We start from the raw sequence: 72089 nt of genomic DNA, 5'->3' as shown, positions 1-72089 counted from the left end.
ACTAATACAGAAACCTAACTGTTAGTGTATGACAGAAAAATCTAGGCTCATGGTACCTCTGACTCTCTTTTAGCCCAAACATGCATTGGAGATTTGTTTCTTAATTTTGTCACGGTACACTCGTGTGGTGGAAACACCTTAAACCATCTCAACTGAGGTTGTGGTCACGCTAGAGAAATGCCGCCCTTTCTTGCTTCCATGTTCTGTATCCTGTATACAGTGGGGTCTTGACTTGAGAACTTAATCCGTATTGGAAGGCGGTTCTCAAGTCAAAAAGTTCTCAGGTCAAATCTGCATTTCCCATAGGAATGCATTGAGAACCATTTGATCCGTATCTGCTCTTTTCCGTCCATAGAAACTAATGGGAAGCTGCTATTCCGCCTTTGACCACTTAGAGGGGGATATTTTGTTTCTTTTTTTCTTAGGTCAAGAAAGGTTCAGGGAAGGCAGGGAAAATACAGTCCAGGCAGTACAGTACCAGGCAGTCTGAAGACTGTCTCCCAATCCACTCTCTAAACGCTGGGAGGAGTGAGGAAGCAGACAGGCACCCTTTTCACTGGCCAACAGTTAACTGAAAGTTCAAATTTTGCACTTTCCCTGCCTCCCACGTGGGTTTTTTTCAGTTCTTAACTCAAATCTAAGTATGTAAGTCAAGTCAATATTTTCCTATGAGAGTGGTTCTTAAGTCAAAATGTTCTTAACTCGAGCCGTTCTTAAGTCAAGACCCCACTGTAGTTGTATCATGTAACATAAATCCTATGATAGTGGTTCATACAGTTTTTAACTGTCCCACTGTTTTGGGGTGAATTAGATACAGTACGTTTGTCTATACTCCTTGAGTGAGACATGTTCTCTTCCTTTTTGTGTGCCTTTCTCTGCTCCTCCTTCCCTTTTTTCTTGTAAAAATGTGTGGGTACATCAATGTGTTGGCAAAATGCCCTTGCTGGCCTCGTACTTATCTGGACTATTTCTTCCTATTTCTGTGCTTCATTACCTTCTGTGGAGGAGAATGCACAATGCACTGCAATGATGGTCAAAAGACAATAGGGGGACTGATGCTCTGTATTTGACAGAAGTATACCAACACTCCGACATTCCCGTTTGTAAATTAATTAAAAAAATTAAGGGTGTTGAATGACTGCAGGTGAGGAAGGTGGGGCTGCACATCAGATGCATGGGAAATGACTTTGTTTTGGAGTACACATTCAGTGAGCTGTCAGTTGTACTGTGCGATGAAACGTATAACACATATAATAGTAGCCTCCCAGTGGGCTGGATTTGATGCAAAAAGGGTCGAAATTCACGAGGAGTAACTCGTAAACATTTTGCTGGTGTGACTGTAGCCTCAGCTGAATGCTGCAATCCTGTGGCCTAGAAAACAACAAATGTATAGTCCCGACAAGCCTAAGAACAAATCATTGACTCTAAATGACAAAGTGTGTCGTTTCCTGTTATTATATTACAGCACAGTCACTACATTAATCTGAATAAGCCTCAGCACAGCAATAACGAGCATTATATTGATCAGCCTCTCCTTTCAAATTACAAGGGAACTTCGGTAAAATAGGTTTAAGGATTATTTTGCTACGTTCAATTTTAATAAAATATACTTTAATGTGTTGCTAAAATGTGATTCAGTTATTCTGCACATGCTGTTTCTCTTTCATGGACTGTAGGAAAACTTCACATATATTTTGATGATGGGAAAGAGCCAAAAGTACAGCCTTGAAAAAAAAAGAAAAGAAAAATGTTAAAAACTGTCTGCTGCTACAAACACTTTGCCATTTTAAATAGCTTTTGTGTTATGATCCTTTCTGGGCAAAGAAAAGCAGAAACAATTGCTTCCATGCAGGATGTAGTATCTGAGCTAGAATTTCTTTTTTAAAAAGCTCATCCACATATTATTCTAATCATTTCAGAATTGTCAAAAATTGGCAACATTTGTACAAAACTAGCTCTAGCACCTACATAACAGGAAAGGGGGCAAAATGCCTGATTGTGGTGTTATTAATATGGTGTGGGTGGGTGTGTTTGAATTGAAATGTAGCTTTGTTTTTTGTTCGGGGTGGGAAAAGAAGCTGAAAACAGGTAGGACGTTTCTTTGGAAATATTGCATTTTTTTGTTTCAACAACAACAACAATTTGTTGCCAAGCAAATTCTGACTTATGGCAACCATATGCAGAGTTTTCCAGGTAGAGAATACTCAGAAGTGGTTTCCCAGTCCCTTCTTCTATGGGTGCCCTGGGACTGTGCAGCTTGCCCAAGGCCACACAGGCTGGCAGAAGGCACCGTAAGGAACCAAACTTCCAACCTCTGACCCTGCAGCCAGATACCTAAACCGCTGACCTATCCAACCAGCGGTTTGGTTTCTACAGACTGCCTTTATTCCAAAGCACATTCATTTGCAGTTCCTGCTAAACCTAAATTATTAAGATTCAATTCAGAGAATCATTATTATTATTTTTACAGCCTTTGTGGGGTGAAGGAATGCACATGCAATTGTCCTCCATCAAACAAGAAATAGTGCAATCCTATGCATATTTAGTCAGAAGTTCTCTGTCCAATTCTGCTTTCCCTTAAATTAAGTGTTGCATCCTAAGTCACCTCCTCTTTTAAGTCCACACAAAATGGAAGATTTCACTCAGGGAACATATTTTTCTAAAAATAGCAAATCTGCTAAAAGAAGAAAGAAGGGAAAACAACGATCTTCAAGATGAGATTATAAGAGAGCTGAAATCACAGGAAGTATGGCAAGGACTCAGGTTTTGGTGAGGTGATGAACAAGGTATGAGTGTTGTCTGGAACTCTCACTATCTGGGAAAGTAGCTTCCAAAGGAAGTGGCGCTCTCTGGACACTGAAACAGCATTCTGGCATAGCTTCCCAGTGGTCAGGGCAGACATATTTCTCTGCAGTCCTTGTCACTTCCAGTGACAGAATTGTAGACTACATGGGCACAAAGTTTGCTCCTGTCTTGTGATTTTTGCTTCCTTCTAACAAGTGAACTGTCAGAAGAGAGCATGTTCTAATCCATACAACACCTACAGAGTTAATTGACAGAACCCCATCAACTATCCTCTAGACTTCAGGCTATTAGACAAATATTGCTAGGCTCACTAATTATCCAAAGCCATGTTCCAGCTGGTTGGGCTTGTGGGAGAAAGTCATCCTTCTTTTAAAAATCCCTATTAAAACACAGGTGGTTCATTACCTGCTTTGTCTTAAATTTTACCCTCCAAGAGAGCTGTCAAGCTTAATTCATCAATGTATCCAAAGTATTTTGGAACACTCAAACAAAGAAAACTGAGAAGGTCAGAGGTATCACTGCATGGGTTTCATAAACAACTTGTGTGGAGAGACAAATGCGAGAGAACAACTTTCCAGTAAGTTTTTTTTCCCAAATCAAATAGTAGAAGTGGCTTTTCCATAATCCAAGCAATAAACAAACAAGCTACCGTCCCCACTTCAACCTATAACAATTTTACCTGAGCCCATTATATCTAATAGAGAGGGCTACTGGGAGTTAGAGCGCACCAATATCTGGACAGTTATAAACACACTACTGTGGAAAGTGACTAGTAATGGCCCACCATGTTTTCAGTCACGTGTCCTTCCAGCTCTGTTTGGAAATATTAGGGACTGATCCTGGAACTACCCACTTGAATTACAGCCCTTTAACAAAGTCTGAAGCAAAACTATTTGGGTTTTGTTTGTGCTATGGCTGCTATGTATTGAACAATAGTTTATTAAGGGATTATTCAGAGGAAACTATGGACAAATGATTTTCCCCCCCAATAATCCCAGCACATGGGAGACGTTTTCAATGCCACACTGCTGTGCAACTGGGAATTGCTCAGTGAATAATACAATGAAGTATGAGGTTGGAGGTCTTTCCCACAAAATCAGCACCCATAAGTTTACTGTTTTGCTCTCCCTCATAAATTAGCATGTGACAGATTCTGGCAAAGTGAACCCCATCCTTGTTGTTTACAAACGATTGATGAAATACTCAAACACAGCCTCTGCGGAAGAATTTTTTAATTTAGGTGGCAACACAAAAGGAGACAAACCTGAATTCTTGTTCAGAACTTGGCAGCGCCACAACTGCATTATCTAAACATGCTATGGAATCAATACTTTGTAAAAGAAAAGAAAGAAAAGAAAAGAAATACCACCCTGCATGATACAATGCCAATTATTTTGACATAAACATTTGTCAATAAAATAAAATGCTGAGCTGGATCATTTCCTTTTACATTGTGCATGGGTCACTGCATTTTGTTATTTTTGTTTCTTTGAGATAATTCTTTTCAAAGAAATGACAAACTCCCCTGTAAAGAATAAAAGTGAACTGACACAGACATAGACAAAGAAGCCAACAAGTGAAAGGAGATTCAAAGTACAATATTGGAATACTTTACAGAAGCTGTGCTTTTCATCTTCAATCCTTGTTCTGACTTTTAAAAAAGTAAACAACTGCAACATACTAAAAAAAGGACACTCACAAAAATCATTAACCAGACAACAGACCTGTCTTTTGCAGATATATCAATTTAGTAAAATCCACCTATGCCTTTATATAAAGACACACTTTATGTAAGCATAGTATAGTGGACTGTATTGCAGTCCACTAAAGGAATGGGTGCAAGACCTACTGAAACACATTCCTTTAGTGGACTGCAGTACTCCTGCATGAATATGCAGTTCCAAGAACCTACTGATGCTAAGGCACTGTTTTAGCTCATAGTCATCACACTACCCATCAAATAACTGAATGGAATGGTTGTATAAACAATGGAGAGCTAGTTTCCTGACGCCACTACAAAAGGCGTGCAAAGATTCTCTGTGCACTTCACACGTCAAACCAAACAACACAACTTTGCTTTAGTTATGCATTTCACCAGCTGTTACCACTGTGTTCTCAGACAGTCGAACCAACAAAATATGTCTATTATGGCTCATCAAATACTGCAGAATAATTGAGGGCAAAATCAATACATTCCTCACAGAGTTCTAGTGACAAGATATGGAAGCAAAAGTTATACAGTGGGACATCTGTATCTGCAGGATCAATATCTGCGGTTTCACTTATCCACAATTTTTCGCAGCCCTGTGTAAGGGCAGCCCCTTGTAGCCTTAGCCCATATATTGTATATAAGGGTTCCCTTGTATTCACAGTTTCAGGCATCCATGGTAGATCATAGAATGAATCCCTTGCAGTTACGGAGGTCCTACTATACACTGTTGGAGGCATGAAATAGAGGTAATCTGTACCTTCTTTCCTCTGTTTCTCTCTGAAGTCACATATTGTTTCTTCTCGCTTTTCTATTTTTAGTTAAAGAACAAGAGACTGAAATGCTTCTAGAAATGGGTTTAATAACCCGTTTCTTACCTTCACTATCTAGAAATAGATTTCCTCAGACAATAAAGGTTTTCCTGTTAACTTAATATCAGATAATCCTAAGAATACAAAGGAGCACAAAAGTGTGAGGAAAGAGTGTTACTCTGGAAAAAAAGGATCTAGGACAGGATGGTGAGAGTGGAGACCCCATACTGTAATATACCTAGCACCACTGTAATATACCTCATACTGTAATATACCTAGCACCACTGTGGTAAAAATCCAGGGCAGTAATGTCCACAAGGCAGTAGAGTGGGAGAGAGTGGAAAAGTGCAATAATTTTACATAAACTGCTCTCTCTAAGGCATACTAACTCACTACATACCTTGCTGTTACTGGGATTACCAGAATCATCCCTTCCAAGCTGCTATGCCAGCTTTCACCTCATCCGTCTCTGCTGTCATTCTGTAAGCAGGCAAAGACCTTTCTTTTCCGGCAAGCTTTCCCTCAATGACTGGCTATGTGAGTGTGATTTTAGATGGATTTTTATACATTACTGCTTACTACTTGTGTTTACCATTTCTCAGAGTGGTATCTGTTTGTCCCTTTTTATTATTTGTATAGTTACCTCTTTTCAAGAGTGAATGCACTCTTAGGCAAGCTAGATTGAGAAGACATCAGCTTACATCATCATATAGAATCACAGAAATGTAGAGCCAGAAGGTCATTAAGTCCCTGCCAAGGTAAGAAATCCACAGCAAAAGTAAGCCCTGATCTATACTGTTGTTTTTACCAGCAGCCTGAGCTTACTGCAAATAACAAAATCTTAAAGAATTCTCAGAACTAGCCATGTTAAACTATGCAAGCATACCCAGTCAAAAACAAAACAAAACAAGACAAAAAATTAAAAGCCAAAAACACTGGGGCACTTTAAAGACTGTTATATTTCAGTGTGAGCTTTTGTGGAAACACCCACTTCTTCACATGTGTTGGAGTGAAGCAAAACCACAGATTACACTGAGAATTTAGCTTCACTCTAATATCTCTGCAGAAGTGGATGTATCCACAAAAGCTCATACTGTAATATAACAATTAGTCATTAAGGTGCCCCAATGTTTTTGTTTTTGTTGTTCTGAATATCATCCCAGAAATTCATTCTGACAAGCTGAATTGAATGGAGTGCCCAATCCTTGCACATACATACAAAAAAGACTATTGACTACCCAAAATTTTCATCATTTCACTGGCATACGTTAGAGCATGTACATCATGCTGTTTTTGCTATTGTGAAGCAACTGACAATCAAAAATCCTTAGCAATCTTGCAGGTTGTTTCAGATATTTGTTTTTATATAACAGAAATGGCATATGACTTTACTGTTCATTTTCCATTGGGTTGTTAGAGCAGGAAGAAGAATTTCTGTGTGAAAATCAGTTATTGCTATTGCCAATAAAATATTTTAGCATTTTGTGTAAAACTATCTCCCTCAAAGACCTCTCATCTGAAAATATAGACACTATAGTCACCTTCCAGATCCATTTTTTTCCCCAGAATGGATCCTGTTGGGTGGGTACAGGCAATTAGGCTATAACTTTGTTGTGTCTGATTGTATTGGCATTTTCTGTACAATTTTTGTCCCTCAGGAAGAGACAGAGGCTGGAGGTTCAAACTCCTGCTCAAGCTCAGCTCAAAACTGTGCAATGTAACAGATATCTGAGTGCAGGAAATCTGTTATCACTGCAATATTCCTAATCATTCATTAAATGTAATTTGAAATAAACAAGCCAAACATACTTGTTTTCTACAACAGTTAAAGAGTCAGTGGTGGTTATACATAATCAGAGATAGGCTGGGATGTGTTGGGGGGCAAAGTCTAATGTGCAAGATATTTGTGTCTGTGGCTGCTGCCTTCTAGGATACCATTCCACATGGGCCTGAACATCTACAGTGGGGTCTTGACTTAAGAACGGCTCGAGTTAAGAACATTTTGACTTAAGAACCACTCTCATAGGAAAATATTGACTTGACTTAAGTACTTAGATTTGAGTTAAGAACTGAAAAAAACCCACGTGGGAGGCAGGGAAAGTGCAAAATGTGAACTTTCAGTTAACTGTTGGCCAGTGAAAAGGGTGCCTGTCTGCTTCCTCACTCCTCCCAGCATTTAGAGAATGGATTGGGAGACAGTCTTCAGACTGCCTGGTACTGCCTGGACTGTCTTTTCCCTGCCTTCCCTGAACCTTTCTTGACCTAAGAAAAAAAGAAACAAAATATCCCCCTCCAGTGGTCGAAGGCAGAATAGCAGCTTCCCATTAGTTTCTATGGACGGAAAAGAGCAGATACGGATCAAATGATTTTCAATGCATTCCTATGGGAAATGCAGATTTGACCTGAGAACTTTTTGACTTGAGAACCGCCTTCCAATACGGATTAAGTTCTCAAGTCAAGACCCCACTGTGGCTTCCTTGTTCACCCCTTCTCAACTGAACATCTGTTTATGCATCTAAGCAAAGCAGCAAAACTGAATGGAAACTAGTTCAGTCAGGAATATTAATTTGGTGTATGAAGGATGTCAATGTGTGCAGCTTCTCATTGCTGTAATGTGCCTTAATTTGCATAACTGCTTTTTTAGGAAGGGAAAATGAGAACAAGAAATTGGTTAGAAAAGCAAGACCATGGGTAGTCCTGGTGTGGAAAGGCAAAGCACAATGTTTTTGTTAAGATGAAGGAACAGATTTCATGGGACTCTATTCTGAAAGTTGCATCGAAATTGTTAATATTTTTAGGCTTTACCTAAAAACATTGACAAAGTTTGTGAGCTTAGAACAGGGGTCAGGGAACTTTTTTACCTTTTACCCCCTTGGCTCTTGCCATCCGCGGCCAACCCCCGCCCCTCCTGTGCTGGCCCAGGACCTGTGGCCACTGACCAGGCAGCCAGTCTGGAGCTGTCACACCATTGGGAAAGCACATCCTTGGAGAGGGGAGGTGGGCACCACAGGGCCGGCAGGTCCACTGGCCATGAGCTCAGGTGAGGCTGGCTGGGAAGGGGGCCTCCTCGCCAGCACACCAGGCAGGTGGGCGCAGGCAGGAAGGAGAGCCCTGGCCAGGGCTCCGCCGGGCAAAGAATCCAGCTGGCCTGGTGCGCCACCCTCCCCCTTCCACTTTGGAGATGAGGAGGACAGGCAGGTGCCCTGTGCAGTTCCTTGCCAGGGCTCGCTCTCCCTGCAACGGAACGCCCACCTACCCACAGAATTGTCGGAAATAAAACACCTGGGGTAAAATGCCTGCCACGACTGTCCTCATTACCCCCAGGATTTTCATTTTTATCCCATTTGGGTTAATTTACCCCTGTTCCCTGACCACTGGCTTAGAAACATCTCTTGGGGGGGGGGGAGGGTTCTGGTCTGAAAGGTCTAGCAACTGAACAGAAAAGTTCCCGGCCAATGAAAGAAGTTTTCTAAATTTTCTTGTACCTGTATCATTGTGGATGGTGAGTAAAATATGTATGATAAAAGTCACTTTCCAAATTAAGTTTAGAGTGAACCAGTTTTGTGAGCTCTCTCCTCAGAGAGTCTGCTGTTTGCTATTTTGAATGCCCAGATGGTGGACAAAGAGGAGTGAGGGAGGAGCCTAAATGGATCTCACCCTTCAGATCGCAGAAACATCTCTCAAGCACATATGCCAAAAATCATAAAGATTCCAAATACAGCGAGGAGTGTTTTTGTTTTCTATCACCATCCATATTTAAAAAATGGGAAAGTGTCTTCTGTGTTCTAAATCTCCTTGAATTGTCGTTCTTATTCTTTGGTGGCATCAATCATTCTTTTAATTTATTGGAAATATTAAAAGCAATTAGAAGATTTAAATAAAAATGAAACGCCAGATAAGCTGTAAAGTATTAAGGAAACTATCAAGAGAGAGGACATTCTACAGAGAATTAGTAATGGAGTTGGGGTGGTGAGGAGAAATCACCAACTTCCCATAATTATCTCTGTGTTGGGTAATGAAGCAGAAACTTACACAGACATGAACTAATTTGTTATGGGTCCTCCAGAGGCTTGCAGTCCAACTGGAGGGAAGTAGAAAGATCACTAGTATTTAAACAGAAGCCAACACTGCAACAATTACCTTCGCTCATCCTGGCACCCATCACTTTTGGTTTTTAGTTTTAATTTAGTTTGAGCCTCAATGGGTTTTTGGATGTTTATGTGATTTTCAGTGGTTGCCTCTCATCATTTCTCAAAATATGTTCAATACAGAGAAAAAGAATAAAGAAACTACACAGCCTGCAAAATATGTTGTTCACATGCTGGAGCAGCTAGTTAACACCAGTGTTAGCAGGAAACTGCTCTTTGGATCTGTGCAAATGAGCGAGATGTGTTTATCAGAAGGGTGCTCAGCGGTACTTCTCCCTGTGCGCCTTCATTTGTCATGCATAATGATTCCACTGAAAGATCTTCACAGGCTTCTCAAGGCTCTGCTGCTTTCATTAATAAGCCAGCAGGTTTAAGGTGCAGTCCATTGCTCCTGTTTTAATATTTCAAACAATGCTGTTGAGAATGTTGTGTTGAATGTGAGCATAGAACAATCTCTTTTGGCCTGAATTCATCTTTTTATTTCTTTTTAAAGAGTAGGCAAAAGCAAAAGTGATTGGGAAATTCCTTTTGCTATAACTGCCTTTGCAGAGGATTAACCAAAGAACATGATTAATTTCAGCCTGACAAAGTAACTTGCAGATCAGAGAGGATTATTTGTCACAGATCTTTTCAGTCCTTGTCACTTTCAAGTCGCCCAACAGTATTAGGATAAGAAATACCTCAATGTTTTATATTCTTATCGGCTTGTGTGCTAGGTCGGGTTGGGAGAACCTTGCTAGTCCAAGGTCACCCAGTGAGTTTCATGAGATTCAGTGAAAAACTAGAACCTGAATCTTTAAAGTCCAGTTCCTTAACCACAACATTGCACTATCATGTTTTCATGAACACATGTATTCTGCATATGTTCTAGTTCTGAAGCTGGAATTGGCTGCCTCTCTCTATTGAATGTCTCCTATTTGGTACACCCAGATTTTCTAACATGTCCCGTGTCAAACTGCATTAAGGATCTGCCCACCAGCCGCCCATTCATCTATGCCCACCACAAGCTGCAATTTTAACATTGCACACGTGACTGCAAGTCTCATACCAGGGGCTGCCTATTGGTTGCTTTCCAACAACCTCCAGCATCTGCTGGAGTCAAGCTTACAGTGAAAAGAGATACAGTATGTGTAAGGCAGTGCTTGGACTTTTGGTGCTGTTACACATTTTTACCCAAAACTGAAGTTAAGTAAAAACTCTGTGTTGATTCAATGAACGAGCTGCATCCTGTGCATATTACTTGGGGGGGATCTGTTATGTTTTAATGAAAAGGTAAAAAACTTCAAAGACACTCTAATTTGAGTTTCATGTTATTCCATGTCCCCCTTCACTCATTTAACCTTTATTTCACCCTTTATCTGTCAAATTGCTCTGGAAGAGTTTTCATCCTATAGTGCTATAAAGGCTGCAGTCAGCAGCCAACTAGATCAGGGGTCCTGCCTTTGCAGGACCAGGCCACGGAGACAGATCTCTCACCCACCCCTGCATACACTCCCCCTGCATGCCAACATGCATGCACGGCCCACCCGTATGCATGCATGGGTGCCCCGCCCACTGCACATGTGCGAGCGCACCACGCTTACCCGCATTTACACCCCACCCACTCACGATTGGGGGGGTGCCCCCTCTGTGCACAGAGCCCACCCATCCCAAGCGGTCTGTAGTTCAGAAAAGGTTGGGGACCACTGAATTAGATTGTCTAGGAAAGTGGGGACAGAAATTTTGAAATTGTAAAAGGGCCTGCATTGGTTCGAACCCAGTGATAAGTGCTGTTCCTTTGCTTCAGTTATTTCTTGTGTGTGAAATGACTCCTGGTGCCCCCCATCTTGGAATGTGCAGCCTGCCTGTCTTCCACTCCTATGTCTCCATCCAGGATCCTTTCTGTTCCTGCCTCTTTTTCTTGATTTTTTGAGGAACTTTCCCTTTGCTGCTTCCACTAGGCAGCTTGCCCATGCCAACATGCCTTCTTGGGATTACCATTTCTTTTGGATCTTTCCCCCATTTATCTGGGGGGGGATTCTTTTTTTTCTTCAACTATTTTTGCTATCTGCCTGGCCAACCTGCTGCTAACTGTTAGACGGAATAGTTGTTGGTTTTGCTGTTGCCTTCTCTGGAGTAGACTGATACTCTAGCTGCAACTACACAGTGATGGAAATGCAGTTTCACTCGCATTCATTTGCTGTGAAGTTGCACAGGTTTCACGGAGTCTTTCCACATTAACTGGCTATACAAGAAGAAACAAGAGAATTTTCAATATACCAGCAAGTGGCACAGTTACAAGATGAAGAAACATGTAATCATTGCTTTCTCCTAATCTAAATGGCTTTTCATGAACTGTTTAAAAAAAAGGAAGAGGCTTTGCCTTTCTTCTTTAGACAAAAAGAGAAAAGAGAAAATGTCAAAGAGAAAGCCAGGAGGAGAATAAACTCAAAAAATACACTCTGGTCTTCTTTTTCCTGCAGGTAGATAGGGGCATGACCAGCTTTTTTCCACTTAAAGCAAGTAGCCTTTGGAAGGAGAAAAATCTTACCAATTGGACTCTGCTTGTACCATTCCTAAGTGCAGGCTAGTTTCTTCCTCTCTGCCCACAGAGAGAGAAATTGTAAAAAAGAAAAAAAGAAAAGAAGAAGAGTTGAAGGAGAAAGGGCAGTGTGCAAGTGTGAACACATGTCCGTGCATGGGCACTTTGTCCTCCCTTGCAAGGCAAGAGGTGAAGTAGAAGGGATGTTTATGCATGCATGCATAGTTTGTATGCTGCATCAATGCAGGTGATCACATCAGAACTGAAACAAATGGATTTGATTTGTCAAAAACTAGAAGCCTAGAAGGGGAGACAAAACTTCTGATTGTGGGTGGGGTGACTCTGGGCTGATTCACATTTCCCTTTGTGCCACCATTGCAAAAGCAACTGGAGGGAAATGAAACAAAACAGCCCACAAAATGTGGTTGATTTCATAGGAAACAAAAGGAAATACATATTAAAAACAATGGAAATTATAAGGGCACCCCCACCAGCAAAAGAAAGCAAAATGAAACTGGGATGAAAATGCTCACTGTGCATATGCTTATCATTATCCATTTTGGAAAACGCAAATCCAGCAGACAACTATAGTGTCCGTATTTTCAGATAAGAAAGTCTTGGAGAATGTTTTACACAAAATGCCAAAATGTTTTCTTGGCAATAGTAACAATTGATTTTCACACAATAAATCTTCTTCCTGCTCCAACATTCAATGGAAAATGTAGCAGTAAAGTCATCATATGTAGTTCCTGTTATTTAAAAAACAAAAAATATAAAAAACCTTGCAATGTGGTATTATCACAGCATGGGAGCGCAGTGATGTTATTGTGCAGCACAGCAAATCAACATTCTACAAGGCAATTCTAAAAATGGGAGATGTCCAAACAAAAAAAAATTATAATTTCAGAAACAGGCTTCAGATCAGCACTAAATTTGGCACAGATGCAGTAGACAGTCAGCTCTTCTGGGCCAAAATTGGGCAAAGGGTTTTCGACTTGTTTTTTAAATGTCATATTATTCTACACCACCCGTGCAGATAAAAAGCTATCCTAAATATCCCCAGTCTTAAAACAGATAAAATAAACTGAAAAGACCAGTCTCACCTACCTTGAAAGACAATGGTTGGCCCCACTCTCTCAATTTGTTCTTGGGCAAGAATCGAGACTCCAGGGGCTGAAATACTAAACCTTTAAAAAAGTCTTTCAAAAGGGCGGAAATAGTTATTGTTTCACAGGCTTACCAGCAGGGACATTCCAAAGTAGATACATTGTTGCAGGTTTTTTGGGGTGGGGAAGCTATAGGGCAATGAAAGGTCATGGAGACAGATTCATAAGATAAGTTTTATTTTAAGAGTTTAAAACTTGTTTTAAAGAAAGAAATGGAATAACAATCCTTCATAAAGGGACATTTTGCCATGCATGTCCAGGGAATTAGCATAAAATTTTGTAAGGCACATTGCAAATTACTTATGCGTTACAAAAAAAAAAGACCAGTTGTGTTTTTCTCAGCCCTGAGTGCTCTCAGTAAACATTTCTGAAATTAGGCTCCTGACACAAGTCTTCAAAGCGGAAATCAGCTGCAGGTCTGGGGCAATCTGAACTTTTGACCCTGTCAGTCAGGACCCAATCAGCTGTATCTCCAGAGGAGAACTTTTAAACTCCTTTCTGACCAAACAGGCATTACAAAGGGGTTCTGTGTATGACTGTAAAAACATTTAAAAATACAGTGGTGCCTCGCTTAACGACGATAATCCATTCCAGGAAAATCGCTGTTAAGCGAAAACATCGTAAAGTGAAAAAAACCCATTGAAGCACATTGAAACCCATTCAATGCATTCCAATGGGGTAAAAACTCACCGTCCAGCAAAGATCCTCCATATGGCAGCCATTTTCGCTGCCTGTATAGCGAGGAATCTGTCCCTAAACACAGCGGGGAGCCATTTTAATTACCTGGTGGCCATTTTGAAATCGCCGATCAGCTGTTTGAAAAATGTCATTTAGCGAAGAATCGGTTCCCAAAGCAGGGAACCGATCATTGCAAAGCGAAATTTCCCCATTTAGATCATCGTTTTGTGATTGCAATTGCGATTGTCTTTAAGTGGATTCGTCGTAATGTGGGGCAATCATAAAGTGAGGCACCACTGTATACTTTAAAAAGAACAGAGAACAAATATTCAGAAGCTCACACATTTAAGCTGTTAAATTATTCTTTTTTACTTTATGGCTGAGGATGATCTTTCTCAATATTACCAGAGACCTGGTGACTATGTCTTGTTATAGTTTCAACCATTCCACCCCTCATCACTATACAATTGACTGATAATTAAGAAAAACTCCAAAGATGCTGTGTGCCATCAAGTCACTTCTGATGTATGATGACTATATGAGTTAATGACCTCCAAAATGGCCTGTCATTAAAGCTTTGCTCACATCTTGCAAACTAATAACATTTCATGTTAGGATCTTCTCTTTTCCAGTCAGTTCTGCTCTGGTCTTACAAATGAACAGCTGTAGCTTTCTTTGTTGAGACTATCTGTCTCATGTTAGGTCTTCCTCTCTTCCTATGGTGTTTGGTTGGATAGCCTCAGTTTACTTATTTTTTCTCTAGTGAGAGTTCAGTTCTGACTTGTTTGAGCACCCACTTTTCTGCCTTTCTGGCTGCCTGAGGTATTTGTAAGGCTCTTCTCCAACACCACATTTCAAATGAGTTGATTTTTGTCTGTCTTTCTTCACTGTCTTTCCTTCACATAGTATGGATAACTTTGACCTTAATTTCCAGTGATAATCTTTACTAACTCCCAGCTCTCTCTCTTTTATTTCAAAAGATGAGGGGACAATTTTTGAAAAAACATGCACACAACTGTTTGCGGAGCTGTAGGTCCAATATAGTTTTTCTTCTTCAGAGTGCCTACCCCATGGAAAATGTTTGGAGATAAGAAGATAACATTCCAGTCTGCATTCTATAAACCAGGCGTGATAACGTAAGCTTATCTGAGAGATTAAGGTGTGTGTGTATTTCTCCATTGCATGCATTGCACTTATTCAAATCACCATTTCATTAAGTTCAAATAAGACCCTTCAAAATATTTTGGCACAGAGAAACTATAGCTACATCCCAGCTATTCTTGCTTTTGTTCCCTCCCAGCGATCATAGTACAGATCATGTGCTCACCTTCTGGGATCCTCTAGCACTGAATAATTCTATGTGAGGGAAATTTCTGTTCGAATTTATGTGTTGTGTATATATACTTAAACTTCCATTATAAAAAGCCAGGAAATTCGTTCTTCAAAAAAATCCTCTAGCTTATGAATGTGAGCTATTATATCACTGTATCCATGATTCAAAATGCTAAGAAATAGTTCACAATATTGTGCCTGTGTTGCTAGCAATAAAAAGCATGCCAAGATTTACATAACAACGTGCAGACTGAATGTTGGTTACACCAGTGGCAGCAGTCAAGATAGTCTACAGAATATCCCCTTGTGCTCACTACCATTCACACGTTGAAAAACAGGCCTGACAATAACTTTGTGTTTGGGTGAGAAATGGTTAAGATATTTTTTTTTTTTTAAAAAGGAGTCAGCTTCTGGGATTTTCCCTTCCTTGGTGTCATTTTGAGAATGGTAGTGAACACAACAGGGTATCCTCTGACATAGTGGTCTCCAACCTTGGGCCTGCAGATGTTCTTGGACTACAACTCCCAGAAGCCTTCACCACCACCTCTGCTGGCCAGGATTTCTGGGAGTTGAAGTCCAAGAACATCTGGAGGCCCAAGGTTGGGGACCACTGCTGTAACACATCCATAGCAACCCACAAGGGGGTATACTGTGTGCCATCTTGACTGCTGCCATGAATGTTGTCAACATTCAGGTTGCTGTTTGCTATGTAAAGCTTGGCATCATTTTTCCTGCTAGCAATACAGGCATGATATTATGCAGCAATATTGGGCCATTTCCTGGTATTCTTAATTGTGGGTACAGAAGCACAATATTCCACATTTATAAACCTGAATTGTTGTTGGTTTAAATAATTGAATAAGTGTATATTACAGTAAGGCCCAATATAAAAAAGCTCTTTCATCTACTGCACTAAACTAGGAGTGAGGAGAAGTAATGTCTAATGGTAGATCTCTGGGTGACATCAGTAGACTGATAAGGATTTCTAATTTCCAGGTTTTTTCACAATAGTAAAAACAGCATGACATGCATACTGTAAATTATATCAATTAAATGAAGAAAGTTCTGGGCAGCCAAGAGTGTGTTCATGTACAGTATAAATGCACAAGGACTGGACAATCCCTTCAATTCAGCTCATCAGAAGAAATTTCCAAGGTTATATCCAGTCAAAAACAAATAATAATAATTTTAAAATGGCACATTAATTACTAACTGTTATATTTCAAAGTAAGCGGTTAGGTTTATTAGATTACTGAAAAACCGCCTTGGGAAATTCACATTCCAGTAGTCTGATGCTACCACTATTTTCATTTCAAGCAAGTCCTAATTGGTATGTGTAAAACAGTAGTCAAGAAATAATCAATTATGCAACTAAATGTCAGAACAATACTGTGATGCAGTGTTCTTAACTTCTGGATCCTGTTGCTGAAGGTTATCAGTGGCCAGAGAGTTGCTGATGTTCCAAAGCTATATGATCTCAGCAATACTGAAGGTCAGCACAAGAAGTAGCCAAGGGCAGCAGATGTGCAAACAGAATGTATTTTTAAGTCAGAGATAAGCAAGTACACATAGTGAATGTGAAGCATGGGATTCAAACATCATAATAAAATTATATCTAGTTTGAGCCACAGAAGAAGAGCCCTATATGTACAAAAACAAAGAAAACTGAAGAACACTTACACAATAAGTGTTTTTCCAGTCAATTACAAGGCATGTAAGTTACTATGAATTTTAGTACCCCAAGAACTGCAATGCTGATTCAATTCTAATCAACTTTTGTTGTCTTACAATAAAATCAGGAGGGTCACACTTTCCCTAATCTCTAATTTATGATAAATAATTGTTTCATTTAAAACTGGATTTGGTATAAATGAGGGAGGGAGAATGTGTGACCTCTTCCTAATGTTGGACCACAGTTTCAACCTTGACCGTTTGTTATATATAGCTGACTAGGTCTGATGGGGCAGTCACAGTCAAGCAACTGCAGTTGGCCTTCCTTCTTTGCAATATGATGAAGAGTGTCCTGAAAATGGCAATATCTTCCATTTGGATTTTGGAGTCAGGATAGATCCATGAGTTGTCTGCTATGGTAAGGACACCTCCTTCTTGTTTACGAGATGTTACAGCTGGGCCATCTTGTTAACAAAACTTGGACTTTAACCAATTAACCATTGTGCCACCAAACAAAATACGTCAATTTTACCCTAGGAACAAGAACTGCTAATATCTCCAACTTGGAAAGAATAAGCAAGGACAAAATGAAATGACCCGTCTGAGATTCTAACTTGCTTGAACCAAAGAAGGTATAACAAGGAAAGACGCTTCAATTCCATCTTGCAGCAGTATGTCAAGCCCAAGATGAGCGAGACAATCTGTCATCCATTCTACTCTGCTTTAGTAGAAAGAGATGCAAAAATACAGTTCCCCCAATTAATGGCTGGTTCATCCAGCAGTGGAGCAGTCATACTGCCTGTCATCTAATTGTGGCAAATGACACATGTCTCAAGTAAATTTGAAAGGGCAAGAACCCATTTAAAAATATAATGATGTTTTTTAAAAAGTTGTGCAAAACCAAACCAAGCTTAGAGGAAGTATTCTGTAGGTTAAATGGCTAAGTCCATCTGAAATAGTTGTTTCAATAAATGCCTACAGTTTCATTCAGTCCTTCCATGCCTCGTTGTATTCTTGAATTTAGCAAGAACTCACCTCATACATTTGCAGAAAACATTTCACAGTCCTTTGCCTCAGTGTAAGCAGTTAATTTATCTCATAAGGAACCCTTCAGACATTGCCAAACTACTTCATTATTCTGAAAAGGAACCAAGTGAGCACAAAGCTCTGTAATTAAATTACTGCAACTTGCTGAACTTCAGACTTCGCCAGTCATGTATTCTTACACTCATCTTACACCATGTTCCTTTTTTACAATTTCAAAAGCAGAAATTATGGCTTCATGGTCATGTCTTCTTATTTCCAAAAGCACCAACCTCATCTTAAAAATCAGCCTGTTCTATACAGGATATCTAATAGAGAATTCAAATGCAATATTCCATTAACAAAAGAGCTAGGCTATCGAAGACACCATCAGAAGTAAATCCTTGATATTCAGATGCTGATGATTAGTTTGTGCACTTCATAAAATGTTCTGAATTCTCATAAAAAAGCCATGACTGCCCAGTGGAATTCCTTCTGTAAGTACATACCTAATGTCAACATTCTGGACTTCTCTGTTTGTCGCTGTATATCATTTACCAAAAAATCAGATTAAGAGTCCTGGAGAATGCAAAGCTTGCACCGTTTTAGTGGAATGTTAGTTGATCCTGATTAGAAATGGTTAGTTTATCAGGTGTTCAGCACTTCAGAGCTTGCCTCCACTAGCAAGCACCCACTCAGAGGAAATGCCTGTAAGAGGTGGGGCAGGGAAGACAGGGTTCTACTTCTGAGTGACCACCCCCAGAGGAGGAAGGGGTTTAGATGCCTAACACATGTTCAGCTGTTAAACAAACCTGCACAAACTGTTGAACTGCCAGTTCATGCCCGTCTCTAGTCCTGATAAATATATTGTTTGCCTGTGGATTCTGGTTTCACTAAATCACTCTCACCTGTTATGTTCTATATCCATAGCTCATATGAATGAACCATATAAACATGCTTCTCCTTCTCTAAGGCTTATAATTCAAGAAATTTTCTTTTAAGCACTTCAAAATATGTAAACAAAGGTTCTGTAAAAATATAAAAAGCACACCAAAAAGGGAAGAAGATACATTAATTTTCTTCAGAAAATGCCTGTTGTTACCACCATATTTTTGCACTCATAACTCCTCAGTTATTGCTCACTAAGACACAGTGTAGTGTCCGTGAATGCAGAGGAAAAAAAGGATAAGAATAGAATGAGATGTGACTCATCATCCTCAACTGCCAATGTTCAAGTACGTGACTGAATGTGAGCAGTGGCTGAAATGTAGCCATTAAGCACACTGATGATATTGACCTACAGTGTACCACAGTTAACCCACACTTAGTCATCAGCTGCTCCACACCCTACACAGCAAGTTATGTCTGCAGTAATGAGGCCCTTCAGCCTCTAGACAAATTCAGTCATTGAAGGCCTCAAACCAAACATAAATTCTACTTGTGACAAAAACTCAAAACAACAGACCTGCTAGTTTTTAAATGCCAACATGGGAAATCCTCTGGACTGCAAGGAGAACAAACCTATCAATTCTAAAGGAAATCAGACCTGAGTGCTCACTGGAAGGACACATCCTGAAGCTGAGGCTCCAATACTTTGGCCATCTCATGAGAAGAAAAGACTCTCTGGAAAAGACCCTGATGTTGGGAAAGAGTGAAGGCAAGAGGAGAAGGGGATGACAGAGGACGAGATGATTGGACAGTGTCATCAAAGCTACCAACATGAATTTGACCCAACTCCGGGAGGCAGTGGAAGATAGGAGGGCCTGGCGTGCTCTGGTCCATGGGGACATGAAGAATCTGTCACGACTAAACGACAACGATGATAAAGGTTATCAATATATTTTAGGATTGCTTTTTAGAATGAAGATGGTGCTCGAAGGTTTTAAGCTAAAATTTTAATATCTTACATGGCACAGTTTCACTGATGTTTTATAGTTCAATCAAATGTTATTACTTTGGTTTTGAAATGGTTGTGATCTGCCTAAAATTGTGGGATGGGGCAGGTTAAAATCTGAACAACATAATGTTTCATTGGAGATGTTCTAGCATTATGTGAAACAATGAAATGGTTCCCCATTTTATATTTGCATGTATTGCCATTATATCCCTTTTCTCTCTCAATCCAATTTAAAAAATTCTCATAATTTTAATCATTGTTTTAGATCAGTTTATCTTTTTTGCTTTGATTAAACAGAAAGTGGTTTTTATGGTTCCATATCTGTCCTGAGACAAGATGCACACAACACTCAGGATATGATTTCTACAAGAGGTGTGGGATATTCTGAATTTTCCAATTCATTCATTATGATTTCCAATCTTGGTAAACCATAGAAAGTCCAACCCCCCCTCCTTCCCCCACTACAGTTGTTTCTAATATTTGTTCTTTAGATCACTGCAGGAACAGCTAGTGGATACTTTCATACAAAGAAGCTATAATGATTCAAAATATCTTCTACAAATGATTCATACCATATATTGGTTATTTTCCTCCCCAAACGTACACTACTGGGTGCTTAAGAAAACGAGCAACTTGATCTGCCATTTTCTCAAAGAGAAACTGGAAAGGGGAACAATGTTATTTCTCTGAGAGGGGACTCTCATTCTCTAAGGCTGAATACTTCTAGGTTTTCCCAGAAAGTGACCTGCTCCCCCACCCCCACTGCCATAATTATTTAATGGTTTCTAGCTTCTATACAATTTATTTTCCATTTTTCATTTTGTGTTCTTCTGAGGGTGCCTCTTTAATTTTCTTTCATTTTGTAAATTTTCACATACCAATTGCTTCATTTTACAAAAAAGGTCCAGATCATTGAAACTGAAATTCCAGGGGATGGCAGAGTTGAAAATAAAGAATTGGAAAACCTAACAAAGTACAGAGACCTGGCAATCGAAACATCTCACCTCTGGAAGAAATACACTACAGTGGTCTTCATAGCCATTGGGGATTTGGGAACAATATCAATAAGCTTCACACAGTACTGTAAGCAGTTGCAGATCTCAGAAATCACACCACCATCAGAGCTACAAAAAAATGGGCAAAATAATATAAAGCTTACAAAATTTGTTAATTTTAAGGAGAATATATATAAGATGTTTTATAGGTGGCATATGACTCCAGAAAAATTGTCGAATATGTATACAGATATATCAAATGTCTGTTGGAAATGTGAAGCACACGTGGGAAGCTATTATCATATGTGGTGGACTTTTAGAGTAGCGAAACAATATTGGATAGGAGTGCATACTGTGTTACAACAAATATTGATTTTTAAGGTTCCATTAACCCCAGAACTGTTTTTATTGAATATGATACCAGATAATACAGATAAAGCAAAGAAATGTATAGCTATACAGTGGTGCCTCGCATAGCGAGGTTAATCCGTTCCGGATTAACCTTCGCTATGCGAAAACATCGCTGTACGGCTCAAAAAAAGCCATTTGCGTTCCAAATTGGCAGAAAACTCACCGTACAGTGATGTTTTCCGGGTCCGGCAGTGATTTTCGCACCCTCAGTAAGCGAGGGGAGGGCGCAAAAACGCTGTGCGCGGCCATTTTGGCCGCAGCAAGACCACGGATCAGCTGTTCGGCGGGTCCAAAATGGCCGCCGGAACACCCGAAATAACCGCGCACAGTGTTTTTGCACCCTCCCCTCGCTTACCAAGGGCGCGAAAACGCTGCCCGCGGCCATTTCGGGTGTTCCGCGGCCATTTTGGACCCGCTGAACAGCTGATCCGCGGGTTGCAAAGTGAAGGTCGGTAAGCGAAACGCTTACCGATCTTCGCTATGCGAATTTCGCCCATTGGGGCCGACGCAATGCCTTCGCATTAGCGATCCCGGAAAAGGGATCGCTATGCGAATTCATCGCCATACGGGGCACTCGTTAAGCGAGGCACCACTGTATATATATATAGTCACCGCAGCCAAAATTCTCTGTGCCAAAAATTGGAAAAGTCTGGTGGTACCGCAGCAAGAAGATCTTATGGAGAAGATAAAGGAAACGGCAGAAATGCACATTCTATCAAAAGTGATGAAGGACTGTCCTTTACAAAAGGCAACTGAAAGATGGGACTTATTCTACAAATGGTTAGAGTCACCAGATAGTGCTTGAATAACATAGATTAAAATGTGAACTAAAACTTGGAAGGCAGAAAATAGTAGAAAAGCAGAGTTTGAATACTGCAATATGAATAAAATGGATGTTAGTATATTTTTGTTTCTCCACCCCTCCTAACTCCAACCCCCTCTTTTCCCTTTTACCTTCTGTATCCCACACCCTAACCCAAGTTATCAAAACAATAAAAAAGAGCTACAAAAATGGCAATATTAGGAACAGCATACATACTATATTTAACGGATAGGTTTTTGGTTAAAACATGTATCTGTTATATAATACCAGTCAATGTTTTTATAATTTTGACTGTGCCTGGAGTTTCTGAATGATAATAATAATAATAATAATGCCCAGGTCTCTGCTACAAAAATAATGCAAAGAAATGGGGGAAATAAGGGGGGTGGAGAAAACGGGAAAGGATCCAAGATGGAGCCACAGTACACAGTAATTTTATTTGTTTGTTTGTTCTGTTTGTTTGTTTTACAGACTGCCTTTCTCCCAATGAGGGCATCCAAGGCAGGTCACAATGTTAAAAGAGTAGAATTAAAAACATACTGTGGTGTTCCCCCAGTGTCCCCTGTGTGTTCTCCCTCAAACACAGGTCCACCTTCGGACACGATGTACTATTTTCTCACTTTACACGCTGCCACCAGTGGATCTTTATCCAGTCTGTACCAAATATGTTTCCTAGACCCGGGCTGCCAAATATAACAGGTGTATTTATTGTTTGATTGGTAAATCACAGAAGTAAAATTATAGATGTTCTGTGATTATTCATTCATTAAACTTGGATAGGATTATACATTTGCTTGTTTATAATCATTCACATTAACCACTGTAACAATATCTTATGACTGTCTATCTATTTTCCATTATTGTTATCTCTTATCTATTCTCTAACACACACCAGGGACATGGTGGTGCTGCGGGCTAAACCGCAGAAGCCTGTGCTGCTGGGTCAGAAGACCAGCAGTCGTAAGATCGAATCCACGCGACGGAGTGAGCGCCTGTTGCTTGTCCCAGCTCCCACCAACCTAGCAGTTCAAAAGCATGCAAATGCAAGTAGATAAATAGGGACCACCTCGGTGGGAAGTTAACAGCGTTCCGTGTCTAAGTCGCACTGGCCATGTGACCACGGAAGATTGTCTTTGGACAAACGCTGGTTCTATGGCTTGGAAACGGGGATGAGCACTGCCCCCTAGAGTCGAACACAACTGGACAAAAATTGTCAAGGGGAACGTTTACCTTTACCTAACACACACCAACTTTTCAATCTCTGTCTTAGCCTTTCAAAAACTCTTCTCTAACTCTCTTCAGTCTCCAACTATTCTCTTGACTCCGCCCCTCCTGTCCTGCCATAGGCTCCTGCCCTAGAGCTCCCTATGACGGACAGGCGTGACTTGGGCATTCCACCACACATATGTTAAACATTAAAAAAAATTAAACTGTACACTAATTAAAATATGATTGAATAATTAAAAGTGAGTAAACATTTCAAATGATCTTAACTTTAAAAGGGCATTCAGGGACTTAATCATGATTGTTAAAAGCCTGACTGAAAAGATGGGTCTTCAACTGGCAGCAGAAGAATAGACAGGAGTGGGCCAGCATGATCACCCGAAGGAGATCATTCCATAGCCTGGAAGCTGCCACAAGGAAGGCCCTCTCTCATGTCCCCATCAACTGTGCCTGTGGTGGAAATAGGACTGAGAGGAGAGCCTCTTCTGACGCTCTTAAGCACTGAGAAGGGTCATATGGGGAGATATGGCCTTCAGATAGATTTCAAGTAGTAATCCCACTCAAAAGGAGCAAGTAAGGCAAAAACAGCATTGCTGGGGGCTGCTATCTCCTAGCTAAAAAGGCTAAACAATGAGCGAATGCTTGCCCTGGGCCAGAAAGGTGTGTGACAGCTCTTAAAGGGGAAGGATTACTCAGTCTAAGTAGAAACACAGATGCAGTATGTTTTCCTGATCCAAACCATTCCATCAGCAATCCATATACCATATTTATATGCCAGTGTGGCTCTATATGTTAAAATAAATCTGTTAATCTTGAAGGTGTCCTGAGATATTTTTGTTCTCTTTCCTTTCCCTTTTTTTGCTTTTTTAAATCACACCGAGAAAGTCTAATGTGGGTACTTATTTGAAAACAAATATATTGAGACTGTAAATGCAAATTAAATGTGCATTTATTTGTCTCTGCTGAATTGGTCCAGCTTCTCACTCTTGCCGTTTTTAATTCCTTCCTCCCATTTCAGAACTGTTAGCTAATATTCTAAGTTTTGTCATTTGTATCTCTGATACGGATTTTCTTCACACCTTCATCAAAGTCATTTATTATTTTGTGAAATAGTCCCTGGACAGAAGCCTCAGGTGCCCATCTCAAAACCTCTTTCCACCCCGATGAGGAATCACTGATGAACAATCTCTAAATATAGTTTTCCAGTAAAACTCATAAAACTCTAGTCACTTGGACTACATAGGGACCTAAACGCTGCTTTATATCTAGTGCTTTGCCTATTGATTCCACCTAACAGACATAACAAAAGGACCAAAAATTCCAATCAGAAACATAGCCCATTATTTCTGCATAGATTTTCCTCTTTTCATACTGAATGGGTCACAGCTTCCCTGCCATGATGCCTTTATGGCCCACATCAAATTAAAAGCAGGGAATCTAATGGATCTTGTTAAAGATTAAACAGACGTGACGATGCCTAGTTTCAAATTAAACTTAACACCTCGGCTTGCTCACGTCAATTTTCTCAAGCACAGGGAAAAGGTAATTGTCAATTAATGAGACCGCTCAGGTGTGTAGGAGGGAGAAGGTGCAGAAATCAATAACATGAAACAATATAGAGCTATATAATCTCAGTCAGGATTCTATAATGGAAAGGCTTTCAGACAGATATACAGAGTAATTGGCTACTCTCCTGTGGCTCATCCCCTAAGCTATACAATAGTCCAATTAAAATGTAACATTGCCACACTGCAGTAACTTGGTCTCTATATGCATCAGTCAATGTTTGTACAATCCGACTTTGCAAATCGTAACAAAACCTGCTTGGAATAGTAAAAAACATGGTCTGATGCAGTGTGATTAATCTGTTGGTCAGGCCTGACAGTCAAATGCCTTTTAATGAAATATAATACAGTAACAAAAGACAAAAGATGCTTTAGTTAGTACCTTACTGAATGACAATTTATTGCAATGTGAGCTTTCATAGGTTACAGTCTACTTTAATGATGAATGGATGTTTATGAAAACTCAGCCCAAACCTGTCAGCCTCTACCAGGGTATAGCAGGCTTTGTCATTTGATATTGCAGGTGGCTTAGATTTTTTTTTTTTAATCTACATACTGTGATAGCATTCAAATAATCAGACAATACAAATATCAGGGTCCTTTTTTCTTTCAGATTTGTGGGGAAAAAATCACAATGATTTCTATGACAGACTCTTGCCTGGCAACCAAGATGGCCAACTGGCTGACCCAATAATAAACCATGAATGAATTAATGGTTTTCCTCATACATTGTCATCCACAATCATTGACCAACTTTATCCTAGGCACTACATACCAAGCCTACTCACAGAGGATAGAGGAAAATATATGCTACAACACATCAACCATATTAAAATAAACCTTCAGGGAGGTTCACATTGGCTGAAGTCAGTACAACAGGAATGTGTGTGGGGGAAAGAAAGTAAAAATGAAAGGGAAGCAGCATACATTAACTATTCTTGTGGTTGCTGAGCTAATAAAATGGGATTTCCCCCATTCCAGCCCTATTTCTCTCTCCTGTTTAACTCACAGTATGCTCTACTGGTATAAAGCAACCTAGAGTACTATGGGACAGCTTCACTTTCATTTACAAGAATGCTCTGCCTACAGACACCAGTACAAGCTTTGGGGCCAGCTGTCTGTGTTCCGTAAGCTGCCAATAATCAGACCTTTGGTACACAGTTGGAGGTCCCTTCTGTTGTTCAGTATCCAACAAGAAAGTTAAGGAGATTTTTATGAACTTTGATCTCAAGGATTTTAGCCATTAATTCAGACATTGACAATAACTTTGGAAAAGAAAACACAAGAGGTATGTTAATAGACACATTGGAGGGGTGGTGGTGGAAATGGTATAAATTTGCATTTATTCCTCATGCAAACTCACCTGAATATCCCTCTAATATTTAACATCTATAATCAGTTTCATTCACATGCATTTGGGTGTGCTCCTTGATAGTCAATGTTTTGATTTTGTATTTTTCTCTAATGGACTGACACAGCTCAAATATTTTACTATAACACCAAAACAGTTCAAAGCTGCATTTTAGTGGCTATTTAAACTGGCTATTTAATCATCATTTCTAATTCTCTCTGTGTCCTTTCTGTGTCATTCTAGGGATGGTATTTTGATCCTAAACCAGCAACTGATGTCAGTAATGGGTCAGATGAGGGCAAATAAACAAACAAACCAGATAAGAGTATTCCTGATCAAAGAACAGGGCCTGAACTGGATGGGTTAATATTTCCCTTGAAAAGTGAGATCTGCACCTTGGGTATAATTTTGGATTCCAGCCTTGCAGTGGTGGCTAGGAGTGCAGTTGCATAGTCAAAGTTATTAGAATGTCAGCTGTCCGCACTTCTTGGGGTGTATGATCTTGCAATGATGACACATGCCTTAGTTACATCCTGCCTGGATTAGTGCAATGTGATGTAGAGAGGGCCGCCTTTGAAAAGCGTTCAGAAACGTCCTTTGCACAAACCAGACTACTGGTTTGTGCAAAGGCACAGTGGTTAAAATGCTGTATTGCAGCTAAAACTGCTCACGACCTGGGGTTCAAATCCCAGGTAGCCGGCTCAAGGTTGACTCAGCCTTCCATCCTTCCGAGGTCGGTAAAATGAGTACCCAGCTTGCTTGGGGGGGGGCAATGTGTAGCCTGTATAATTAAAATTGTAACCGCCCGGAGAGTGCTTGTAGCGCTATGGGGCGGTATATAAGTCCAAAAAAAAAAAAAAAAACTGGCATGAGGTACACGGGTCATGTAAGTCCTCTGCTGCAACAGCTTCACAATAGCTTTTCTAGCTGCTGATCTTTTTTCATGCCAGATGCAATGTCTGATCATGACCCATAAATTCTGTGTGGCTAAAGTCTAGGCTAAAGCCCCATATGAGCCTCTCTGGTCTTTAAGATCTTCTGAAGAGGCCCTTCACTTGGTCCCACCAGCCTCACCAGATCATTTAGTGAGGAGAAAAGAAAGAATGCCAGATCGCAAGAGGTCTGGCTGGCCTCCTCTCTTTTGTCCTTCTGCTAACAGGCAAAGACAATTTTCAGATAGGTTTTTAATTGATTTAGAAAATAAATGTTATTATGGGATGCAGTATATTCTAGTGGTTTTGTTGGGGGTGTGTGTGTGTGTATGCTTTTAAGTGTTTTCAAATGACCAATTTAACATTGTTACCTATTAGCTATACTCCATCATGCTTCTAATTGTATTTGACTACACTGTGATCTGTGGCGCTGTGGGCTAAACCGCAGAAGCCTGTGCTGCAGGGTCAGAAGACCAGCAGTCGTAAGATCGAATCCATGCAACGGAGTGAGCTCCCGTCACTTTGTCCCAGTTCCTCACCAACCTAACAGTTCGAAAGCATGCAAATGCGAGTAGATAAATAGGTACCATCTTGGTGGGAAGGTAAGTACTCTGAAAAGGGAGAGCCTCCACTATACATGGGGGCTTTTCATATTTATTAATTCATTTTGGTCATTTAATTTTCTACACTACTTTTTTCAGGGCAGCATACAAATGATTTAAATGACAAATGTTATAACAATTACAAATATTAAAATATTTAAAATATATAAAAGTTATTCTTTTAAAAACAATTAAACATAATATTAATTATTTAAAAAGTAACAAAGAAAATCTCCTGAAAATGATTTTTTAAAAAATATTTTAAAAGATAACAGAACAACTTTTCTTGAAATTCCTTCCTTGCATATTAAAATAAGGGTCCCTGTTCATGTGGAGAGTCCCCACGGCTAGTGGAGTCTCTCTTTTCAGACTCCTCACCCTCCCACACAGGAAATAAAAAAGAAAACCCGGACCAGAGAGGGTGGGGCTAGAGGGTGCCCCTGGGTACATATGTGAGTGTTCTGCCCAGCTTTAAATCACTGAGGTAAACATGACAATATAGATTAGTGTGTGATATTCTGGTATACTGAGGGGCAGTAACACCAGTCGGCAATCCTGACTTGTGCTTTCCTTGTGACCTATGTCTTTGATTACAGCCTCGGTCCCGTTCTCTTACCTGTAAAACAATGATCTCTTAGACAGGTAGCTCTTGGGAGATCACATGCAGAAATATTAATAGGAGAGCCCGGCTGAGAAAGTGCTCCAAATGTTGATCTAGTACGGCTCCAGCAAACCTCACAAGATCTGGAGAGCAGGAATAACAGGCAGAGAAATAAGTTTCCATAAACATTTTCACACATTTCCTACCCTCCATGGTAAAGACGTTGCAGCTTGGCTGGGCTCCCTGTACTCTTCTTCTTCTTCTGATGATGATGATGATGATGATGATGTCACATTTCTCCCAACAAGGGACCCAAAGCGGCTCACAACATTAAAATTCACACAATTTAAAAACACAATAAGTTAAATATTAAAAGGTAAATTAAACAATATTTATTTTATTTTATTAGAGTTCTACCCCACCCATCCAGACCAAAAGTCTACTTTGATTTAAATATATGATTTAAAAATTAAATTAAAAGATTAAACATTAAAACATGGAAAAGATTAAATTATTTGCTGAAATAATTTGCTGAAATGGGGTTCAGGGATTCAGTTGTAATTGTTAAAAGCCTGCCTGAACAGATGGGTCTTTAGCTTTCTTAAAAGGATAACAGGGAAGGAATCTCTTGACGGAAAGTGTTCCATAGCCTAGGAGCTGCTAAGGCCCTCTCCCCTGTGCCCATCAACTGTACTTGTGCTGGCAATGGGACCAAGAGGAGGGTCTCCTTAATCACCAAGGAGGCACATATAGGGAGATACAGTCCTTCAGGTAGCCTGGACTCAAGCTATATTATTATTATGTTATTAAACATGTGGGCAGGATAGGTCCTCCAGCAATTTTGGAATGTCCTTCCAATAGAAAGCAATTAGCTTTCCTCTTTTTTTTGCCCAAAATCAAATATGTTTTTAGTGGCCTTCATCACACAGATTAAGTAAAAAAAAAACAGCACACCTATAGCATAATTGACAACATTCTTCGGAAACCAATGGGAAAATATTTCAGTCGCTTTGGTCACTGCCCCTGACCAGAAAGTCAGTGTCACTATTATTCAGAAACAAAAACTTCAAAAGGAGAATCTAGAATTCTATAGCCAGCCCTGTGGTGCAGTGGTTAAATTTCAGTACTGCAGTCAAGCCTCTGCTCAGGACCTGAGTTACCCAGGTCCCAACAGGCTGAGACAGCCAGCTGAAGATTGGCTGAGCCTTCCATCCTTCAGGGTTGGTAAAATGAGTGCCTAGTTTTCTGGGGGGCAAATTGTTCCTTGCATAATTACAGCGTAAACTGCCCAAAGAGTTCTCTAGCACTATGGGGTGGTACATAAGTCAAAACAATTGTATATTGCTAGACTGATATTATCAGCAAATTTGATTCTAGCCATGTAGATTATAGTACAAACCATATGAATTTTTCTTCCATTCCTTAGGATAGAAAGGATGACTGGTACTAACACAATTACTACACTTGTAAATGGCGCCTGTTCTCTTTTTCCACTCATCAGAGTTCTACACAGAAATGTTACAGATCTATGTTGCAATCCATGACCCTTTGGGCCATGTTATGTACAATTTATTTTGGAGGGGTGTGTGTGTAATCATACATCTGACAAAGTGGCCCCTCGTCCATGAAAGCTTATAGCCCTATACAATGATTAATCTTTAAGATGCCAAAAGACTCACTGTGTAGTAATTTGGCAGCTGTGGCACAGGGCCATCGAAGCCATTTAGAGAAAGGCACAGGGTGATGTTAGGAGAACAAATTTGTTCAAATAATTAAGGCAGTAGAGAGAAGAGGCATTACTTTAAAAAGGAAATTTAAGAGCCAATATGTTTATTATTTCCCAAAGCAGCCCACAGAGTTTAAAAGGAAAAGAAAACAAAGACCCCAGAGTAATATCCAAAGAACGAAGTTTAAAAAAAATGTCAGGTAAGAAAACAACTGATAGAAAAAGAGATTCATAGAGAAAGAAGGAAGCTGGTAGGAAGAATGAAGCTATGCCAGAACTAAACTTGCAAAATATAACCAAATCAACCCCTCCCCAACCCACAATGATCTATAATAGGATAATCTCCAGGGGAAACAAACCTGAATTTGTACCCATCTGTGCCTTCCATGGGTGTTCTTCCTGAGTAGACATTTCCTATTTGTAACTGATATTCACAGAAGAAAGCTGTCTGAATCTATGGGAACAGCTTTTTTTAAAAAGATAACCAAGTTGCTATCTCATTCTATGGGTGGCTGAAACAGAAAGCTTAAATACTTAGCTATTTCTCTTGGGGGGCGGAGAAGTAAGCCAGGGCAGAATCGGTTTAACAAGGATGACATAAAGCTGTGTGGAGTAATTTAATCTGTAAATGACTGCCTTGCATTTTCTTTTAGTCCTTCAAAGACTTTATTCCAGCTTCACAAAATCCTTGAAGCAAGAAAAAAATGCCTTCACCGTGTAAAATAAGATGCTCATGATCTCCTTCTCTCCCTGTCTTTAGTACTCCCATTTAGAATAGGGCTGGTTTCACAGAAGGTACAAGATACAGGATCTTAATAGTTCTAAGAAGCTTGCTTATGTTGAACAACTTTGTAATGGTGTTTTCCAAAGAATATCTGACTTCCCAGCACTGCAGAGGTTAATGGAAAGACTGGAATTTAGACTGACAGTTCAGTGACACATACAGATTCATTTCTGACCCAGTCCATCACCCCTGATTGCAATTTCTGACTGCAGGAAGGGAGGCCTCACTTCACTGACTCCACTGTCAGTTCCAAACATACTCAAACAATCATATTCAATGGCAAAAGAAACCTCTGTTCATTGCAGAGAGTGAAGGCAATTTAAACGCCAAAAAAGCAAGGAAATGCAAAAATTGAGGAACTCCTACTTTTAGCTATCACGATAGCCACCTTAACTCGAAAATATGGGTCATAAAGGGATGAAAGGTGTGTGCAGGCAGAACAATTCCGTGGTGCCAGAATGTCAAGTTTGAAATCCATATTTTAAAGCAGCAGAACTGTCTTTTTTCTGGCCTTTAAAAAAAAAACCCAAAGCATCTATGATAATACTCCCTGTGTCTGAGGAAATAGGCCATGTCAGATGGAAAGCTTATGCCATAATAAAATGTGTTAGTCATTAAGGTGCCGCCAGACTCGTTATTGTTCTTGCTGCAAGAGGCATACACAGCTAATATCACCTCCCTTGAAAACGGTGTCAACATCAGGCTCTTTTTCTTTCCTCAGAAACATCAGCTGCTCCTCACACCTATTACTGTTTAAATAGTGTTGATGGCTCCCTTCTCTTTCTAGAGCTGTTCTCTCCCTGGCAAACATCCCTGAAGCAGCTTTTTCTACCCCGCCTTTTCACCTAAGTCCAGTAGGGCTACTGAGTGCAGATTAGATAAAATTCTGCTGCTTGAATTGAATAATGTTTATTTATATTAGATTTTAATTTGATTACATTGTTGTAACTCTTTGAAGATGAGGGTGGGATTTGGCACAAGTCAATTAGTAGCTATAATTCTTCATCCACCTCTGTCAGGTGTTCATGGTCGGTGTTCTTCCTATAAGAGGCCTTTGCAACAGTTAAAAAACCCTCCTCAGTGTCATTTCCATACAAAAATTATTTCTGTAAGAGTACCTGAATAGTGAACCCATTTGGAGTTTGACAGTTTCTATCTTTGGATCAGTATATTGCATTGAAGGCCCTAGTGAGATTCTTGGGCTGTTTTGACAGATTTCTCTTAACCCTTTGAACTAGCTCTTATTTTTGCTTGTGATTACCTTGACCTGACATACTGTACTTCTGAGTTGAGGATATTCTGTGAGAAAAGAGCTGAGCATTTTTCACAAGGACTCTGCAGTTCTCCATCTTGATCCCATCATTTCTGCACAAGTCAGCTCCGTGTTTCATCATTTGAAGGAACTGGTGTTAACCCTCATTCTGCAGGCGTCCAAGGGGGGGGGGGGAGAGGAATGTATCTCCTTGTTTGGCCTTGGGACAGAAACATTCTGAGCACCATGAGAAAGGGGGGACTGGTAAATAATTTTGAGTACTTTATTTTAAATTTTTTACAGTCTGCAAACTGTCTGGAAAAGGTGTGGCTGGGAGGAACCTTTCTGGGCTGGAGTGACTGTCAATCTATCAGGCACTAACCAATCATTCCCTCCTGCCTCTAAATTCAAAGAGAGACCCACCTCTTTGCTCAGAATTAATGTGACGGCATAACATTATTATTTTTACAGGTTCCCATCAGTGTTGTACAGACAAACCAGGAACATAGGGAGGGACAGAGAGACAATCAAGTTCTCCCATTAAAGATGCTGCTATAGCTGTGAGAAGGTACAATGAGAAATGAGAGAATAGGCGCCCAAAGGTACTTCTTTGTTTCTGCTTGGGGGAGAGCTAGAAGCAAAAGTGAACAATATCTATCTCTGGCAGATGCTTTTGCTGATGGGTATACTAGGTTCTGTTTCTCTGAATCTGGAAAAGGTTCTTCTTGCATTACGACTTCCAGAATCCTTTTCCCTTCCCCAACACTACACTTTTCAGTTCAGGGAGTAGCAGTAGCTTGGAGCACCTTCCAGAAGCTTTTTGCCAATGTGGTAATTGACCTCTTAACAGTCTTGGCTGTGGCTGTCTATGCCTCAGTAAACTCCAGGTTTGGCTACTTTCATTGACTATACCTGGAGCTACTTTTGAAAAGATTCAAGAGACTTAAATTGGTTCAGAATGTAGCAGTCAGACTCCCACAAACTCAGGCTGCTCACTGGGAATCCTGTTCTCTCTCTCTAGCCCTCTTTTCTTGTGGGACCTATATGGTGAAGTGCCCTCCTTAGAAAGATCTGCCTGATTTCATCAGTTGGCTATCAAATAACCATTAAGCAAGCATAAATGACTTTCTGTGCCCCAGTTGTACTGAATCGTGGCAACATGGTTTATATCCCCAGGACGAACATCCCAAGCTATTTGAATTGTTATGGCCAGCACCTTTCATTCCTATTGCAATGAAACCTCATGTGTGTGTTGGGGGGGGGAGGCAGACTTGCACACAGGGGGTGGAAATTAGAGGAAACATTGATTGGGAAGGGGTTTCTGTTTAGGAAAGTGTCCCTCTGTTGCAGTGGCTGCTCCTGCAAAAATGCATTGCACACAATGAACTTGGGAAATCTGTGCAGCAGTACGGGTGATCACACACACCCATGGCATTGGCATACCAACGTTTCAATGAATTGTCCCAAAGGAAAGAAAAAAAATATTACAGTAATGTAATGGTGCCCCCCATGAAATACTTTAACCAATGTGCTGATGTATGAGGCATGAATGCACCGGTACAATAAAAGTATAAAATAACACAACACTCCCGGCAATGGGGAAATATTCCACAGTTACACTGCTATCTGGGAAAATGTCTCGGCCTTGATTCTGCATCGTGTGACCAGGGAAAAAAATACGAACATAACTGGTGGATAACTACATATCGTTTCTCTTGTGTGGCCAGGGCCTTACTTTGAGAATCACAAGAGGAAGTGTACACACCAGATGCCTGAGTCTGATCTCAGATGCAACAGAACTGAAGAAATGTGTGTAAACCAGCTATCCAAGGAATAAATGCAGTGTTTAGTAAAGATTCAGACATGCCTGGCATGCTTTTGAAAGATCATTTAGGACCCTGAAGAGACAAAGGAATGGGAGAAGAGGCAACATCCTTGGAACAGTACAGCCACTAGCTATGTCAGAGAGAAAAACACTCCCAAACTCAGTATATCTCATTAATATACAAGTCATTCATTTGTTTACAAATAGAACTACACTGTGGTTTTTTTTTTTAAAGAGAACTTTGAATGTTAAGCACTGGGAATGTCACAGTATGTTGGCCACTGTCTCACAGGCCATTAAAGATTTAATGCTCGAGCTAAGCGGTAGTCTAACAACATCCCTAAAAGGAGACTAGAAATAGCAGTGTAAAACCTTTTCATCAGGAACATTTTTGAAAAGAATTATTGGACATATTAAATTTAATGCCAAGCTTGAAATTAAACATCCAAACTTATTAAGTGTGTAAGGGGGAGAAAGAATGTCTTTAATGTCTAGCAATGCATCACAGACGATATACTGCATTTCTTACTGATGCACTAGGGGAAAGGGGAATCATGGCCAACCAGAGGATCCATTTCAGTCCAGGAGCAAGGAGCAACAGCCTGTATGAATACCAATTGTTCTACCAGGTGGGGGGGGGAGAAGAAAGGTTTAGAATAGGAATTTTGCCACTAATAGTAGCTTGAAGGCTTCTTGGACAAAGGAATTTCAAAGACAGGCTTCAGTGGAAAACTACTGAACTGCAATTTGGAATAAATTCAGTTCCGTGATGTGTGGATGTGGCTGTAGATGGGGACTGAACTGGGATAACACTTTTAATCCCACTCCACAAGAGCTTACAAATGCCATGATGTTCGCATTATCAAAACTGCTTCAAGAAAAGTCACTGGTGAGGTTTAATGTTACTGTCACTGTATTTACTTCCTGCTTTTCATTTTCATCTGACTTCAGTGTTTGCGATTCAACACCATGCAACTAGGTATACCTGTCACTTGAAAGACAATATGCATCTGATGAAATTGACTCTGGTGACTAATCCACATATGATAACACCATTACAAATTTGTAATCTTTAAGTTGCCACAAGACTCTTCGTTGATTTTGCTAAGAAAGCTAATATGACTATACCTCTGGAAAAAAATGTATTAGGGTTTCATAGTGGGTAAGTCCTATGTTCCTAAAATTCAAACTCCTTCCGTTCTCTCTCTATCTGCATGCACACATAAGTACATCAAGTAACAGATTGACAATTTTCTCTATTCCTCTCCAATTAAGAACCAAGATTTTAACTGGACGTTCTAATACATTCCCTAGATACCCATTGTGGCCTGGTAGATAGAATCACAGACTAGGGCTCAGGAGACATGGGTTCAAATCCTCACTCAGCCATGGAAACTCACTGGGGTTGTGGAACTGCTAAAACTACTCCTTAAATATCTCACTTGAAAGCCCTGCTAGGCTTTTTATAAGTCATTTCTGATTTGATGGCACATAACAACAGAATATTCCCTAAGGAATATTAACTTCAGTTATGTAAATGGTACAAGCAAATCTGTTCCATTTGGTTGGTCAAGAACAAGAACAAAATTTATCAAGGATAAATTCAACATCTCAGCTCATTCAGAAGAAGCTGAAACATTTAAATGTAACTTAGGACACATTCAGATGACACAAAGCAAAATGTACTGCTTATATACTACAACATAGCACTCTCTAAAGCAATGGTTCTTAACCTTTTTGAAAGAAACGCCCCCTTGAGCCTTTGAGGAAGTTATCATCGCCCCCCTCCCCGCGGTGATGATATCTTTTTATTATTTATTTATTTATTTATTTATTTATTTATTTATTTATTTATTTATTTATTTATTTATTTATTTATGTATGTATGTATGTATGTATGTATTTATTTATTTATTTATTTATTTATTTAAGACACTTAAATCCAATGACCCATGAAAACAAAATTCAATTCCAAGAAAATGAAATGCCCCCCCAAAAGTAACATTTAATGATTTAGTTGCAAGCGAATTTTAAGACGCAAAAAGAAATATTAAAAGGGCATAAAAACAAACCGCAAAGAAGGAACTAAAAATTTCAAGACAAAAACTCTGAAACTAAATTAAGATTGGAGGAAAATATATATTCATGCACACTGTAAAAAGGCTGCAGCCATCTTCACAGGTTTGGCTTGCTCCAGCACCCCCCCCCACCGCTCCCTTCTGCTCCAGCGCCCCCACACCGCCCCTTTTCGTTCTACTGCCCCCCTGAAAAATGAAATTGCCCCCTGGGGGGCATTATTGCCCATGTTAAGAACCACTGCTCTAAAGCACTCTCTTGAATAGTTTACAATATAATTATGCAGGGTACACATAGATGAAGGCTTCCAAGTACTATCCACTGAAGGTCATTATACAGAAAGGCATCAGACTACTTCCCTCACTCCACTTACAGTTATTTTGTAATAAAAAAGTTCAAAGAACAAACAGAAATCCAGAAGAGTTACAAATGGAAGACAATACTGCTTGGGATCCTTGCCCTCATAAAAGACTATAGGTAAGGCATTGTTTCACAATAAAGGTCTTATCTGGAAGCTCCCTAGAGGACTGTGCAGGGGTTCTCGTCGAAGTGGAAAAGCTGCCATAAAGTGACTTTGACACAATATTTTAGCATGTGGCCCCTTATGAATGTGTTCCCACTCTGTGAAAGGGGTTTAGTGTTTATCACATCAGCAGAGGCACTGGGACTAATTAAACATTATAACTACAAGTGAAATCTCCTTGGGCCCAGAAGCATGTGGCACCTCCATAACAGCAACATATACATGTAGCCTACTCTACATGTTAAGTAAGAAGTAAAATGTTGTATCCAGCATCTTGAGGGCTACATAGGGAACAGCTCCTCAACAGCTTCCATGGGTTATGATACTTAAAGCATTCTAGTGTTCAACGGATTCATCTGGCACGAAAAGCAATAGCTGCTGTTGAGACTAATTTAGTCAACAAATAATGGAAATCACTTCACATTTGCTGTACCACAGCAAAATGTAATGGTAATTTAGACAGTATGTTGGGTCGCAATAAATACGAGAGCTGCTGACAAGATTAAGTTTCAGAATTACACTTAAAATGTTTCTGTCATAGCTCCTTTTTGTAATTCTTCCAGATCCATTTCAGCACCTTTGAATGCCTATAAATCTATTACTGTAAAAGGGCTACTGAGGTTGTGTCCAAATTATGGAAGATTTAGATCTAAAATAAATACATCTGTAGGTCAACTGCATATCGGATAAGCACCTATGTGCAACTAATATAACAGATTTTTTAAAACCATTCAGTTAGTTGGAGAATTAGGTGGTTTGACGTTTTTCAGAACTGGGGATCAGATCATAAAATAATACATATAGATATTTCCTCCTGTGACAGTGACTGTCTCCCGATAGGTAACTCATTTAAGACTACAGTATGTATCTGACAGCTCCCTGATATCTCTCAGCTGTCCAAGTGCAAAAGAAAAGCAAACCAATTTTCTAAATCCAGACAATGCAAGCTTACATTAGAATAGGTGGATAGCCTTTTCTCCCTTATAGGTGCAGTGCATAACCAGCATCTCCCTTTGTACCTCATCTTGCCTCTGGTTCATTAACAGAAAGACCAATAGTGATAGGAGGGCTTTCCTGAAAGACAGCTTGCCCAGCATTCTCACCCTAAAATGTGCAACCATTTGAACCTGTGAGGAACTGGAGAACACTCCCTCCCAGATTAACGGAATGACAGAAAGACACAATCTGCATACGAGCTCCTGACATAGCAAACGAATGAGTGGAGTACCTTGTGTTTGACGCTGTCATTCAGGAGGTGAAAGCCAACAATGTTGTTAGAGACAGATCTGCCTAAAAGCAAGAAAAACACAGTATACGTGTTGAGAACTGTACTAAATTGCACAGCACAATTTGAAAAATGCTGGACTACATTGGAACAGTCCCTCTTACATGCTTGATGGCACCACACACAGGTGTAACTAAGTGTGAGGCATTCTATTTGTGAGAGCCCCCGATAATGCAATCTCATAGAGTAGCTTTCCTTACTATTCCATGCCCACTTAACCTGCCTCAGACCTAAGAAAACCAACAATGTTAAATATGATAAAATATTTCCATCTTTGTAAGATGTAACAACTGGCTTGATAGCTCGGTGGGTTAGATATCTTGCTGCAGAGCCAGAGATTGGGAGTTTGATTCCCCACTCTGCCACCTATGAGCAGAGCCAGCCTATGTGCCCTTGGGCAAGATGTACAGAGACAGGATGGTGCCAAGAAGAAGGAAATGGTAAACCACTTATGAGTACTTTCTACCTAGAAAATCCTCAAAAGGGTCATCATAAGCCCGATGATGATGATGATGATGATGATGATTGTTGTTCTTGTTATTATTATTATTATTGTTCTTGTTCTTGTTCTTGTTCCTGTTCTTGTTCTTGTTCTTGTTCTTGTTATTATCATCATCATCATCATCATCATCATCATCATCATCATCATCATCATTATTATTATTATTATTATTATTATTATTATTACTACTACTACTACTACTACTACTACTACTACTACTACTATTACTATTGCAGTCCATACCAGAGCACATTCTAATAGTCAGAAACACTTAAAATAGAACCATAACATCGTTGTCGCTTAGTCGTTTAGTCGTGTCCGACTCTTTGTGACCCCATGGACCAGAGCACGCCAGGCCCTCCTATCTTCCACTGCCTCCCGGAGTTCTGTCAATTTCAGGTTGGTTGCTTCGCAGACACTGTCCAGCCATCACATCCTCTGTCGTCCCCTTCTCCTTTTGCCCTCACACTTTTCTGACATCAAGGTCTTTTCCAGGGAGTCTTCTCTTCTCATCAGATGACCAAAGTACTGGAGCCTCAGCTTCAGGATTTGTCCTTCCAGTGAGCACTCAGGGTTGATTTCCTTCAGAATTGATAGGTTTGTTCTCCTTGCAGTCCAGGTGACTCTCGAGAGCCTCTTCCAGCACCACAATTCAAAGGCATCAATTCTATAACATACAATGATAAATTTATTTATTTATTTATTTATTTATTTATTTATTTATTTATTTATTTATTTATTTATTTATTTATTTGTTTGTTTATTTATTTATTTATTTATTTATTTATTTATTTATTTATTTATTTATTTATTTATGTCCCGCCTATCTAGTCTTGTTAGGACCACTCTAGGCGGCTAACAACATAACAATAATACAATTATATATATGTAAAACGATTTCACATAACAGAGAATACAAACAGTCTGGGACAGCTGTAGAAGAAGGGAAAAGGTGTCAGGAGTTATCTGTTGGGAAGGCCTGCCTAAACATTCATGTTTTTAATTGTTTTTTAAAAAACACTCAATAAAAATATTCAATAAGCCAATTATCATTCAATAAGGCAATAAACAATCAAAATAGCTATAACAATGTAATAATAATTAAAGTACAATAATTCTATCCCAGTAATTGCCTATTTCCATGGTCAACTGTACTTGACAGCATACTACTACTACTACAAGTAGTAGTACTACTATCATCATCATCATCATCATCATCATCATCATCATCATCATCAGGCATGTCGTCGTTGTCGTTTAGTCGTTTAGTCGTGTCTGACTCTTCGTGACCCCATGGACCAGAGCACGCCAGGCCCTCCTGTCTTCCACTGCCTCCCGTAGTTGTGTCAAATTCTTGATGGTTGCTTCGCAGACACTGTCCAACCATCTCATCCTCTGTCGTTCCCTTCTCCTCTTGCCATGACACTTTCCTAACATCAAGGTCTTTTCCAAGGAGTCTTCTCTTCTCATGAGATGGCCAAAGTACTGGAGCCTCAGCTTCAGGATCTGTCCTTCCAGTGAGCACTCAGGGTTGATTTCCTTTAGAATTGATAGGTCTGTTCTCCTTGCAGTCCAGGGGACTCTCAAGAGCCTCCTCCAGCACCACAATTCAAAGGCATCAATTCTCCGGTGGTCAGCTTTATGGTCCAGCTCTCACTTCCATACATCACGACAGGGGAAACCATAGCTTTGACTATGTTGTTGGCAAGGTGATGTCTCTGCTTTTTAGGATGCTGTCAAGGTTTGTCATCGCTTTCCTCCCAAGAAGCAGGCATCTTTTAATTTCGTGGCTGCTGTCTCCATCTGCAGTGATCATGGAGCCCAAGAAAATAAAATCTGTCACTGCCTCCATATCTTCCCCTTCAATTTCCCAGGAGGTGATGGGACCAGTGGCCATGATCTTAGTTTTTTTGATGTTGAGTTTCAGACCGTTTTTTGCACTCTCCTCTTTCACCCTCATTACAAGGTTCTTTAATTCCTCCTCACTTTCTGCCATCAGAGTGGTGTCATCTGCATATCGGAGGTTGTTGATATTTCTTCCAGCAATCTTAATTCCTGCTTGGGATTCCTCCAGTCCAGCCTTCTGCATGATGTATTCTGCATATATGTTGAATAAGCTGGGGGACAATATACAGCCTTGTCGTACTCCTTTCCCTTCTGATCATGGGGCATTCTTGGCAAAGATACTGGAGTGGCATTGCCAGTTCCTACTCCAGGTGGATTGCATTTAGTCGGAACTCTCCACTATGTCCTGTCCGTCTTGGGTGTCCCTGCACGGCATAGCCCATAGCTTTTCTGAGTTACTCAAGCCCCTTCGCCACGACAAGGCAGCAATCCATGAAGGGGTCACCAGGCACAGTCAATCAAAATTATAAAAACATTAACCAGTATCATTAACAGATACAAGTTTTAACCAAAAACCCAAGTATCTGTTAAATATCAGTACAGTATGTATGCTGTTAATAATGTTGCCTTTTTTGTAACTCTTATGGTGTTATTTCTGAGATCTGCAACTGCTTATGATACCATGTGAAATTTCTTGATATTTTTCCCAAAGCTCCCATGACTATGGGGACCACTGAAGTGTGTTTCACAAGCAAGATGTTTCAATTGTTAGATCTCTGTACTTTGTTAGTTTTTCCAATTATTTATCTTCAACTCTGGCATCCCCTGGAATAGCAATGTCAATGATCCAGACATTTCTTCATTCTATCACTACTATGTCTGGTGTGTTCCAACCAAACTGGAAAGGGTTGCTTTAATGGGAACAATCTATTTGAAAGAAACCTTTCCATCTGTTGGGGAATCCCTCTTGCCTGGCATAAAAAAAAATTGCCGTACATCTGGGCATGGATCAGGGTCAGGCTGAAGAGCAATTTGCCATATGTCATGTTATTGCTGGGAAACAAATCACACAAAAAGCCCAGAATGTGATATGTTTCCTTGTGTGGAAACATTCTTAACATTAAACATCTGTGGCTAATTTGAATATTTTAGAGAAAGTCATGGAAGGTAAAGATCAAGGTCATTTAACACTTGATAGAGATGCCATATTCTTTACTGCATTCTTTAATTCTGGGCATGACATATTGACTAGCCCAGCCTAGCCTAAAAGCTACTAAGAGTCTTCTGACAGGGGTAGCCTATTTGCACAGAGAATGACCAGGTACTCAGAACACTTACTAAATCGTGTCCAGCTCTTCAGCAGTTTAAGTGGAAGATCTGTGATATGTCTCCAGGAATTCAAAGTGAGGTTATCGCTGAATTAAATATGAAATAATGAATGATACAGGAAAGCCATCACTTCCTTTTGCAACTGACTTTTTTAGTCTATTTTAAGCAGTTCCTCTGCTCTTCATGTGCTAGGCAATTTCTACTGACAATGCAGAGAAGAAAGTGGAATTGTCAGACAAAGGCATATGGTGACTTATGTCAGTCAAGGAAGCCATTTTGTACTTGAGATTGCTTTTCGTATTATCTTGCAGTTGCTTATGCTTGAGCAGTCAAACTGAAGCTAGTGGATATAAGCATGCATAAGCCTGTACAAAGCCAAAATGTGTAAATGTATCCACACTAAAACTATGCTATTGAAACACCACTGGAACTACTCCTATTGCTCTCCTTATTTAAGACAATTTCTTTTTTAGTGTGGTTTATCTAATACAGTATTGGGTCATCTGGAAATAGCCCTTATCTTGATTCTCCTTGCACCAGGAAAAATAGTTTAGTCTGTATAATCAGATATGAGCCCTATTGAGTTCAACAGGTCTTATTTCTGGGGCAGTCTATGGGACTATGCATATAGTCTCAAGGCTGCAATTCTATATTCATTCACCAGGCTAAATGACACTGAACTCAACCTGATATCCTTAATCATATATAACAGTAAAGTGTTAGTACTTATTTCATCCAGGTAGTTTCAAGGCCCAGTGCTTTCCAAAGGAAGCACACAATTAAACCAAAACTAGAAGTAAACAACTAGAGAACTGCAGCACCGTGTACAAAAACACAGAGCAGAATGGTTACCTCCAGTGTAATTGTATATACATTATCTCAAGGAAACACTGTGAGTTATGACACCATTATAGATTTATTTATTTAAGATAAATTAACATACACAACAAGATCCTGTCTCAGAGCAGCTTACATTATTTAAACACAAAATAATAAATGAGAAAATCAAGCAGCACTAAAAAAAAGCCTAAAATATCAAGATGATGCCTTAAAAAAGAAAATTGATCAGACATAAACGTTTATTTATTTACAGTATTTTTAAGCTGTCTTAAAACAAAGGTTCGGGAAACTCTTGAAAAATAAATATAATGAAAGTCAAAAAAATTCAATAGCAACAGGTAGCAATGAAACAAACACAGAATAGAGAGAATAACACAGCTTGAATCTAAGATTGATTAAAAGGACTGGAAACTCAAAGGTTCTTTGTCTATCACAGAAATAACATAAAGGTAGGTATCAGATGAAACTTTCTCAGGAGGGCCTCCCACGGCAAGGGGGCATTAAAAACCTCCACTATACATGGCCATGTCACACTTCACTTAGTTTTTAGAGAAAGGCCTCCAAAGAAGTCATGTTCCAGGGAAGTAGATTCAAGGTGCCAAAGATCAAAACCAGCATCCAGAACTGGGCCTAGAAATAAGCTGGTTGCCAGTGGAAATCAGGCTGTTACTTCACTGTTTCATGAGGCAACAGCCTGATGTTATTGTACAAGTTCACAGCCTTGCAGATATTTTCTGGACTAAGCCAATCTAAAACTTGTTTCAATAATTTATGTTTTTAAATCCTTAATAATGGGATAGGATCGTTAGGTCTGCAGCATTCCCCCCGACCCCCGAAACCAAGGGATCCTTGTGGTGTCACAGAGGTGGGACAGAAAAGGATTGAAAGAAAAGCAAGTTCAACACACCTCCAAACACCTTTGTGCTGAGCTAGTGTTATCCTGGTGCCTGCTGGAAATGAGTGGAGAGTTGTGTCAGGGCTGTTAAGCCACCTCACGCAAAAATCAAGCTTTTAAAAAGAAGTGCTGCCAAGCACTGTTTTGCTCCCTCACCTGAAGACCAGAAGCCTAGCAACCCTAGGACATCAGTGTCTTAAGACTGGCAACTATAGTGTATGCTAGAAATTTGAGTCCCTTTCTGCCTAAGAGACAGGAGACCCACAATCTGAGAGCAGCCCATTCATTCAGCCACGCCCTGGACTCAGAGGGCAGCCTCCTTCCTCAGATATTTGGCAGGAAAGTCTTTATGAGCTTGAGGGAAAATAAGACATTTGGGGATCTACAAACATGGATAGAGCACTATTTTGCTTGGTCTGGTTTTCCACGTGAGAGGAACAAGTCAGGGCTCAGCTTCACACATATTTAACAACTTTCCTGTCCATTTCCTGTGCCATACTGTATGTGAACATCATTTATGCCTATGCTTACAGTTAAATTGTAAAGGAAAACACTTTTCCATACTTAACTTTGTTTGATGACACTGTGCTTGTGCCAGTGTGGATAAATGTCTACCACAGTATGTACATCTACCTTGCCTGAAAATTTATCTTTGTCTATCAGCTGCACGATTTAAAGAGATATGAAACATATTTTCATGATAAATAAAATCAGGAGTTAAATAAGGTGAGAATATGTTCTGTTTCTGAAAGAAACTGAGCTTTATCTAAAGGTATTATGTATTCTCACAGAAAATCTGAATGGTTCAGCTTGCTTTTGCACTTCTACCATCCGACAAGCTGTTCTAAATGTGTTTGTTCATCTCAGTTTGGGAAAGGCAATTTATTGTTCAAAAATAAGCACAATGGTTCTTGCAATCAAGACTTAGAACAGAGAAAAACTTTCCCACTATCACCACCATGAGGCAGGACCTTGCAAGCATCAGTCTCCATTACCTTTGGAGATGTTCATATATAATGCACACAACATGTTACCAACATTATATACTTCTGAGAAGTGTGTCAACAATTAATGCAGATTCACTTGACTCAATCATATGAATTAAGTCATACACTAAAAAAGAAATCACTCCATCCCCACAAACCTTAATGCAGAGCGGGGAAATTCCATTAACTCGTAATAGCTGCTTTAATATGTCAAACCAAAGGACAACATCATTTGGCACTCTAACTTAGACCGTGAGTTGCCCTTCTCCAAATCTTTATTCACTTCAGCTCAGTGAAGGGTCCTGCTGGCAGGAAAGAAAGAAAGGGCAGAAATGAGGAAAAGAAGAAATTGCCAGAAATTTGCCTCTCTTTTTTTGCTTAACAGGATACTGTGACAACCCCAGACCTACTGGGATATGCCACAGTTTCACTAAGCTGCCACCAACCATTCCCTGTAAGGAGTCACACAGACCAGGAATGGATTTTTAACAAACAAAGGAATAAGGTTTATTTAAATAACACACAGGGAAAATAAAATGATCAAGTGAATAAGATACAGTAACGTGGCTTAGTCTCAATCATACATACACCAGTTTGGTTCACACAGAACACCTTTAAATAAAGCACAGACCCTGAACCTATCAGTTCTGGCTACCCATACAGACACCTGAACCTATCAGGTAGGTACTGACTGACACACAGTAGTATCCTGTCTGACACACAGACTCCCACACCAGCTTCTTCTTCCCAGCTTCTTCTCCAGCTTCTCTCTCTTCTCACACAAGCTCCACATATATATACAGTACAGCCCCTCCTCCTGATGTCCCGCCTTCCACTCCCCATAGGATGGAACTTTCCCTCCAACCCATGACAGACAGGTAACATCAGTGCTGTATGTAACACCTCCCCTCTTTATAAGTTGTTTTGTAGGGGGAAAGCTAAAGTGCTTTTCTCCAAAAAACAACCTGGATCCAAAACATACAAAAACAGTTATACAATAACATACAATACCATACTTACTCTAGGATAAACATATCAATTAGGCATTTAAACATTTACCATTTACAATACATCAAGTTACCTTTATTCATACAAACCAAGTATGTTTAATAAACAAGTACATTTAACCTTTGGTCACCAAAATATATACATAGTCCATGTTCCTTCGCCGTCTTCATTCTTCGGGTCTTCTTGACAAGGCGTCAGCAACACAGTTCACTGACCCTCTGACCACCTTCACTTCAAAGTCATAGTCTTGCAGGTTTAAAGCCCACCTCATAAGTTTACTATTGTGGGTTTTCATTGTCTTTAACCATTGCAGTGGTGAATGGTCAGTGCACAGAATAAAATGTCTTCCCCAGATGTAAGGCTTGGCCTTCTGGATCGCGTAGACTATGGCCAGGCACTCCTTTTCCACTGTTGCCAAATGTCTCTCACCTTTCTGAAGTTTCCTACTCAGGTAGGACACTGGATGCTGGTCACCATTTTCATCCTCCTGGCAAAGAACTGCTCCTACCCCGCTGTTAGACGCATCGGTGTAGATGATGAACTCCCGGTCGAAGTCTGGAGCACGCAGCACTGGATAGTTGATGAGGGCCTCCTTCAACCTCTGGAACGCCTCCTCACAGTCGCTGGTCCACGGGATGCGGTCATCAGTCTTCTTCCGCGTCAGATCGGTCAGCGGAGTCGCTATCTCGCTAAACCTCGGGATGAACTTTCTGTAGTAGCCCACCAACCCAAGAAATGATTTGACTTTTTTCTTGGTGTTGGGTCTAGGCCAATCACGAACGGCTTCTATTTTGGCCTCTAGGGGTTTTATCACTCCTCCCCCTACTATGTGACCCAAGTATTTTATTTCTGGGCTACCCAGCTGCAGTTTGTTCTCTTTGCAGGGCCTCGGCCAAAGCACTTCCTCCCCTGGGTTAAAGTGTCTCTCCCTGGCTTTCTGGTCATCCCAAGCTTTCTTTCTGACCTTTTGAGCTTGCAGGGTCTCTGCTGCTAGCTCTAGGTTTCTCTTTAGGTCATTTATTAAGGTGTCTATATATGTCACAACATCTTGTGGGTCATCCTGGGTGATCTGCTCCCAATTTTGTTTGATCAAATCAAGTGGCCCTTTCACCCTTCTCCCAACCAAAAGTTCAAACGGACTGAACCCGGTGCTGGCTTGTGGCACTGATCGATAAGCAAACAAAAGGGATTGCAGCTTCTGGTCCCAATTGTTTGGATTCTCTGCCAAGTAAGCCCTAATCATGCGCATCAGAGTCCCATTGAACTTCTCCGTTAACCCATTACTTTCGGGGTGATAGGCAGTGGTTTCCTTGTGTTTAATTCCACAGATTTGCCATAACCGTTTCATGAGCTTCGATGTAAACGATGCGCCCAAATCTGTGATTATTTCTGAGGCAAATCCCATCCTGGACATATACCCCACCAAGGCATCTGCCACTGTGTTAGTTTCAATGTTAGTCAAGGGTATGGCTTCAGGGTACCTCGTGGCATGGTCCACAATGGTGAGAATGAACCGGTTCCCCCTCTTTGTGGCCTTGGGCAAAGGTCCCACAATATCCACCCCTATGCATTTGAACGGAGTGTCAATCACAGGCAAAGGGCACAACTTTGCTTTGGTCCTGTCACGGTTATTCCCCTGCCTCTGACACACGTCACATTGTTTACAGAACTCTTTGATCTGCTTTCCTATTTCAGGCCAGTAAAAATTCTGTGTAATTCTCTGCTGTGTTTTGTTCACCCCTAAGTGCGCAGCAAACTTGTCAGAGTGCCCCCTTTGTAAGATCATGGGGCGATACTTTTCAGGTACCACTAGCTGACTTCTGATCCCATCTCCCCCTTTTGAGATATTCCTCAGGGTCTCCCTATATAAAATTCCCTTTTTCTCACAAAATTTCACTGGGGTTTCAGGTGTTAGCTGGGCGTCTGTCACCTGTTCAAAACACTTTTGGAGAGTGGCGTCTGCCTTTTGCTCTTGGCCAAATCGGCTGTCTGTGGTTAAGGTTTCCACCACAGCTTCGGAACTCCCCTCTGCTTCCGTCTCGGGCTCATCAGTACCCCCTTGAACTGTCCCCGTGGTAGCTTGTGAGCGTGTAATCACTAGCACCTGTTTCACATGCTCAGCCAGGTCATTTCCCACGAGCACGGCTGCTGGCAGAGTCGATGAAATCGCTAGCCGCCAAACTCCCCTCCAGCCTTGAAAGTTCACAGGTACCTCAGCTACTGGCAGCGAGATCACCTGTCCCTCAATCCCTGCCACCTTCATGCTCTCATTTGGGATGATATACTCCCTAGGAATAATATCTGGATGGCACAGGGTCACCTGGGAACAAGTATCCCTTAGCCCCCTATACTGATGGTCAAGTATTCCTACGTCTACCCCTGCGGTTTCAAACAACTGTGAATCTGTTCTCACTAGCAAGCAGCGCTTGACCTCCACAAGAGGACCATTTCCCCCAGCCTGATCAGCAGATGTAACTGTTCCAGATTGAGTAGCCATGGCAACAGGCTCCCTCAGTGGCAAGGAGCTTTGCTCTTTCTGGACACAGAACACAGCTTTTGGCTTGGTTCCACTCAAATCATGAGGCACATTTCCTTTTAGCTGCTTTAATTTCTCACACTCTGAGATTAGATGGCCCTTTCCTTGACAGAAATAACATTTTCTGCTGTACTTGGAGTCTTTCTCATCTGGTTTTGGTTTTCCCTCCAAAATCTGAGGTCTTTGTTTCATGTCTGAGGGCTTCCCTTCACCATGGGCCCCTCCCCCTTGCTGGTTTCTCCCTGGTCCCTGAGAGTACTTGCTGTAGGTTTCTTTAGGTTTACCTACAGATTTCCCCTCACCTAAGGGCTTTCTTATTTGGGAAATAAAATCTGCGATCTCGGCCGCTTCTGCCACAGATCTAGGTTTCCTCTCCCTCACCTGGAACTTCAGTTCCCCATGCAGGACTGAATAAAACTGTTCCAGTGCTATCAGGTCTTTGAGCTGCTGGTAGGTCTCTGTCCCCTCCTGCGACAGCCATTTCTCTAGCAGCCTCACCAGTTGGGCCCCCACTTGGGTAAAAGTCTGCTCTGGTTTCTTGGTGAGTGACCTGAATCTTTGCCTCAGCTGTTCCGCATTTATCCCATGTCTGGCAAACACCAGTTTTTTAAACTCTGCGAAGTCTTTTAGCAGTTCCTCTGGCATCTCTGCATAGACTTCTGCCAGGCTGCCACTGATTAAAGATCGCATGATGGTCATCTTCTCAGTTTCCCTTACTGAGAAGTCCACAAACGCTCTTTCCACTAGGGAAAAGAACACCTCAGGGCAATCTCCCTTGTGGTACACAGGGAATTTCTTCAGGTCAGTTTTAGACAATTGGCCTCCCTCAGAATCTCTATTGTTATTATTGTTCTGATTCATCAGTTCCAATTTTCTTAACTCAAACGCCATCCTTTCTTTCTCCAATTCAAATTGTCTTTGCCTCTCCCTTTCCTTTTGCTCCATCTCCCTCACCCTCAGTTCATGCTGTTGGGCTAGAAGTATTTTTCTGAGTTCTGGGTCCTGTTCTCCCGTGCTGTCATCCTGCACTGAGCCAAATTCATCCTCAGAACCTTGGTCTACCTGGGGTTCCCTCACTTCACCCATTTCTGCCATTTGGCTTCGAGTCAAGGGCATAATCCCCCCCCAGAACAGGCTGCTTTCAAAAGTCAAGCCTCAAAACAAAGCGACCACTTTTTTTTTCTTTTGCCTCAGAACCAGCCTTCTATAGATTGCTGCTGTTCCTTCAGCACTAACTTGCAACTGTTGCCAGCCAGAGTCCACCCCCCTCTGCTAGGCCTCTCAGCAGACAGGCTAGATCACTGCTACTTCACTCAGCTTTGCCTCAGCCTTTTTCCCGCCAAAACAGGTTGCCTCAGAGCTCCCTAATCTAGTCCCCAATCTGAGGTTACACGTTCTTCCACTAGCCTACCTCCCCGTGAGGTAAGCCTAGAAGATTACCTACGCGCTCTCAGATTGTCCCTGACTAGACCCCCCTTGCTCTGGGCACACTTGCCAAGGCTTTGCTGGACCACTGGACAACTGGACCAGTCGTATCCCACACGCTGGACACCAATCAATGTGACAACCCCAGACCTACTGGGATATGCCACAGTTTCACTAAGCTGCCACCAACCATTCCCTGTAAGGAGTCACACAGACCAGGAATGGATTTTTAACAAACAAAGGAATAAGGTTTATTTAAATAACACACAGGGAAAATAAAATGATCAAGTGAATAAGATACAGTAACGTGGCTTAGTCTCAATCATACATACACCAGTTTGGTTCACACAGAACACCTTTAAATAAAGCACAGACCCTGAACCTATCAGTTCTGGCTACCCATACAGACACCTGAACCTATCAGGTAGGTACTGACTGACACACAGTAGTACCCTGTCTGACACACAGACTCCCACACCAGCTTCTTCTTCCCAGCTTCTTCTCCAGCTTCTCTCTCTTCTCACACAAGCTCCACATATATATACAGTACAGCCCCTCCTCCTGATGTCCCGCCTTCCACTCCCCATAGGATGGAACTTTCCCTCCAACCCATGACAGACAGGTAACATCAGTGCTGTATGTAACAGATACTTATGGGAAGAAGCACCAAAGCCTCCTCCATACCGCCAGAAGTTCACAGAAAACTGTCTCCAGCAACAAGTAATTAAGGAATGCCATAGCTGACAATGGCGACTCCATTTTCATAAGTGGGACTGACAACACAATACTGCTGTGTGAAGTTGCCCCTGTTCACTAATTCTAGTCTCACAACACCAATGCCCCATCCACCACTTGTCAGTCAGTTGGCTACCACAGGACACACTCATTCATTGTTGGATAGGGAAAGGGGCTTTTTCTGTCAGATTTACACCTTCTAATTATATTTATACTCCTCAAAATTTGGAGGTTCTACAAAATCCTGGATTTCTCTGGGGCTGGCCATAGCAACTTGAGCACAGTAGGTTTTCTGAGCTGCATATTATGGTGTACACGCAGCATTTAGATGAAGCCCTTTCCCAGCAGTCGGTTCAATTGTACCTATTTCTCAAGAGAAAAAAAAAGCTCTGAAAATAATGACTTCTGTAAGTTTGAAGCAGAAGTCAGTTATGTACATAGCGAATTGCTCTCCGATTATATCATCAACATCCTGTCTTTGTTCCATCTCAGAAGCACTATTTCATCTTTTAAAATTCACATAGCCACAAACGAATAGAATGTACGTTAGTCGGGCAAGACACAAATAAATATTGCAAAAAAATGAGAAAAATGAAAATCTCTCCCAAAATGTGGGCAGGTGGAGAGCTGAACAAAACAGATTTTTACTTCCTGGTCTGTGTGTCTATCATTCGAGTTGTAAAGCAGGAAGAAAATTAGGTTTTCCCTACATCATGGGGTTTTGCAGTCAGCAAACTTCAACCACAAACAAATATTACTGTCTCTTGTGGCTGCCAAAACAGATTCAGCATCTATAGAAAGCCAATGGTTCTTTCCTGTTGACTTTTTGATGTGACTGAAAGTTGAAACTAGAACTCTAAGTGAAGAAGAATAGGACAAGATAACAGAAGTCAGAAGTTTATACAATGAGCTTGCATGGGAGACTAAATGAGGGAGAACATCTGTTTGTCAAAAATTGCCTTTCAGAATGGTCTGGTTTCAGAAAGTCTGAGCATTTGACTGCTTATTCCTCAGGAAAAAAAACAACAACTCAGGCCCTGACTATCCCCCAGTTAGATCACTGCTTTTTTTTTTCTGGTCACACAACACAGAATCAAAATCAAAACATTTTCCTGGCCAGCGGTATAACTGCAGTTTATTTTCCACTTCCTAGGAGGTTGTGTCATTTTGTACCTCTGTTGTATCGGTACATTCCTTACCGGAATTGCCTGTGTGCAGGACCTGTCCCGCTTCTTTTCAGAACTGAAGCCAGGAAGGTGGCCACCATTATTATGGCACACATATTATTATTTTTTTCCACAGCCAGTACATCGATACATCAGTAAAGGATGTCACAGAGCAATTGAGCCATTGCTGCAGAATTGGCATTTCAACAAGCCGCTTTTCACCATTTCACCAGTCATTGTGAGGAGACAGTTGTGGGGGTTGCCAGGGGAAAAAGGAAATGGCAGTTTAAGCTGAAAGACAGAGGAGGAGGTGGGGGAAATAGACAGACCAGAGCAATTCTGCAGGAGCAGCCAGTGCAACAGAGGGCATATTCACAAACAGAAACCTGTTCCCAATATACTGATGTATCAGTACACACACACACACACACACACAGAGAGAGAGAGAGAGAGAGAGAGAGAGAGAGAGAGGAGAGAGAGATTAATTATGGCTGGCTACACCATGATGCCATGTTGTTTTGGTTTTTTTTTTCTTCCCTCAAGGGGTAATTCAGCTCCTTGATATACCTATATCCAGAGGCTGAATTACCCCAGAAACAATAAAAAATAAATAAACTGGCATCGAGGTGTGGCTGGCCATAATTATTCAAACAGGAGAAAATAAATTGTTACCGCTAAAATTTCTTGGGATGTTCGTCCTGGTATATATGCCATGTAACAGAGAATCAGTACAACAGTGTTATGGAAAGTATTAGAAGAATTAGAGAACCTATCCCTTGTGTGACCAGGGCCTCAGCTGGAGTAGACTGCCCCTTCCATGAAGCAGAGTGAGGCAGTTGCCTCAAGCAGTGCATGCTGGCAGGAAGAAGCGATGCAGGCTGTAGGATGAAACAATGCGGGCCATGCAATAGACTCTACAGTACCTTGACCTAGCCTGTTACCCTCAGGTACCATGGAAGAAGGGCTGTGTCCTTGCTCGTGACAGAAGATTCATATATCTATCACATCAGCTTCAGTACATGGAATAAGGAGTATGCTATCTTATCTTTTGCCTCAATCAGCAAAATGCCATGGGTTGGCCCCTGAAAACACTCCCTTCCATAACAATTCCTTTACTTCAACTGTTCTTTCTTTACTCAGTAACATAATCCTTTATTGCCACACAACTTTTTGCTCTGCAAATTAACTGGGGGAGATTAGTACTCCTTGAGAACACAAATGAGAAACTGTTTACTATCAGATATCTTCAGCATAAGAAACAAGAACACAGAAGCATAAGCATCATTACAGAAGTCAAATGAGCCTTCTGGAAATGTTCCACAATCTATCAAAATATTTTAATCAGGTTATTCTCCTACTACAGCAGTTGAACTACCACACTTAGCAACTGAGTAATGCCTTAACAATACTGCTATACAACCATCACTCCACTGTGCATTGTGGGTCAAATCATCACATTTTTGACTAATTGCCACTGGAAAAAAAGAATATTCTGACTGACTGGAAACTATCCAAATTCATCAGTGTGATGCACCCATGGGCAGCTCACAATTTGAAAAGAGTAATGATTGTTCACCCAACTAACAAACTAAGAAGTTGTCTGAAAACTGAAAAGTCGATTGTTCACTTAAGAAGCACGAAGATAGCCTATGCCTTCTGTTTCCACACAACACGTGAACAATTTGTGTCCTGAATATTATTTATTTACATACCGGTCTGTCTTCAGCACAATATATGTCCCACTCATATATAAAATAACTTTTTCTTTCTTAGTTTCTTTCTTTTTTAGTGAACTAGTTAACAGTAAAGAACTTATCTTCTTTCAGTGATTTCCTATGAATCCATACTCATTCATATGAGGGAGTTGAAGGAAAATGTTCATTCAAACTCATTCAAAAGGGAGTTGAAGGAAAATGTTTTCAGAGTCAGCATGAGGGAAAGCTGAGGAGGAGAAATCCATTTTCCACCTTCATCTTTGCTCTTTGAAATGAATTAGTTATGAAAGGAAAAGGCACATTTTAATGTCTGAGACTTTAAATTCAGACAAGTGGGAAATGTAAGCTCAACAATTTTTTAAAAATGCCAATCTATTATTCTAATGGCAGTAACTGTCATCCCAGGTTTAAGCAGAGCTTTAAAAGTCACCCCCAGCAGGGGTCTACTTTGGCCTCTGCTGCCCTCTTCAGGGCTGGTCTGTGAAAAAGAAAGGCATGGATAGAGGAACAGAGCAAAAACAACTACAGTATTGTGATTCAGAACTCAGCCATCTGCTTCTTACTTAAGGTCAGGGGTTCCAGTTCAAACTTACCTGGGTTTGTGGTCTGGTGAGATATGTTGATACTACCGCCACCACTCTGCCTGGGCTCAGGAGCAGTACAGCAGCAGCTTAAAGAGGAAGGAGGATCCTGGGCAGCCCAATCAGACATGCCTGAATTCTAACCTGCAGGGAGCCCCTATGAAGAGGGAAAGCAGGGGCTCCTGAACTGCTGAAATCACTGGGTGGGGTGGAGGACATCTGCCTTGAAATCACTGGGGTGGCAGCTACACTGACGTCAATTTGGCTTAGAAAAAATCCTGGGTCAATCACACTCCCCTCCCGTTTTGAGGGGAAATAGCCAGACAGCATGAGAGGAGAGCCAAAGGCCACCTCATGTTGTGCAGCCATTGTTGGGAAGAGCCACTTGGTCACCTCATAATACATCTCAAGAGCAGCCAGGTAGGCATCCCAAATAGGGGGTGACGTTCCTCCTTTCTTAGAAGGACATTTCCAGGACGGTTGCAGATAAGCAACCTCAGTTATAGGTTGTATCAGGTTGCTTTCTCTACTCACAAGGTATAGGGCCTATAGGAGGGTCTGCACTGCTCTTAATAATTCACAGAGGAGAGAGAGAAATGACAGACGTGGGCTTAATGTGGGGTTATACATCAACTGGCCTACCTTGAGGATACCTAGCTTTTGGCATTCTGGCAGACTAATGTGGTTTTATTTAGTCACAGAAGATGGCACCATGGAAAAAGCACCAAGGCAAAGAAAGGCACCTTCCCAGCCGGCCATGTGAGAACAAAGAGACCAAACCAAGGAACCTGGGAGGCAATGGTGCCACGCAAGAGGACCACAAGGCCCATCAAATTTGCCTCTGTCAACAGAGGTAGGGCAGCAACAAGTACCTTCAGCAGCAGGAGGGGCTCAGGTTTTATAGGGAATTTTCAAAACCTTGGCTCTCCTGGTGGAGCAAGCAGAGTAACTGGGGACCAGAACCAGGCAACAAGCAGCAGATGGATGCTGTTCCGAATACCTCAGCAACTCAGCCACACACCACCATCAGAGTCACAAGAAGGTTCAGGGAACCATCAGCAGAAAACAATTCCACTTCTGAATCAAACAAGTCACCAGAGTGGAGGCATCAGGGTATGAGGTGGAAGAAAAGGAAACTGTAGGAGAACATTGCATTGCCAGAGGTCAGAGTTGGACTCCTCTGATTCAGGGGGGGGGGAGGATATCTCTGGGGACTATTGAACAGTTGGGACTAGGATTACTGCATTGCCAAAATGGCCCCAGAAAAGGATAAAAAAAGATGAACAGCAACAGGAGGAAGAAGAATGGGTGGCCACGAGCATCGGTTCAGCCAGAATATTGGATAATGAGGATCCCCCTGAGATCAATCTTTCCAAGAATGTTTGGGTACATTTTTTCATGTTGTTGTTGTTGTTGTTGTTGTTGTTGTTGTTGTTGTTGTTGTTGTTGTTGTTGTTGTTGTTGTTGTTAACATCTTTACGTCACTGTGCCCTGAAATAGAGGAAGCAAAGAGGTCTTGTATGGATGCCCAAGAGAGTAGGCAAGGGTCTAATGTAAAGGTAGAGAGATCCTTTTACAATTGATTCACAGGACATGCTGTATACTTTGAGCGGGGTTGGCATTTGTCCAACCACTTAGTGGATGTCCTGTATGCCAGGTCCTTCACAGGGGAGGCCTCTGCTATTACCTATGATGAAACATTTTGAAAAGGTGCCTCCCAAAACAATAGCACTAGATGGGATTTAATTGTGGTCAGTCCTAGTAGGGCCCCAGAGTAGGAAGAGGTTTAAGTAAAGGATGCAAATGGGGGAACAGAAAAGAGAGTGTGTTGGGAATATAACCAGGGCAAGTGTAGCAAAGCAAAGTGCAAATGTGAGCATAATTGTGATAGCTGCTTTGGTCCAATCTGCACCTCTCATGCCTCCATATATCAACCCATCTCAAATTCTTTCACAAATGCAAGCCTCAGCCATTGCCTGGATGCAAAAAGGATGGGAGTTCAGGTAGTAACCCTGGGGGATCCAAGTGAGGGTAGCAGAGGCAATTGGGAGGTTGACAGATTCCTCTAGTGATCTCACATGTGGGGGAATTAGACCTTGCCACAAGGGTCTATTTCCCCCACGTGTGGCAAGGTACACATTAGCTGGCAGGTGGGTCATCAATGCAGATGTCCACTCCTTCATGCTGTACCAACACCATTCTGAAATTGTGACCTGTCGTTTATACATTAATGAAAGGTTCTAAAATTAAATTGGTGTGTTTTATTGGAGCCGCATGTGTGTGTGTGTGTGCGCGCACACACAGTCAGTTTTATTTCCCCTGGATCCACAATGAAACTGAGAGAAAAAGGTGAGTACTACTACAAAAACCAGTTGTCTACATCACATTATATGCTACCAGCTGCTTTCATTTGGAGCTACCTCAAAATACTATTTCACAAAGAAAATAGGGAGATGGGAGAAGATAATACCCTACCAAATCAAGCTACTTACTGAGCAGACATGGATGAAGAAGAAAGATCTACCATTCATTTGGCCGCCACCAACACATGGAAGACAAGGCTCAGGAACAGTTGGGATATAGTCTTATCCTCAACATAAACCAACCCATCATACAGTGAAACAGAGTTCCCACTGTTCCAGTTTCAATACTGCAGACATTACATGGTGCACTGTTGGGATGTAATTTAGTACACACTCATCCTAAACCAATTATATGCTCATTTAAAAAAACAAAACAGAATAAGTGATAGTTCAAACCAGTGTTTCAGATTGTTTCATGTGTTTCAGACTGAGCAGAAGTATGTAGCCACTCTGCATTTAAAGAGTCCCCTCTATTTATTTACTCTAAAAGTGTCAAATTTGACTATGGATCATATACCATTGCTTAAATAAATAAATAAATAAATAAATAAATAAATAAATAAATAAATAAATAAATAAATAAATAAGTAAGTCAGTCAGTCAGTCAGTCAGTCAGTCAGTCAGTCAGTCAGTCAGTCAGTCAGTCAGTCAGTCAGTCTTAACTATTGTTCATCTGGTCAGGTTTCAACTGATTTTCATATGTTTTATTAAGAGAATTGTAAGCACAAGTCCTGAATATCACCCCTGCAATGCATCGGGCACAATTTAAACCCTCTAAAATCAAATGTGCAGCTTTATCTCCTAAATAAAAGCGATTCCTACTTATTTATTCTGAGATGCAAAACAAAGGAGATGTTAACAGAGCAAAAAGTAAAATGAACAACACCTGGAACCTCCTGAACAAAAGATAGTTAATCTTCATGGGGGAAAATTTCAGGCAACAACATTTGCACAATGAAGTTATTTAGTGGCAGAAGGAGTGCTTCTGCAGAAAAAAAGACAATACTGAACTCATCATTAGGATAAATTAGTGGGAAGAAAGAAGGAGAGATGGCCGAAGGGGGCAGATGGAAAGTATAGCTCATTGATTTTAAAAAATGAGGTTGACAGATTATGGTTTCAGATCATATAAACAGATGCTTGAACCCTCTCTAAGAGTCCTACAAGACTTTCTAGACACCCCCCCCCCAGGAAAAATTAGAAGCCTGTGTTCATAACAGCTGGCTTTTTAAAAAAAATAGCGTCAGCTACAGAATGAAACCAAACAATCATTGACACTCATATCAAAATTCATCTGAGTATCAACGTATACATGTTTTCACTGTTGCAATAATTCCAGGCAGCATCAGCTTACCTATTTCTACAAGCCTTATTCATTGATTCTATATTCTATAAAAAACAAAATACCTCAAAGAATAACAAGGATCAATGTACTGAAAACATTCCTACAGGTCTGAAAACTGTTGGTGCAAATGCTTAAAAATATGAAAACTCAGGACTTTGTACCAAAGACTCAGACTTTGGACTTGGACCCAAAGATTAGCCAACATCTCTGGATCTTCCTCTTTTCCTATGATGCTATACTTTTGTTAGCATTATTTTCTTTTCCATTGCATCTTGCCTACTCATAACATGAGCAAAGTATGACAACTTCTGTTTAGTCATATTAGTTTTCAGTGAGAGTTCAAGCTTGATTTGCCCTAGAATCCACTTATTCATTTTTCTGACAGTCAATGGTATCAATGAAGTTCTTCTCCAACATAACATTTTAAATAAATGTACTTTTTCTTATCATCTTCATGCTTCAGCTTTCTTTTCTGAGCGCAACAAACATACTGTTCCTATGAATGACCTTTGCCTTGGTCTTCAGTGACACATCTTTACGCTTAAGAATATTTTCTAGTAATTTTATGGCTGCCCTTCTGAGTCTCAGCCTACTTGTGATTTCTCAGCTACAGTATCCTTTTGGATTGATGAGGTAAAGAAAATCTTTTAACAAGTTCTATTTTATCATTTTCAATAAGAAAGCTATGTAATTTTTCTGTAGTCATAATTCTTCCCGCCTCAATGTTCAGCTGTAATTCTGCTTCCTCAGTAGTAATTCACAGCTATTTCCTGTCTGTAGCATTATGTCATCGACATATGTTGAATTACCAATGTTTCTTTAATCAATTTTCACTGTGCCTTCATTTGAATTTGAATATTTGGATATGAGTCTGAGTTTTCTGGAGATTGAATCTGGCAATAAAACTAGATACTTCAAGAAGAAAAATCATTTTCTCGATGTGTTTTATTTTTACTTTTGTATTACTTTTATTTTACATTTATATTTATTTATATTTATTTTTATGAATATATGTCCAAGCTGCTAACAGTACAAAAATCTACACTTTCAAAAACTGAAATCTTCTAAAACCCATGAAAGAACATACAAATATATAGACTAAGGTTCTATAGTGGACCTCTGCTTCATCTGTTACTTCTACGGTAGAAAAAGGGCTTTCTTTGTTGCAGAATTTTGAATTTCTAGTTAAATTCCTCTAGCTGTCCAGCAGAATTGCAAGGACTCATGGAACAGAATAGCTTCAAGTTCCCCAACTTAGTCCACCCCTTTTTCTCATCAACTGGCACTCACAGTTTCAACAACTTACTCTGAGACATTAGTTGGAGAAAAAAAATAAAAACTATTTCCTTTACTTACAGATGAATAGATCAAGCAGCAAATGATTGTCAAACACGGCTGCTTTCAGAAAGGCCTCAACAGGCTATCTGCTTCTAAGAACAAAGGAGACAGAAAGAGACGCAAAACGAGAGAAGCAGGGCTCTCTTTGTATTCAGAGGCAGAATACAGAGCCTCGTGGCGCAGTGGTTAAAACGCTGTACTGCAGCTAAAACTGTGCTCACGACCTGGGGTTCAAATCCCAGGTAGCCGGCTCAAGGTTGACTCAGCCTTCCATCCTTCCGAGGTCGGTAAAATGAGTACCCAGCTTGCTGGGGGGGCAATGTGTAGCCTGTATAATTAAAATTGTAAACCGCCCGGAGAGTGCTTGTAGCGCTATGGGGCGGTATATAAGTCCAATAAATAAATAAATAAATAAATAAATAAATAAATAAATAAAAGGAACAATTGTTTAGTGCTGGATAGATTGACAGTCACCCCAGTCTAGAGAGGCCCCTCCCAGCCATCTTACTTTATCTGCAGCAGCAAAAACCTGCTCCCGAGGATTTTCCACTGAATTGCATCAAACTTTTGGCATTACGGAAGGTCAAGATTGAATAGAAAGCAAGGAAGATCCAAGCCTGCTAATGGAAGCAACAGATCCAGCAGAAGTACACTGTAGGAAATGGGTATGTTTGTGCATAACCAGATGTATGTCTGCACACATGTATGTTTGTGTGAGAGAGACCATGCTTGCATAATAGTAAAATATAGGTGAAAACAAGAAGCAGGAAGTAATAGATATGTTCACCTATTTTTGACAAATATTTGCACATTGCAAAATATGTCTGAAGTATTTTCAGAAATTGCTTGCAATCTGTATGTGCTGGTACTGTATTTCTTGTTTTTAGCTTCACCACTCAGGAGACGCATGTAGAATGGCAATAGGTTCAAAAAGGAATACTGGCAAGAACTAATCCTGAATTGTGGCTTGAAAAGGGGAAAAAAAGGAGAAGACAAAGCCAGATTTTTTTTCTTGTTTTGTGTAACTAACTGTTGGAAAAGCTGAAACAAGCCTCTCCTGTACTGTTTGAGAAGGGAAAGGATCCAGGCTCTCCTCTTCATAGGCTGGTTGCCTTTGTTTATTTTAGTAAGTTGGAGAGTTCCTTTCTATGCTGGCTATGTTGAAGGAGTTATGGGATGTTCTCATTAAAGCATGCAAATTCTCAGAACTAAGCAAGCAAACTTGTATCTGAAGCTGCTGTGTGTCAAATTAATAATTTATTTTGACATTTGTATTCCACTTTCCTTTATAATACAAACTCAGGTGGCTCACAATAACAGAGTAAAATTTTGAGGAAATGAAAAACAAACAATAAAACAAACAGCTATAAAAGAACATCGTATAACACGGTCATAAAACCCACATCAATAGTAGCAAACTCAAAAATTGTTTTGATAAACACGATCTTATTACTGAAGTTGGGAGCAACACTTGCAGAGCAGAATAAGCAGCTGGAGAAAGAATACCTCATCTTTTCTATGCCTATAGATTCTCTTTTCCATGTAGTTTTTAAATTTTCCACAGATGCATTTTGAAACCAAGGGGAGGAGAATAGCTGGGCATCACAGCATGTAGGAACAATAATCCACTATCCAGTTGAAAGTGTCCAATCTGTCCCATAATCTTGCAATCTTGGCACACGGGGCTCAACAAGATAATGTGCACTTCCCCCCTCACATGTTTTCTGCAGACAGAGAACTATTTCTTCTCAGAGATACAACTGTCAGCTTGAATGAAGCCACCAGCATTCAAAGATTAAATCTAGATGTAAGTTGAACTAAAGCAGGTCCATTAACATCAATGGGACATACACTACTGCTGTCTGACAAGTCCCATTCATTTAAAGGATCTAACCTTACTGGGAAGAAAATTGGATTTAGCCCTAGGACATACTGATTTTTAAAAAAATTATTTAATTTGATTTGTATACCTGGCCATTGGTGAACATTCACTATTCAGGGTAATCTACAGGCTTAGAACAATCTCCAGGCTTAGAAGGAAGGTACCTTCAAATGCCAGGTTCAGGGGAGGGGTATCAGGGGACAGCTCTCTAGCTGTCTCATGTGCTCCCAGAGACATCTGTCGGGGCCACTGTGAGAGACAGGGAACTGGACTAGATGGACCCTTGGCCTGGTCCAGCAGGGCTCTTCTTATGTTTTAATGGGCAGTATATAAAATAAAACACAACCACCACCACCCATTTTGCAAGCTCCAAACCACCACCACCCCCATATCAACACAAATCAATAAGGTGACACACCAGCTGAAATGCAGCTGGTAAAAAAAAATACCTAAATTAAAAATTAGTATTAAAAGCATTTGGGGATAAATTTTAGGCCAGATGGGCGGGGTATAAATAAATAAATAAATAAATAAATAAATAAATAAATAAATAAATAAATAAACAAACAAACAAACAAACAAACAAACAAACAAACAACAACAACAACAACAACAACAACAACAACAACAACAACAACAACAACAACAACAACAACAACAACAACAACAACAACAACAACAACAACAACAACTAATTTCCTAAATATCCGGAGGTATAGAGTCTGGTGCATCTCGGCTGGAAGCTGGTTCCACAGAATAGGGGCCACCACCTTTTAGCCTCCTTCGGTGTGGTATTTGAATACAGAAGCTGTTGGGACAAGTAGCTTTCCAAACAGTGGATTGCAGTCTGCCATTTCTCCTCATTGGCTAAGCTCTGGACCACAGTTGAGGAACATGTGACTGTCCAGAATGCAAATCCAGGGAAATCACAGTTCCAAGTAGCCTGGACTTATTTTGACCAGGCTATGTCTCTAGGAATTCCAAAACCCAGAAGACTTTGCTTTCTACTTACATCCCAGCTGAGGAAGGTGGAAATGCTGACCCCCTGAACACACAAAGCAGTTCAAAAATCCCAGAAGGTAGTCTTTAGATTTACCACCAAATCCCCAATAAGTAATCAGATGTTTTAAGTGGGACAAGATAGTTATATTTTCATAAAGCCTGCAAAAGGCAAAAAAGACATCTTTTTTAAAAGGTATGAAAATACCAAAATCCAAGGTAAGACAAGTTTAAGGAACAATACAAGGCCACACATTAAAACAACAAAGCTAAGTATCTAACAATTAGCAATACTGAGGACAGCATAGCTTGAACATAAGCAAATTCCTCCGTAACCACCAATCAGATTTTATTGTTCTTAGAAGCTTCTAGAAAACAGTTGCACTTTCCAGACCCCTCCTAACACAGTTGAAGGCATTTGGGCCCTAGATACCTGAAGGACCACCTCCTTCCATATGAGCCTACCCGGCAGTTAAGATCTAGCCAGGGGGCCCTTTTGAAAGAGCTATCCCTTAAGGAGGTAAGAGGGATGGCTTATAGACAAAGGGCCTTTTTGGCAGCTGCCCCCAGACTATGGAATGCGCTCCCGACTGAGATTCATCTGGCGCCGACGCTGATGACATTTTGGCGCCAGGTCAAAACCTTCCTGTTCCAGAAGGCTTTTAATTGAAATAATATTAGCTGTGGGTCCGATGGCAATTTATTTAATTGTATTTTAATTGTTCTAAATTTTATTGTATTTTAAATGTTGTAAGCCGCCCAGAGACTTTTGGGTAATGTGGGCGGCATATAAATAAATAAATAAATAAATAAATAAATAAATAAATAAATAAATAAATAAATATGTGGCCTAGCTTGGCAATGCTGTTGAAGACTCTTTTTCCATGGGATAAGAATACAGGTGCTTTCATCTCTTTTACTGAGGAAAATTCCACCAGCAACAGATAGAAAGTATTTAAGGCTCACAAAGGTCTTGTTAAAGATGAATTCCATCTCCAATATTCTGCAGATTCTTCATACCATTATCCTTAGACAGGATAGACAGTGGGGAAAGATTATGGGGTGTACTCCAGCATCACATGGAAGGCTACTTGTCCCCTTTAGAGCCCAAAGGAAAACTACACACACTGAATCTGCAGGCTTCATACTTAGCGCTGATGGACCATCACAGCTAATTCTTTGATGCACTGTTTTTTCCATAAATTAATTTTTCTAGGAAGATTGCTATAGAGCTGCCCCAGAAAATCTCATCTTTCCCTCTGACAAAATGGACAAGAGTGCTCTGAATCAAAAAAGAGGTGGCAAATATTGGTAATTTTTGGTGAAAAGGGTTTAGGAATTTGATTTTTCTTTATGTTAGCAGAGGACAAGGCACAGAAAACACAGAAAGACTTAGTCCAGTCTCATCAACCTTCCCTTAAACATGCAGACCTAGCCCTTTCTGCAATAAAAAGATTTAAAGGGGGCAAAAATGGAATCTTCCTTCATGGCTACTCTTACAGTGCAGCTCAAGGACAAAGGCCATTAATAAAGCAAAAGAAATCCTAGATATGCAGAAAGAAAGAACTGACCCCAGTGCCAAAGGGAGGAAAAACTTAACCAATCAAATCAATGGCAAAGAACAATCATTTTAACCTGTAAATCCTTCCCATTGGTGCTTAGGGCCATTGCATGCAAGATTGCTATTTTTCCAACAGCAAAGGTGACTATTTTAGCCACTGCAGAAAGATGGGAAGCTGTGAAATCAAGGAATTGTTCATTTGTGGTTATTAACATCTCCACAGCAAGCAGAACTATTTTTTTCTAGTGTGCAGGCGACATTCTATGTCAAGTGATTACATTATGTAAAATGGAAATATGAAGAATAAAATGCAGTGGGGTGTTATGGATATTCTACTGTTAAACAGCTTCACTAATTCATATGCAACGTGACTGCATTTCAGAAAGGAGTTGGAACAAACACCACATATTTCTGTTTGCAAAACACTTATTGATCTTATAATTGGATTTTAACATTGGACGTCTGTAGTAATATCTGGATATCAAATTAGTTCAATTTAAAAAAAGCATTCATATGTTACAGTCAGGAACAGGTATCTGACACCAGAATGATTTGACTTCAGATAGTTCAGCACTTTGTTGTTGTTTAGTCATTAAATCGTGTCTGACTCTTTGTGACCCCACAGACCAGAGCACACTAGGCCTTCCTGTTCTCCACTGCCTCCCAGACTTTGGTTACATTCATGTTGGTAGCATGTCCAACCATCTTGTCCTCTGTTGTCCCCTTCTCCTCTTGCCTTCACACTTTCCCAACATCAGGGGCTTTTCCAGAGAGTCTTCTCTTCTCATGAGATGGCCAAAGTATTGGAGCCTCAGCTTCAGGATCTGTTCCTCCAGTGAGCACTCAGGGTTGATTTCCTTTAGAATTGATAGGTTTGTTCTCCTTGCAGTCCAGGGGATTCTCAAGAGTCTCCCACAGCAACACAAAAAGCATCAATTCTTCGGCAATAAGTCTTCTTTATGGTCCAGCTCCCACTTCCATACATCGCTACTGGAAAAACCATAGCTTTGACTATGCAGGCCTTTGTCGGCAAGGTGATTTCTCTCCTTTTTAGATGCTGTCAAGGTTTGTCATAGCTTGCCTCCCAAGAAGAAGGTGTCTTTTAATTTGTGGCTGCTGTCACTGTCTGCAGTGATCATGGAGACCAAGAAAGTAAAATATGTCACTGCCTTCATATCTTCCCCTTCTATTTTCCAGGAAGTGATGGGACTAGTGGCCATGATCTTCTTCTTCTTCTTCTTCTTCTTCTTCTTCTTCTTCTTCTTCTTCTTCTTCTTCTTCTTCTTCTTCTTATTATTATTATTATTATTATTATTATTATTATTATTATTATTATTATTATTATTATTTGATGCTGAGCTTCACACCATTTTTAGCGCTCTCCTCTTTCACCCTCATTACGAGGTTCTTTAATTCTTCCCCAGTTTCTGCCATCAGAGTGGTATCATCTGCATATCTGAGGTTGTTGATATTTCTCCTGGCAATCTTAATTCTGGCTTGGGATTCATTGAGTCCTGCCTTTTGCATGATGTATTCTGCATGTAAGTTAAATAATCAGGGGGACAATATACAGTACAGCTATGTCATGCTACTTTCACAATTTTGAACCAATCAATTGTTCCATAGCCAGTTCTAACTGTTGCTTCCTGTCCCACATATTGATTTGTCAGGAGACAGATATTTCTTTAAGAACTTGCCATAGTTTGTTGTGGTCCACACAGTCAAAGGCTTTTGCATAGTCAATGAAGCAGAAGTAGATGTTTTTCTGGAACTCACTCGCTTTCTCGAAAATCCAGTGCATGTTAGCAATTTGGTCTCTAGTTCCTCTGGCCCTTCGGAATCCAGTTTGTACTTCTAGGAGTTCTCGGTCCACATACAGCTGAAGCCTATCTTGTTGGATTTTGAGCATAACTTGTTAGCATGTGAAATGAGTGCAATTGTACAGTAGTTGGAGCATTCTTTCGCACTGCCCTTCTTTGGGACAGGGATGTAGACTGATCTTTTCCAATCCTCTGGCCACTGCTGAGTTTTCCAAACTTACTGGCATATTGAGTTTAGCACCTTAACAGCATCATCTTTTAAGATTGTAAATAGTTCCACTGGAATGCCATCAAATCCACTGGCCTTGTTGTTAGCCATGCTTACTAAGGCCCACTTGACTTCACTCTCCAGGATGTCTGGCTCAAGGTAAGCAACCACAGTATCTGGGTTATCCAAGATATCTAAATCTTTCTGGTGTAATTCTTCTGTGGATTCTTGCTGCCTCTTCTTAATGTCTTCTGCTTCTGTGAGGTCCCTACCATTTTTGTCCTTTATCACGTCCATCATTGCACAGAATGTTCCTTTAATATCTCCTATTTTCTTAAACAGATCTCTGATTTTTCCCTTTCTATTCTTTTCCTCTATATCTTTGCATTGTTCATTTAAGAAGGGCCTCTTGTATCTCCTTGCTATTCTTTGGAAGTCCGCATTCAATTTTCTGTAACTTTTTCTATCTCCCTTGCATTTTGTTTCCCTTCTCTTCTCTGCTATTTGTAAGGCTTTGTTGGACAGCCACTTTGCTTTCTTGCATTTCCTTTTCTTTGGGATGGTTTTTGTTGCTGCCTCCTGTACAATGTTACGAGCTTCCATCCATAGTTCTTCAGGCACTCTGTCCACCAAATCTAGTTCCTTAAATCTGTTCTTCACTTCCACTGTGTATTCATAAGGGTTTTGGTTTAGATTATATCTGACTAGCCCAGTGTTTTTTTTCCCGACTTTCTTCAATTTAAGCTTGATTTTTGTTATAAGAAGCTGATGATCAGAGCTACAATCAGCTTCAGGTCTTGTTTTTGCTGACTGTATAGAGCTACTCTATCTTTGGCTGCAGAAAACATAATCAATCTGATTTCGGTATTGCCCATCTGGTGATGTCCATGTATAGAGCCACCTCTTGTGTTGTTGGAAAAGAGTGTGATGACCAGTTTGTTCTCTTGACAAAACTCTATTAGCCCTTGTTCTGCTTCATTTTGAACTCAAAGGCTAAACTTAGCTGTTGTTCCTTTTATCTATTGACTCCCTACTTTAGCATTCCAGTCCCCTATAATGAGAAGAACATCTTTCTTTGGTGTTAGTTCTAGGAGGTGTTTTAAGCCTTCATAGAATTGGTCAGTTTCAGCCTCTTCAACAATGGTGGTTGGTGCATAATTTGGATTACTGTGGTGTTGAAAGGTCTGCTTTGGATTTGTATTGAAACCATTCTCTCTCTTTTTTTGAGGTTGTATCCCAGTATAACTTTTCCCATTCTTTTGTAGACTATGAGGGCTACTCCATTTCTTCTACGGGATTCTTGCCCACAATAGTAGATATGATAATCATCTGAACTGAATTCACCCATTCCCTTCCTTTTCAGTTCACTGACGCCCAGGATGTCAATATTTATTCTTGCCATCTCCTGTTTGACCACATCCAGCTTACCAAGGTTCATAGATCTTACATTCCAGGTTCCTATGCAGTATTTTTCTTTGCAGCATCGGACTTTCCTTTCACTTCCAGGTGTGTCTGCAGCTGAGCGTCCTTTCTGCTTTGACCCAACCACTTCATTAGCTCTGGAGCTACTTGTACTTGTCCTCCGCTTTTCCTCAGTAGCTTGTTGGATGCCTTCCGATCTGAGGGGCTCATCTTCCAGCGTCATATCTTTTAGCCTTTTGTTTCTGTTCATGAGGATTTCTTGGCAAAGATACTGGAGTGGCTTGCCAGTTCCTGCTCAGGGTGGATTGCATTTAGTCGGAACTCTCCACTATGACCTGTCTGTCTTGGGTGTCCCTGCACAGTATAGCCCATAGCTACTCTGAATTACTCAAGCCCTTTCGCGACAACAAAGCAGCAATCCATGAAGGGGATTAAACCCTTCATGGCTGCCATGAGTAGACATGGTCTAGAGGGGTGGGGTATAAATTTAATAAATAAAGAAATAAAATAAATAAATAAACCAAAATACATTTTGTTAAGAAGCCAGGGGCATGCATTTTCAAAGACTAGGTTTACAGACTAGCTTTGGTTACAATTTTTCCTGACAATTTTAGTCTCTTTCTGTTTGAACTTTTTGCATATTTTAGTGTTGTTACTTTAAAAAAAATAGAGTATGCAGCAGTGGTTCCTAACCTTGGGCCCTCCGACATTCTTGAACTATAACTCAGTATTTCTGGGAGTTGTAGTCGAAGACATCTCCGGACTCAAATTTGGGAACAACTGGTGTAGAGATTCTGGGGTCCATTTTTGGGCACTTTAGGACATATGCAACCTAAATCCCACAGTTTCTCCACTGCTAATTTAATCTGACCAGAAGAAAATCTTTGCTGTAGACCTAAACCAACCTGTTCCTGGAAGCTGTTTAGTTTTCTCTGCTGAATGCTAGCAATCAAATGGAAAGACAGCCCCACATTAAATAGAACTTTTTCATTTCAAACTAGAGATGGGCATGAACCAGAAAAACAATGAACTGGGGTGGTTTGCAGTTCAATTTTCTGGTTCATGCCTGGAGGGGAGGGGAACCAAACACCTTCAACCCCTGCGCTGCCTGCCTGCCTTCCCCGCTTCCCACTACCTCTGTCACCTCCCTACCTGGTCCTGCTGCCGCCTCCTCCTCCTCCACCACCTCCTCCTTTGCCTCCACTGTCTTTGGAGACAGTGGCCTGGTTCCTCTTCCAGAAGTCGAGCCAAATGTCTCTGCACCGGCACATATCTATGAGCTGAGAGACGAGTGCAAGCACAGAGACAGCAGGCCTGGCTCATGGAAGAGAAGCCAGGCCACTGCCTCTGAAAACGGTGTCCGAGAGGAAGAAGAGGAGGGAGGTGGCAGGACCAGGTAGGGAGGCAATGGGGCCAGAGGGAAGGGGGTGGAGAGGCATCCATTTTGCCAAAGCAAAACAAAGTGCTGAGTGGGAAAAAAAGGGTCAAGTGCTTCATTCCGTTTCGGCAAAACACCTTGCACAGACCAAAACACAACCCTAATCACAAACCAGCCCAGTTCATGGGGTTTTTGGTTCATGGTTTGGTTCACGCCCATCTCTACTTCAAACTCACATTGGTTGACAAAGAACCAGAGATTAGAGGTAAGTGGTTACAAATCAGTCGTTGTTTGTAATTAATCACTTTCTCTAATAACCGAAGTATACATTGTATCACAATCAAAATTTAGCAAAGGATAACTTCTCTTCTGATGGAATGCAGACTTTTTGTTTCCCTTTATAGTAAATTAAATCATGGCAGAAGAATAAATTGCCACACTGTGGACAGGGATGGATGATACATTGTACTGATACATAAAAAAATTACGATTTTTAAAGTCACAAAATAGTAACAATCACAGACATTTTCAAGAGATGAAATGTATAAGAATATTTTTTAAAGCTGTAAATATAATGGTAACTAACTTATTTTTGAACTCTGGAACTGAATTGTAACTAATCATTTTTAAAAGGCATCCTCCAAGTGCTGCAAAGGGCCATGATCCTGTCAACTTACTTTGCCCTAGAAGTCTCACCCTCCAGAAGGTCTGAACCGGATGGGACAATGAAGCAGATTGCCTTTCTCCTGGGGGGAGAGGCAGCAAATGGATGCTGCCTTAGGACATATCCCATTATCTCCTCTCCTTTCTCATATTTTCCTTTAACCTAGCCAGGATCTTTTCTGAAGGGCAGCTGAGCAACCATGTCCTGCAGGTGGTGACCTCCCACTGACATCGTACTTTCTTCCAGTGGGGCCATCCAGATTTCTAAGGCACTCACAGCTGTCTCTGTATTTTAAAACAGATAATCCAGACCAGGTCTAGATAAAGGTGTGTTTTAAAACGACTGCTTTAGAAGTGCTTTGATGACAGGTTAAATTTAAAATGAATTAACAGACTTAATCCAGAGCAAACCTGCCTCTCCAAAATATCACTTGGAATTGAATTTCTGAAGAATTCTCCAGTGCCTGACCTCATTTTCTCTGCACATTACACGTGGCTACACGACTTGCCTGGGATTTGTCAATATAACCTTGCTGAACAGAAAGGAGAAGCCTGAATTGTGCTACAGGAAATAACCTGTTTAAAAGCCAGACACACTGGGCTTTTCCCAGCATTTACTCCCAGTGCAAAGAGTGCAGACATCACACACCTGCCCAGACAGTGTCACCCAAGCAGACAGTCTTCCTTCTAATAAATCTTGTTCTCAGATCTATACCTGTGGTTGCTGGGAAACAGAGATTCTCACTCACAGCAACCTATCAGAATTGAGGTATTTAGTATTGGGAGGGGTGTCCCCCTTCCCGCCAAGAAGAAGATCTTAGTGACATAGGCTTCATCCTTAGTCTAAATTCTTATTCAGAAGCCTGCCAACATTTATGCCGATATAGGAGGTAAAGCCAGCGTGCTCCAGGTACTAACCTTGCAAATGGTTAGAGATAAATATGGAGCTTGAACTTCAAGTCTATCAGTGACATTGGAAGGGCATTTTTCAATAGGTCAATGTGAACTAGTGTGAGGTATTAGTTAGAATACTGAAGTAGGGAGGCCTGTGCTCAAATCCCCAATGACCATGAAATGCACTGAGTGACCCCCCTCAGCCTCACCTACCTCATCTGGCTGCTATGAGGGGAACCTGGGGAAGAGGAGAGCCCAGCTTGGCCTCAATGGAGGAAAGGCAGGATATATATGTAATAATAATTATTGTGTGCCATCAAGTCAATTCTGAATTATGGTGATGCTTTTTAGGATTTTCTAGGTAGGGAGTACTCAGATGTGGTTTATCATTCCCTGATTGTAGGTGTGCCCTGAGACTGTGCAGCTTTCCCACAGCTAGGCAAGCTCTCTGGAGGCACAGTGGAGAAATCCCTGACTCTGACTCTGCAGCCAGATACCTAACTAACTGAGCTATTGAGCCAGCTATAACAAAAGAAAAGGGGGGGGGGGAGAATAAATAATAATAAAGCAACACAAAATAATTCTGTAATTCCTAAATTTCTTCAAAAAGCATATTTTGAGTGCTATATACAGAATGACAGAATACAAACAGAAATAAATGACATGATAAAGCACACATTTTAATTGGCTACTATAACAAAGTGGACATACTGGATTTTAACTAAATAGATGTTGTGTATATTGTTTACGTTGATCTCCTGGGCATTTTGGGCCTACAGCTTCCCTCAGCCTTAGCTAGAACAATCAATGATGAGGATTTAAAGAAGATGCAGTCTAAAATATCCATGGGACCATAGCTGTTCATCCTTTGCCTAAAGCCTTTGGTCATATAGGCACTGCAGAATTGTATCTGTTTGTACCTATATCTGTTGTGACTTGATGACATACTACTACTACTGCTGCTGCTGCTGCTGCTGCTGCTACTACTACTAAAAATAACGTTGCATCTAAGATGCTCTATGTCTTCATGGACTAGTTTCTGGAGAACACATGTGAGGAGGGGATGCTGGTGAACTGATATTCTTCTGACAAGCCCCACCACATAGGTATCTGCTTGGGGATGGGGGAATATAAAATCTTGGATTCGATCAGACTTTGTTCTGATGCACCATAAGTCTTTTTTGATCTACATTGATTGAGGATGTTTCAGGACTGGACCACGTGACTTGCCAACGTTTTATGTTACTCACGTGAGTTGCTGGATGAGGGTGATGCCACAGAGGTCAGGTAGATAACTTCTGATCAACATCAGGCTAGAGGACAAGCAAACCATGAGCTTCCAGCACAATAAAAGGCAGGAGGCTTAGCATACAGTCATTATGATCCTTTCCTCCTAGCTGTGGTGGATTCCTTACTCACACAGCTTATGTCAGAACAAAAGATACAGCGTACTGGACAGGCTGCTGCAGTAATACTAGAATGAACATGTACAAACTATCATGGATGATGTATTTGCAAAGGCTTTCACGGCCAGGATCTAATGGTTGTTGTGGGTTTTTTGGGTTCTTTGGCTGTGTTCTCAAGGTTGTTCTTCTTAACGTTAGGAAGAACACGGCCAAAGAACCCGAAAAACCCACAACAACCAGCTATCATGGATGAGCTACTCAGTAACAGGGAACAGCCATATCTACCCACTTTCAATCCAAATTATTCCAAGACTGCTTACTGGTAAAAATTGATAAAGATTATTATTAATCTTCATTTCCATCTCAAAAGTACAAACGATGTAACAGGTAAGACCTTGAAGAAAGGAGAGAATAAAATAATTTCACCTGATATGATCAAACTAACTGGCATGGACCACAGGGCCCATGTGGTGTTTCAGAGGAACAGTGGGTAAGACATGAAACTCAGGGACATTTTTCAGGCCTCTATGGCCATCTTATCTTTTCCTGTGCTCAGATTGGACCCCTTTCTACTCCTGGAAGTCTCCAGGAGCAGCCATTTTTGCACTGGGCTCCTTGAGAGGAATCCATTAGGACACCTTCTACTTCCAAAACGCCCCCGTAATGCAACCCCATATTGCAAGTCCTACCAGGCCATAGTGTTACACTGGGATTTGGGAGAGCCAGGTTTAAACCCTCACTCAGTAACTACAATCACTTGGCCACCTTTCTCACTTTGTACAGTTGTTATCGTAAGGATAAATTGGAGAACTGGAGATGTATATACGTTGCCTTAGTTACCTAACTACTAAATAAAATAAGGGGTGTGGTGGCTCTGTGGGTTAAACCGCAGAAGCCTCTTTACTGCAGGTTCAGAAGACCTTGCAGTCATAAGATCGAATCCACATGACGGAGTGAGCCCCCGTCGCTTGTCCCAGCTCCCGCCAACCTAGCGGTGTTACATACAGCACTGATGTTACCTGTCTGTCATGGGTTGGAGGGAAAGTTCCATCCTATGGGGAGTGGAAGGCGGGACATCAGGAGGAGGGGCTGTACTGTATATATATGTGGAGTTTGTGAGGAGAGCTGAAGGAGAGCTGAGAGAAGAAGCTGGTGTGGGAGTCGGTGTGTCAGACAGGGTACTACTGTGTGTCAGTCAGTACCAACCTGATAGGTTCAGGTGTCTGTATGGGTAGCCAGAACTGATAGGTTCAGGGTCTGTGCTTTATTTAAAGGTGTTCTGTGTGAACCAAATTGGTGTATGTATGATTGAGACTAAGCCACGTTACTGTATCTTATTCACTTGATCATTTTATTTTCCCTGTGTGTTATTTAAATAAACCTTATTCCTTTGTTTGTTAAAAAATCCATTCCTGGTCTGTGTGACTCCTTACAGGGAATGGTTGGTGGCAGCTTAGTGAAACTGTGGCATATCCCAGTAGGTCTGGGGTTGTCACAAGCGGTTTGAAAGC

General features: G+C 40.7%; 1 protein-coding gene across 1 annotated transcript; it reads right to left on the bottom strand.

The window, feature by feature from the left end:
- Positions 1-44677: 44677 nt before the first annotated feature.
- On the bottom strand, positions 44678-71874 carry LOC144587909 (uncharacterized). The gene is made up of 2 exons (XM_078389553.1): positions 71785-71874; positions 44678-49559 (listed from the first exon to the last, which is right to left on the bottom strand). The coding sequence occupies exon 2, from the start codon at positions 48791-48793 to the stop codon at positions 45308-45310; it is 3486 nt and encodes a 1161-aa protein (XP_078245679.1). The 5' UTR covers positions 48794-49559; positions 71785-71874; the 3' UTR covers positions 44678-45307.
- Positions 71875-72089: the final 215 nt, after the last annotated feature.

The sequence above is a fragment of the Pogona vitticeps genome, chromosome 1, assembly GCF_051106095.1.
Source record: "Pogona vitticeps strain Pit_001003342236 chromosome 1, PviZW2.1, whole genome shotgun sequence".
Classification (NCBI taxonomy): Eukaryota; Metazoa; Chordata; class Lepidosauria; order Squamata; family Agamidae; genus Pogona; species Pogona vitticeps.
This window is presented reverse-complemented; position numbering and strand designations above follow the sequence as displayed.

Excerpts from the sequence above, each read along its gene's own strand:
- LOC144587909 (XM_078389553.1), bottom strand. The coding sequence starts at position 48,793 with ATGCCCTTGACTCGAAGCCAAATGGCAGAAATGGGTGAAGTGAGGGAA.